The sequence below is a fragment of the Stegostoma tigrinum genome, chromosome 16, assembly GCF_030684315.1.
Source record: "Stegostoma tigrinum isolate sSteTig4 chromosome 16, sSteTig4.hap1, whole genome shotgun sequence".
Taxonomy (NCBI): domain Eukaryota; kingdom Metazoa; phylum Chordata; class Chondrichthyes; order Orectolobiformes; family Stegostomatidae; genus Stegostoma; species Stegostoma tigrinum.
Genome location: NC_081369.1, coordinates 60,829,172 through 60,901,260, shown reverse-complemented (window position 1 = coordinate 60,901,260; position 72,089 = coordinate 60,829,172).

Here is a 72,089-nt window from a genome sequence, read left to right as displayed (position 1 = left end):
TGCTGTCTCTTTACTCCCTGCAGTCGAAGTAATCAAAGATTGAAAAAAAGATAACAAAGTGTGTGAAGCTGGAGGAACACAGCAGGCCAGGCAGCATCAGTGGAGCAAGAGAGCTGACGTTTTGGGTCAGGACCCCTCTTCAGAAAATAGGATGTTATTTTTTTCCCCCACACATTGCTTTTAAAAGGTCAGAAAACAGCAGATCATAGTCCAATAGGTTTATTTGAAATCACAAGCTTTCAGAATGCCGCTCCTTCATCATGTGATGTGACATCACCTGACTGAGGAGCAGCACTCCAAAAGCTTGAGATTCCAGGTAAACCTGTTGGACTATAACCTGGTGTCATGTGACTTCTGGCTTTGTCTACGTCAGTCCAACACCAGCACCTCTACATCATCTTTAAAAGGTGGCAAAGACATTTTGTAATTATTGTACCAATCGCCCTGTGCCTCATGTGAAGAACTGAAAGTGGCTGAGGAAAGGTGATTGAGGAATACATTGAGAAGTTAAAGGAATGTCTCGTCAAATCCCAAGGGCTTGTGTGCCATGGCCAGCCAAAATGCGAATACTGTTTTGTTTGACTGCGTCTGTCTCTGTTTGTGGAGGTGTTTTAAAAGTGAGAGTGGGGTTAGAATTTCAAGGTAGGAGGTAGGTACAAATGAAAGCAAATGGAGTCAAGAGGAGAGACTGAAAACTCCTTTCCCCAATCCACAGTCCTGATCATTAGCAATATATATCTCAATGGTCCCCTTTGACAAATGCTACGTACCGTGTCGCTGTAGTTACAATGGAGTAGTTTTAGTTGACTTACCTTAGGAGATGCAACATCAGACTGATTCGTAGGATGAGAGGGGTTTGCAATGAGCAGCAATTGTGTGTGTATTCTCCAGGATTTAGAGGAGTCAGGGGTGACCCTCATAGAAAAAAATGTACATTTCTCAGAGGATTTGACAGTGTAGATGCCTGAGGGGTTATTTCCCCTGACTGCAACTAGAAGTAGATCTTGTGCTGTTATAGCCCACTTGGAAATATGCACTGATTCTTGAGCTCCACTATTCCTCAGGTGATCACAAAGGTGAAAGAGTTAATCAAACTACATGAAGACCCCCGTTTATTTGTCTGATAAACTTAAGCTAACAGAAAACGCTGACCAGGCTTCTGTTTTTAACGAGCATTACAATTTATTACAAATAAATAAATTTCATCAACAATCAACTTTAGTCGTTGAAATTCTAATTATATTCCAACACCTCTTTTTAAATCCCACACATAGACAGGTTGTGGGAAGTTTTGTATTGATATATTTTGAGAAACTGTAGATGAGCTACTGAAGTAAGCTGCAATGTCACTGTGACTTCAGTAGTCATGTGTTAGTGTTTTGTTCTGATTTACAGCTGGAGTCCAGTGTCCTGTAACCCCACCATTGTACACTGTGCAATGGTAAATATCATGTAGCAGTTATTAAGAATTTCTATCAAAACTGTAAGAACCTAAAAGAGAAATGCAGTAAAACAGAGTTAAATGAGAGCCCAAGTCAATGTGGCAACCTTATTTGTCCTTTTGGAAACTGGAAATTGATACTTCATGCCCTGCTGGTGCCTATAAATGGCAGGCACTGATGATGTATGAGCCCCAGTACTGAAAACATCTGAGTTTTCTGATATGATTTCCCTCCCAGCACCTAAACCAGAAATTACATGATCGGATGATTCCATTCATCACTGTTTCTGGGAGCTTGTTGTGTATAAATTGGCTTCTGGATTCCTACATTGTAACAGTGAGTACACTTCAAAAAGCATTTCATGTCCACAACGTGTTTTAGGATATCTTAAAGAGCACAATGAAATCGTGAGTTCTTTCTAGATTACTTTCATTGAATAAAACAAAAAAGACCATTTGGTATTTCCCTCTGAACCTCGACTCAATAGAAATCAAACAGTTCTGTTATTCAGTTCTTAGTCTTCAGCTCTGACTCCTATTAAAGTAAAGGGTTGTCACACAGTTCAGCTGCCCGATCAGCTGGATCCTTTCAGAATTATGAACAAAAATCTTCTGATGGCGACATGCAAGGCACTGCTGTCAGGGTGGCGAGAATCCTAACGCCAACACTTTGTCAGTGTCAGGGCTCAGCCACCACTCGGTGGAAACCTGGCTCACAATTCCAGAACCTGACAGCAGCAACTGACTGAGCACAAGGGACATCACAGCGTGAAACTCAGACAAAAGCCTCCCTTTCCTTGTTCCATCCCCAGGGCCTAGTTGTCTGCTTGCTGTCAATCTAACAACTTTAAAAGTAATAAAGGACGGATGTTTAAAAACAGCTTTCTTGAAGCCAAGGGAAGAAATCGAAGCTTCAGATTTGGGATATGAAGCAAAGTTTTGCATCTTTTTCTTTCAAAGAATTATTTACTCTCAGGGTGCAGGCAATGTTCATATTTAATATCATTACAGCACAGATGGAGGTCACATTGCTCATCAAATCTACATCAACTCTCTCTAGTCTCTTCCAATCACTCATTCTAATCCCCGCCAAGCTGATTGGTCTCAAGTGCCCATAAAATTCTCCTTATGAAATTATTAACTACTCCTAATTTCACCGGCTCCGGTAGCAGCAAAATTCAGGTCATTCTCACTGCATTTGTGAAAAGAGTTCCTCCTATCTCCAGCCCCTGCACCTCTTCGACTAAAATCTTAAACCTGTGTGCAAAAGCAGAAGTTGCTAGAAAAGCTCTGCAGGTCTGGCAGCATCTGTGAAGAAAAAAACAACAGAGGTGACGTTTTGGGTGTGGTGACTCTTGCTCAGAAGTTAAAGCTGTGTGTCCTCGGTTCTGAGTGTGCAAACCATCAAACATGTTCCATTAATGGTAATGGAACATAGAACATAGAACAATACAGCGCAGAACAGGTCCTTCGGCCCTCGGTGTTGCGCCGACCTGGGAACTAATCTAAGTCCCTCTCCCTGCACTATCCCATCATTATCCATATGCTTATCCAAGGACTGTTTAAATGTCCCTAATGTGGCTGAGTTAACTACATTGGCAGGCAGGGCGTTCCACGCCCTTACCACTCTCTGAGTAAAGAACCTGCCGCTGACATCTGTCTTAAATCTATCACCCCTCAATTTGTAGCTACGCCCCCTCATACAAGCTGAAGCCATCATCATCTGAAAGAGACTCTCACTGTCCACCTTATCTAATCCTCTGATCATCTTGGATGTCTCTATTAAATCCCCTCTTAGCCTCCTTCTCTCCAATGAGAACAGACCCAAGTCCCTCACGCTTTCTTCATAAGGCCTTCGCTCCAGACCACGCAACATCCTGGTAAATCTCCTCCGCACATTTTTCAATGCTTTCACATCCTTCCCGTAATGGGGCGACCAGAACTGCATGCAATACTCCAAATGAGGCCGCACTAGCATGTTGTACAGTTGCAGCATGACATCATGGCTCCAGAACTCAATCCCTCTACCAATAAAACCTAACACACTGTAAGCCTTCTCAACAGCACTATCAACCTGGGTGGCAACTTTCAGGGATCTATGTACATGGACACCAAGATCCCTCTGCACATCCGCACTACCAAGAATCTTTCCATTGACCCGGTATTCTGCCTTCCTATTATTCCTCCCAAAGTGAATCACCTCACATTTATCCGCATTGAACTCCATTTGCCATCTTTCGGCCCAAATCTGCAGTTTATCCAAGTCTCCCTGCAACCTGCAACATTCTTCCACATTGTCCACCACTCCACTGACTTTAGTGTCATCTGCAAACTTACTAACCCACCCACCTATGTGTCCAAGTCATTTATAAAAATGACAAACAGCAGTGGTCCCAAAACAGATCCTTGAGGCACACCACTAGTGACCTGACTCCAGGCTGAATATTTTCCATCAACCACCACTCATTGCCTTCTTACAGAATGCTAGTTTCTAATCCAAACTGCTAAATCTCTCTCAATCCCGTGCCACTGTGTTTTCTCCAATAACCTACGAAAGATATCAAACCTGGTTGGGCAGACGAAGCAGATACATGTGACACCACCACATGTAAATTCCCTTCTAAGGTACACACCACCCTGAGTCGGAAGCATATTGTTGTTCCATCATCGTCGCTGGGTCAAAATCCTAAACACTTTTCCAACCAACATTGTGCTTGCACCAATGGACTGCAGCCATTCAAAGAGGCAGCTTGCCAACAGCAATAAATAACCAATAAAGCACATGTACCTTGAGTAAATAAAAGCAAATCATTTTTTAATAGCTGGGATATTCATGGACTATAGAGGTTTCTATAAAGGATAAATATGGACCTGAATATGGCTACTGTGATCATCTGACAACAGACTAAGGCAAGTATCGGAAATCCATGGAAGGACCATTTCAGTCAAACACAGCAAAACCAGGCAACTAGATTAGTGTATCAGTGATAATAGGAACTGCAGATGCTGGAGAATCCAAGATAACAAAGTGTGAAGCTGGATGAACACAGCAGGCCAAGCAGTATCTCAGGAGTGCAAAAGCTGACGTTTCGGGATGAAGGGTCTAGGCCCGAAACGTCAGCTTTTGTGCTCCTGAGATGCTGCTTGGCCTGCTGTGTTCATCCAGCTTCACACTTTGTTAACTGGATTAGTGTAGTTACAAGCAGTCTGCAAGCAAGCTTCCCAAATTGCCTCGATGCCTGAGAGGGTATGGTTTGTTTTCTCATTAGGGAGAGAGACATTACTGGTGGTAAGTTTCATCAGAGAGTACCACACAAGCGGAGAGATTGACAATGAAAGTTCTTCATGGTAATATCAGCTGTGTGGGAATTAAACCCATAGTGATTGTAACAAGGTCAGCCAGGTGGACTCATAGAATATGAGTTCCCTGATTGGGGGCTGCTAACTGACAGATATAAACAAGAGTGTCAGAGGTTCTGTTCAATCTGAGAGCTGGCTCTGAGGGAGTTGGATCATTATGTGAGGTGATGGCCTTGTGGTATTACCGCTAGGCTGTTAACCCAGAGACCCAGATAGTGTTCTGGGGGCCCAGGTTTTAATACCACCACAGATATGGTGGAATTTGAATTCACTAAAATTATCTGAAAGTAAGAACCTAATGATGGCCGTGAACCCATTGTCGATTGTTGGAAAAACCCATCAGGTTCACTAATGTTCTTTAGGGAAGGAAACCGCCATCCTTACCTGGTCTGGCCTACGTGTGACTCCAGGCCCACAGCAATGTGGTTGACTCTGAACTGCCGTCTGGGCAATTAAGGATGGACAATAAATGCAGCCTGGCCAGCAACGTCCTTATCCCTTGAATGAACAAAGAAAGTGTCAAGGACTCTTCACCTGTAAATTAAAGGTGACTTGGTGATGGGATATCAGCCTCTGTGGAGTTATTTCAGAACCTATGCTGTTGGCATCACTGTGCATCACAAACCAGCCAGCCAGCTGAGCTACCTCAAATCCTTAAACTCCTAGTGAGGTGGGGTCACCTGGCACTCCTAACTCGCTCAGCCTCTCCCTCAGTTGGTCACAAGAAAGTTAACTTTAAAAGCATGCTTTCCCTTCTGGATTCTGTAACCCAGATGCAAAGGAATGCAACCAATTTTACCAAGCTTTCATAAACTAATGAAAAGGCTGAGTTTATCAATTGCCAATCACCAGAAGAAATAGCAACACAGGGCACCCAAGCTCACAGATTAAAAATAAGAGGCAAGTCCGAAAAGGTAAAAATTTAAGGGAAGATATATGGTTTATTGTGTGAATTGTTCACGAAGAGTGGTGGATGGTTGAATATTGTAGCTGTTTCTTTGGATGTCACTGACAGCTTGACATAGCTAGTTAACAGTCAATTTCAAGATTCCTGTCTCTTTAGACTGATTGAAACTCTTTCATCCCGATTTGGCTCAGAGCACACAGTGTGAGAAAGAGTGTTTCCTACTTTTACATGCAGTGTTGGAATGTTTAAATAACTGTTCTTCAAATTGTAGCCCGTGTCATACAAGGGCCCACACGCTAAGACATCAGGCCACAACCTCACAGACTGGTGCGAAATCGGTTTTCAATGCTTTTTCTTATGTATCCCTGGAAGGCCAAATCACAAAAATTCTGTAAGCAATGACTTTCTACTGAGAGGGGGTATAGTCAAACCCCTTCATATAAGCGGGAGAGATTATTATCTCTAACAAATGTATTTCTCTGTCTATTTGAGGTTCCCCTGTCACTCCACATTTGCCACATTCTATGGTTTCAATTCTGAGAGAATTTATATCTGCAGTCATTTTGTTTTGGCTTCTTTCAATAAACATATTTTGGAGTTAACAGCTAACAATGGCTACAGTACGTCAGGGATCTGATCATTCAGCAACACAGTGTCAAGACACTTACAACAATATTTGGAGGTGAAAGGCTGCTTCAGGATTATTCAGCTCAGGCAGACAATGGAGCTCAACACAGGAATTTACAAGTGAAACTTGCTTAGCAGAGCAGAGGGTGAAGGAAAGATTGATTCATAATGACAGAACTGCAAGTTTTGCTCTCTCCCTCCATCATTGTGCCTTATCATCTTTCAAAAAATGCACCTGGTGAAAAGCAACTTGGAAAAATATCTTTCATCCAAACTCTGGAATTCTATAAATTTCACTTTTGACAAGTTAGCAGAACAGCAGCTAAACTGATTACCAACGGACTAATATAAGATAACAAAGTGTGAAGCTGGATGAGCACAGCAGGTCAAGCAGCATCTCAGGAGCACAAAAGCTGACGGAGCTTCACACTTTGTTATCTTGGATTCTCCAGCATCTGCAGTTCCCATTATCTCTGATACCAACGGATTAATGCTTGGGATGGCACGACTGATGTATGAAGAGATTGCATAACTTCACTGGATTTTAGAATAATGAGGGAAGATCTCATAGAAACCAATGAAATTCTAACAGGGCTAGACAGAGTAAATGCAGGAAGGATGTTCCTGGTGAATGCAGAGTCCAGTACTAAGGGTCACAGTTTAAGGATACAGGGTAGGTTAATTTAGGCTGAGTTGAAGACATTTATTTTTCACCAGAGAGTGGTGAGCCTGTGGAATTGTCTGACAGAAAACAGCTGAGGCCAAAACATTGAATGTTTCCAGAAAAGTGTTCAACATAGGTGGAGGACTAAATTAATCAATGCGGGGTATAGGGAGAAATCAGAAACAAGGTACTGAATTGGATGCTAAGCCATGAACATATTGAATGGTAGAACAGGCTCGAAGGGATGAATTGTCTAATCCTGCTCTTATTTTCAAAGTTCCTATGTTAACAGTCATGAACCCAGGTTTCACACTTGCAAATGTAGGTTTTTATTTTCACTTTCCTCTGTCTATGAGATTTACTCTGGATATGAATAAACAATAGAATAAACCCAATGCCCTTAATGAAGTAAATTACACTGCATAAAAAAACTGCATAAACCTTACTAACACAATGCTTATCATCACAGATAAGGCCTAGGCCAGAAACATCAGATTTCCTGCTCCTCTGATGCTGCTTGGCCTGCTGTGTTCATCCAGCTCTACAGCTTATAATCACAGGTGACTTTACGAAGATCAACCCACTCCACTTCGACTGTTTTTTGTTAATCAATTGAGCTTCCTGAGATAGTTAATTTTTTTGCAGTGAGATTTTATATTTTTTCCTTAGAAATAAACTATGCATTCAGTCTTGACACTATCTGATCTCTTTGAGGAACACCACTGCAAACCATGTTGCAGTTTGAAAAGCGCCCTTCCACCATCACACATTGCTTCCAGTCACTCAGCCAATCCACACAGCCTTCTACCTCCTTAAACCTTCATTTTGCCAAATGCTTTCCAAACGTTTAGGCAGAACATCTGCTGTACTAACTTCAATAAGGTTCCCTGTTCGTCATTAAATGTTTTAGACAGGTTAGCCTCCTGCATTTTTGCTTTTAAGAATCAATGTTGGCTCTCTCTGTTTAACTGGTATCTTTGCAAATTACACTTTTCTTTCTGCCTGGTAAGTTCTTTAATAACTTTACCGTCACCGATATCAGGCTAACTGAGTATGGTAGTTTCACCAAAATGTAGTGCGTCACATTTATCCAGATTATGCTCCAAGTGCCCAAATTTATGAGTTGGCAATGGCCTAGTGGTAGTATCGCTGGACTCTTAACTGCCTGGCAGTAAGTGACACCCAGCCAGAGATACCCTCATCTCTTGAATAAAAAAAAATTCTTTGCAACTTTAGATCGCCCTTTTCACTACAATACTGATTCTGAATCATAGAACAGAAACAGGCCATTCAGCCCTCTGAGTCCACATCCCCTATCCTGTAACACTACATTTTTCATGGCTAAATCACCTAGCCTACACATCCCTGGCAATTAAGCATGGTCAGTCCAACAAATCTTTTGGGCCGTAGGATGAAACCAGAGCGCCCAGCAGAAATGGAAAGAACGCACACGCACAACTGCCCAAGGCCCTGGTGTTGCAAAGCAGCAGTGCTAAGCAGTACAGCACTGCATCACTTCTACAAGCTTAATAACCATTTCCTTGAATAGCAGTTCATCACTATCAACCCTTCATCCTCCAGCACTACTCCAGCATCCCAACATTGGGATCAACAATACTGCTATTTCTGTCTTTTCCTGTATCAGAAACCAAGAGTACATTCCTTCTGGGCCTGGTCACTCCCCAGTTTTGAGGAATGCTCATCTTTATTGTGTACTTCTTTGCCAATTAACTCTCGGCTCTTTCCATTCAATATTTACCCCATCTGTTTCTTAATAAAAACTTATATAAGGGATCCATTTGATACCTTTTCCAGGCCAATTGCCACCACATGAACACTGTTATGCAGATTGGTTCCTAGCTGGCAATGGAGCAGCATTTCAGTTAGTAGAATGAGAATCACTTCCCTCTTAATAAGGGGAGGCAATGGTGGTATTATTGCTGGACTGTTAATCCAGAGACCCAGATAATGTTTCTGGGGACCCATGTTCAAATCCTGCCATGGCAAATGGTAGAATTTGGACTCAATCAAAAATATCTCAGGTTAAGCATTCAATGATAAACATGAACCCGTTGGCAATTAATGGGGGGATCTCACCTGGTTCACTCCTATCCTTTAGGGAAGGAAACCACTATCCTTACCTGACCTGGCCTACACATGACTCCAGACCCACAGCAATGTGGTTAACTCTTAATTAGCAGTTGGAGAAAAAATGTTGTCTGGCCAGCAATGCACTCATCTCCTTAATTACTGAAGGGAAAAAAGAAATATTCCATGGAGTCGAAGGGCTGCCTGAGGAACAATACTGTGGTGAGGTGAGTAGGGAGGAGAAAAATGCCAGAGCCAAGAATGATAAAGAAAACAATGCAGCTTGTCACTGCATATGTCAGCCTTGATGTTTTTGACAAATACAGATGGAGTGATTAGAAATGAGGCATAAAATTACTCCCCCACCAATCTTTGCATAAATCCTGACATTTCAAGCAGCATTCATCTACTTTTCCTGTGATGCATTAAAACTCTTCACAGTAATTCCATAATCATTTTGCCATTTGAAAGTGAGGATTTAAATCTATACATGTTCATTTTGAGGCAATCGTACATCTTATAGATAACCTACTGATCGGGTTCTGCTTTCAACTTGAACAATGATCCTGATGGAAATATTATATTAAATTATCTTTTTATTAAATAGAAGAGCTAATTGTAAAGGAAGCCTACAACATTGACAAAGAGACTTTAATCAGTGATCGCTCAAACATGTAATTAAATCAATAAAACTGGAATGACAGGAAGATTATAAAGCACAAAAGAGCCTTAAAAGGATTTTTATTTATTTATTCATCATGTCAAAGGCACTGGCAGTGCAGTAACGATTGGTGTACCTTCCACGTTCAACCAACTAGCCTACTGAAGGGAAAAATTGGAACTAATGATTATTTCTTTACTCTCTTCCTCCATTTGCAAATGTAATTATTCCTCTTTCGTAAATGTGTTTTTAACAACTTTCCCGTTCTTAGTCTACCATTGTCTTGCTGGGAGCCTGCACAAGAGTATTGTTAATCAACAAATACAATTTAACACAAAAGAATAGCCAATTTGGAAAATTCCTTTCTGCTGTTTGCAGAATAACTAACAAGTCGGGATGTGAGAAGGAAGTAGATGAAGGATTCTCAGTGGAAGAATAAAGGCATAGAAAAGAGAACAGTTATGGTAATGATGCAAGAGAGGTATGTAATTTATCTTAACTTTTGGGCTGATTGTAAACCCAATTTTAAAACTGACCTCCAAGCAAAGAAAGAAATCAATACTATGTTTGGGTTTCCAAAAGCAAAACATTGCAACATAAAAATACTTCACGTTAATCACCGTGCCAGGGTGCCATGTTCAAACCCACCCTCAGGCGACTGAGTGGAGTTTGCATATTGTCCCCATATCCATCTGGATTTCTTCCGTGTGCCCCGATTTCCTCCCACAGCCCAAAGATGTGCAGGTTAGGTGGATTAGCCGTGCTAAATTCCGTACAGTGTCCGGGGGTTAACTAGATTAGTCATGGACGTTGCAGGATTATGGGAATAGGGTGGAATGATGTTCAGATGGCTGCTGCAAACTGAATAGGCTGAATGGCCTCTTTCCACACTGAAGGGATTCCATAAAATTAAATTCAGAGATAATGCGTTATCCCATTGATGTAAGGGAGTTGGCTATCTCAGTTGACTGGATGGTTGGATTGCAATGCAGAGTCTTGCCAAAAAATGTAGGCTCAATTCCCGTGTTGGCTGAGGTTACAATGAACGTCCCACTTCACAACCTCTCCCCTTACCCTGTGGTGTGGTGACCCTCAGCTAAAACCACCACCAGCCCTGTCTCTTAAATGAGAGTACAACGCGATGGTGGCTTTATCTTATTAAGCTGTTTAAGAAAGTCGGAAAATCTGTTTATTTTCTTATCTCCAGTCCTTTTTTTCCAATTTTGAAATGTCATTATAATCATATTTTATTTTCCTTCCAAAATGTATTTTTCAAAGCTATCCATTAACTTGAGTGGCTAATTAGGACTTGACATGTCACAACTGAATTATAATCTCCAAATAAGAGCCAACCCCGCTGGAGGAATTCTGTTGCAGGCATGGTTTGAAACACCCTCCAATACCAAGACAGCATACCAACAGTACGAATAATGTGAAATATTGTAAGATATATTGTAGCAATCTGTTAAAGCTCTCCCACAGAACTTCCCAAACCAGTGTCATCTACTACCTATAACTGCAGGCTCAGCAGGTGGATGGGAACGCTATTTTTCCCCAGGTTCACCTTCAGCTTATTTCCCTATCCAAATTTAGAAATATATTCTTAATCCTTAATCAGCACTGAAGTAAAATTTGACAGTTCCATATTGAAGATGGTGTCAAAGTGGTAATGTCATGTAATGAGCGATTCAGAGTTCTCGGCTAATGTTGTGGAGACACAAGTTCAAATCCCATCATTACAGCTGAAGGAATGCAATTAAGAGATTCGGTATATACCTATTGCAGAGATAGCAGGAACTGCTGGTGCTGCAGAATCTGAGATAACAAGGTGTAGAGTTGGATGAACACAGCAGGCCAAGCAGCATCAGAGGAGGGGAAAACTGACGTTTCGGTCTAGGTCCTTTGTCAGAAAAATGAAGAACGGTCTGAAGAATGGTCTAGACCCGAAATGTCAGCCTTCCTGCTCCTCTGTTGGGCTTGGCCTGCTGTGTTAGTCCAGCTCTACACCTTGTTGTCTCTAGTACATAAACTTGTCTGAATAATGGTAACCATGAAACTATCATTATCACTTGGTTTACTGATTTATTCAGCAAAGAAAATATGCTGCTCTTACCTACATGTGACTCTAAACCCAAGCAATGTGGTTAAGAGATAACAAAATGTGGAGCTGGATGAACACAGCAGGCCCAGCTGTGACCACATCAGGGTCTAGGCCCGAAACGTCAGCTTTTGTGGTCCTAAGATGCTGCTTGGCCTGCTGTGTTCATCCAGCTCCACACTTTATTCAGAACATTTTGGATGAGAAATTAGATGTAACTTCAGTTTAGTGTCTACCTGAAACAAGGCTCCTCTTGCCTGCATTGGAGTGTCACCTGTACTTCATACTCGGATTCTCCAGCATCTGCAGTTCCCATTATCTCTGATCACAATGTGGTTAAGAACAGGAATAGGCCATTCAACCCCTCAAGCCCATTCAACCATTCAGTGACATCGTGGCTGATCTGTGACCTAACTCCATAGGCCTACCTTTGGTTCCAAGTCCCTTAAAACATTTGCTTAAGAAACACATGGCAGTTTTAGATATAAAATGAAATACTGACTCATAACTGCCTTATGAAATAGCCTAGAAAGACATTTAGTTCAAAGGCAATGGACAACAGATGCAGACCTTTCTGGTGACCCTATATCCAGTGAAAGAATGAAGAAAAACACAGCAATTTGAAGGGTCCCTTCACAAAATATTACAGCAGTTTAGGAGGAAAGGTCTCCATCAGGAAACTAGAATGGACAAGAATCATCAGTATTTCCTGCAACACTCACATTGCATGAATTAGCAAAGCAAATCTTCATAGGTTTGGTCTACTGCTATTTCAAGCAGTGGTTGCATTGCCATCGCTGAGTCAAAAGGTTATAGCTACAGATACTTGAGTATGAAGTACAGGTGACACTCCAATACAGGCAAGAGGTGCCTTGTTTCAGGTAGACACTAAACTGAAGTTACATCTAATTTCTCATCCGAAATGTTCTGTTTAAAGAATAGCACTGCAGCTGTCCATGAAGTGAAAACTGAACATGCTGGAAATACTCAGCAGGTCTAGAAAAATCTGTAGCATGTGAAACAGACTTACCATTTCGGGTCAATAACCAGTCCTGGGGGAAAAAATAATGTACAATGTTTACTTATCAACTAGTGTCACTGGGATAACTCAAATTATCTGATTATTCATCACATTGGTATTCGTGTGGCCCTCCTAGTGGGAGGCCTTCAAAAATGAGATAACGAGAGCCCAGAGGCAGTATGTTTCAGTCAGTGTTAAGGGCAAGGCTGGTAAGTGTAGAGAATGCAGAATAACTAGAGAAATTGAGACTCCTATCCAGAGAAAGAAGGGAGCATATATCAGGTATAGACAGCTAGGATTGAGTGAATCGCTTCAGGAGAATAAGGGTAGTAGGTGTACACTCAAGAGGGAAAACAGGAGAGCAAAAAGGGGACAGGAGATAGCTTTGGCAAATAAGGTTAAGGACAATTGAAAGAGATTTTACAAGTACATTAATGGCAAAAGAGTAACTACGGAGTGAATAGGGCCCCTCAAAGATCAGCAAAGCCATCAATGTGTGGAATCACAGGAGGTGAGTGAGATACTAAATAAGTATTTTGTGTCAGTATTTACAGTGGAGGAGCATATGGAAGCTAGAGAACTTGGAGAAATAAATAGAAATTCTTGAAAAGTGTCTGTAATGCAGGGGAGGTGTTGATGGATGTCGTAAAATGTGTTCAGGTGGATAAATCCTGGGGAACTGATCAAGTGTGTCCCAAAACTTTGTGGGATGGTAGAAAAGTGATTGCTGAGCCTCTTGCTGAGATATTTGTATCATCAATAGCCATGGGTCAGGTGCTGGAAGACTGAAGGGTGGCTAAGGTGGTACCATTGTTTTAAAAAAGGTGGTAAGGTAAAGCCAGGTAACTATAGAGCTGTGAGCCCTATACCAATGGTGTGAAGTTGTTGGAGGAGATTTTGAGTGACAAGATTTACATGTACGTTGAAGGGCAAGGACTGATTATGGATAGTCAGCATGGCTTTGTGTGCGGGAAATCATGTCTCACTAACTTAATTGAGATTTTTGAAGAAGTGACGAGGTTGATGAAGGCAGAGCAGTAGATGTGGTCTATATAGGCTTCAGCAAGGTGTTTGACAAGGTTCCACAAGGTAGACTGGTTAGAAAGGTTAGATCACATGGAATCCAGAGGAAGCTAGTCATTTGGATACAAAATTGGATGATGGAATGTGGTGGTGGAGGGCTGCTTTTCAAACTGGAGGCTGGTGACCAGCGGTGAGTCACAAGGATCGGTCCTGGGTCCACTGCTTTTTGTCATTTATACAAATGATTTGGTTGTGAATGCAAGAGATTAGTTACAGCACACAGTAAATAAGTTTGGTCAGTAAGTCTGAAGATGACAACAAATTGTTGGTGTAGGGCACAGCAAAGAAGGCTAACTCATAGCACGACTGGGCCTTGTTCAGATGGGTCAATGGGCCAAGCAGACAGAGTTTAATTTAGATAAATGTGAGGTGCTGCATTATCATAAGGCAAATCAGAGCAGGACTCATACACTTAATGTTACAGTCCTGGGGGGTATTGCTAAACAAAGAGACCTGGGGGTGCAGGTTCATTATTCCTTGTAGGTGGAATCACAGGTGGACAACTGCTGGCAATGGGACAAGACTAACTTAGGATAATTGGTTGACAAGGACAAATTAGACAAAGAACCTGTTTGCATACTGTACAACCATTTGACTCTATAGCTTTAATGGTTTGAGGATACTGGGCTGGGTGAGAGTGGACCTTGCCATTTGGAGCCGAGTCGAACCCCGTTACTGAAACCCATACAGTCAACATTCACACTCTGCCTTCATCAATCTTCTTTGCCACTTCTTGAAAACACTCTGACAAGTTAGTGAGACATGATTTCCCATACACAATTCCATGTTGACTATCCGTCATCAGTCCTTGCATTTCCAAATACATGTATATCTCTGGTGAGATACTAAAATGTGAGGCTGGATGAACACAGCAGGCCCAGCAGCATCTCAGGAGCACAAAAGCTGACGTTTTGGGCCCTGAAACGTCAGCTTTTGTGCTCCTGAGATGCTGCTGGGCCTGCTGTATTCATTCAGCCTCACATTTTATTATCTTGGATTCTCCAGCATCTGCAGTTCCCATTATCACTATATCTCTGGTGAGTTTAATTTGAGGGTCAACTTGTCCCCAGTGAAGGGAGGGATTGAGAAGGAGAGTGCTTTATAGTAACCTGAAGTACAGAATTGCAATTAATATTAGAGGCTGCGATGTTACAATGGGTAACAAAATGTTACAATGAAGTTTTGGTGTGAAAAGGCAAGACTAAAACTAAAAGAAAACCAACAAGTGATGACCCAACCACTGGAGCAAAACAGGGATTTTTTTTTGTTTGTATGTAGGGAAATGAAAATTGGGTGACAATTTGCAGTAACAAGTGAGCTATTTATCATCTGCAGCCATCGTGTTTGTGGCTCTTGACTTGTCAGTGTTAATTACTAAAACAATAAATTGGTGCATTAATAACATCTTTGACAGAAAACTGACTGATTTCCAGGGGAAGGGAGAATGATGACAGATTCTTGTATTGGACCAGGCACTCCGAATGCCATACAGATTGGATTTCAGATCTCCAGCATGGTTAATAAATCGTTACTCAACCAAAAAGAAAATGATGGATATGTTTGCTGCCCTCTCTCTCTCTCTCCTTCCCATCCCCTAGGAGATGTTTTCAGCTTTCATCCTTACTGAAATGGACAGCCCTGAAATGCTTACCCTCTCTCACCTTGTGACAAGTGCTTTCTGGCAGCCCTCTTATGCAAAAGCAGGATAAGCAAACATTGGTTTGTGTCTGGTCTGGGAGCTTCAGCTCGCAGTTTCTCAATATGGGCCCATTTCAACACAAAAGCAAATGTGCGTGCACAGACACACAGACACAGACAGAGACACAGACAGACAGACAGACACACACAAAACCACAGATACACAGACACACACGCACCCCACACACCCCCCACACACAATCCCCCCCCCACACAGACACACACACACACACACACACACACACACACACACACGCACATGGACACACTTCTGTTAGAAGACTCCCCGAATGCCAACTGCTTGGCAGCACTGAGGAAGAGGAATATGACAGAATAGGGCAAGGTTCCTGCATAGATAGATCGTCTGCCAACCTGTGCCAATGTAGCTTTGCTGACTCGTACTCCAGTTCAGCCAGCTTGTTGCACATTATCTGTAGTACTTTAGTTATTTTTTTTAACCAGCAACTTGATCTTACCTTAACATGACAAGTGCAGACCCAAGAGAACTTCTATCCTTCATAAGGCCATGCGCATGAGAGGCTCAATTTGAATTAAGGATCAGCTGTAAATCTACTGTAGAGAAAGGAGGAAATTGAAAAGAGAGGGAGACAGAAAGAAATAAAAGCATGAGTGAAACCATGAAATTATGATTCTATGCTGCTTGCGAAAACAAAATAACAAATCAAAATAAAGCGACACAAAATTTGATTTTCTTTCTATTTCCCTAAGATTGACCCTATTTTGGCATGATCAGTTATTGAGAGATTCTCAAACACCGATGGACAACACAATTAACTTGTTTAGTTCAGAGATAATGGGAACTGCAGATGCTGGAGAATTCCAAGATAATAAAATGTGAGGCTGGATGAACACAGCAGGCCAAGCAGCATCTCAGGAGCACAAAAGCTGACGTTTCAGGCCTAGACCCTTCATCAGAGAGGGGGATGGGGAGAGGGAACTGGAATAAATAGGGAGAGAGGAGGAGGCGGACCGAAGATGGAGAGTAAAGAAGATAGGTGGAGAGAGTATAGGTGGGGAGGTAGGGAGGGGATAGGTCAGTCCAGGGAAGACGGACAGGTCAAGGAGGTGGGATGAGGTTAGTAGGTAGCTGGGGGTGCGGCTTGGGGTGGGAGGAAGGGATGGGTGAGAGGAAGAACAGGTTAGGGAGGCAGAGACAGGTTGGACTGGTTTTGGGATGCAGTGGGTGGGGGGGAAGAGCTGGGCTGGTTGTGTGGTGCAGTGGTGGGAGGGGACGAACTGGGCTGGTTTAGGGATGCAGTAGGGGAAGGGGAGATGTTGAAACTGCATCCCTAAACCAGCCCAGTTCGTCCCCTCCCCCCACTGCACCACACAACCAGCCCAGCTCTTCCCCCCCACCCACTGCATCCCAAAACCAGTCCAACCTGTCTCTGCCTCCCTAACCTGTTCTTCCTCTCACCCATCCCTTCCTCCCACCCCAATCCGCACCCCCAGCTACCTACTAACCTCATCCCACCTCCTTGACCTGTCCGTCTTCCCTGGACTGACCTATCCCCTCCCTACCTCCCCACCTACACTCTCTCCACCTATCTTCTTTACTCTCCATCTTCGGTCCGCCTCCCCCTCTCTCCCTATTTATTCCAGTTCCCTCCCCCCATCCCCCTCTCTGATGAAGGGTCTAGGCCCGAAACATCAGCTTTTGTGCTCCTGAGATGCTGCTTGGCCTGCTGTGTTCATCCAGCCTCACATTTTATTAACTTGTTTAGTTCAGTTGCTTATTTGTAACTCCTGAGGTGAAAGTGGGACTGAATTGAAAGAGCAATCATTTGAAGTCACAGACCTGCATTGTTTCCCATTGGCTGTGTTTTGTTTTCAAGTCTAATTTGAGAACCAAATGTCTGGGCTTGGAAACATGAAATTAGCCCATTCTGTTTGTGTGGAATCATTCCTGTCTCTCCTTCTCACTTTGTCCCTCAAAGGAGACATCACAAAGCATTCTATAAACCAGAAAGGGGCAGGGCCAATTTGTTACACTTCCTATTGCTGCCATTGCCAGAAGGACCAGGAGCTGGGGGATAGGGTTATCAGGTGAGTGATTGGCTAAAGAATAAACAGAGATCTGAGAAGATACTCCATTCCAAAAGCCAGCACTCAGGATCTGGAGCAAACTGCAACCCCACTTGCCCTCTCACCAATTATTGTGTCATTGGTAACTTTGGCTATGTGACCTTCTTCATCCAAGTTGTTTACACAAATTGCAAATAACTGTGGTCCCAGCACTAATTGGCACAGCACACCATTAGTTATAGGTTCAAAAACAGAAGTTGCTGGAAAAGCTCATCAGGTCTGGCAGCATTTATAAAGAAAAACAGTCAGAGTTAACGTTTCGAGTCCGGTGACCCTTCCTCGGAGCTGATTTTCAGACAGTGAAATTAATGTTTGTGGGCAAGAAGAAAGGTTGGAAGGGAAATTCTACTGGAGAGAGATGCGGAACTTCTTCAAGGTGAGCATGCCCAGAAGAGATGTGGTAGTGAGCTAAATACTAAACAAAAAAAAACAAAAGAACTTTGGCTTCAGGGGCAAAAACAGAAGTTGCTGAAAAGTTGCAGGTCTGGCAGCATCAGTGAAGAAAGAAAACATCAGAGTTAATGCTTCGGATCTGGGGTGACCTTTCCTCAGAACTGGCTATAGAAAATACTAACTCAATTCCAACTCCCTGTCTTCCAATAGTTAAACAATCCTCTATTAATCCTGTCTGCCACCATGGACTCTTTATTCCTTAATGAGCCTAATGTGGTAATTATCAAATGCCTTCTGAAAATCCAAATGCATTGCATTCCGCGCTTCCTCTTTTTCTATCCTGCTTGGAAGTATATTTACCTGACTTTCAAATGTGAATCAAATGAGCTTCTGAAGAGAAAACAAAACAGAAGAAATTGCAGAGTTACTCAGAATGGGTAGGGGAGAGGGACTGGGTGAGTTGGACAGTCGGTTGTAAAACATCATGAAACTCTGAGAGAAATAAATGTCACCTCTGTTTTAAATTGTTCTCACTGAAGCAGAGGTTGCTCATAAGAGATTCTCCCATTAGGCAAGCACCTTCTTCACACCAACTCTGTTGAGAACCCTCGGGACCTTACATTTTTCAATCAATTTGCCTCTCACAGCTGGTGGAATTTAAATTCAATTAATAAATCTGAAATATAAAGTCGGTTTCACCACTGTTGTTGACTCTTGTGAAAACCCATCCTGTTCAATACTGCTCTTTAAAGAAGGAATAAGGCAAGGTCATAATACATTGGAGCAGAAGTAGGCTATTCAGCCCATCGAACCTGTTCTGCCATTCAGTGAAATCATGCCCAAACTGATAACCCTCAACTCCAGTTTCCTGAATTTTCCCCATAACCCATGATTCCCTTAGTGATTAAAAACCTATTACAGCAATGAGGGGGTGTGGTCTAGTGGTATTAATGCTGGGCTGTTAATCCAAAGACCCAGATAAAACTCTGGGGACCTGGGTTTGAATCCCACGATGGCAAATAGTGTAATTTGAATTCTATTAATATATCTGTAATTAAGGATCTTGTGAATCCATTGCCAATCATCGGGAAAAACCCAATGGTTCACTCATGTCCTTTAGGGGAGGAAAATGCCATCCTGACCTGGCCTGGGCTACATCTGACTCCAGACCCACAGCAATATGGTTGACTGGGCTCTCTGGGCAATTAGGGATGGGCAGTAAATGCTGCCTAGCCAGCACTGCCCTCATCCTGTCAATGAATGAAAAAAAAAACTAATGACCCAGACTTATCAGCCCGAAGTGGTAAACCAGGCCTCAGTAAAATCTGGCCACAGATTTGCAATGCTCTCAGATGGGAAAGAAAAACAAAATTACTCCTCACTTGTGTCATAGCCTGACATCCTTACCTGATCTGATCTAAGTGTGACTTCTGACACACACCAATGCAGTTGACCCTTAATTAGTCTCCAAAATATCTGCAGCAAGCCATGTAGTTTGAGGGAAATTATGGATGGCCGATAAAGTGCTGACATTACTAGTGATGCCTGTTTTCCTTGAAAGAATAAAAACAAAACAAACTATGATATTGGAGAGCCACTTGATGCAGTGGAATAAGGAAAGGGGCAGAAAAAGTATTCAGAATCTGAAGGTGTAGAAACAATGGAAAAGCCGAAGATGTACAAGAAGTTGGTGAAGAGAAGGAAATGGTGGAGGAACAGAGGCAAAATTCTTGAAACTAAAGGCAGAAAAAGTTATGGTATAGGTTTCCTGATTATTACAAATACCTACATGTGGAAGATATACAACATTTCTTCAGCCAGAGAGTGGTGGGCTTGGGAATTCATTGCCATGGAGCGCAGTGGAGGCAGGGACATTGGATGCCTTCAAGGCAGAGATCGACAAATTCTTGATCTCACAAGGAATCAAGGGCTACGGGGAGAGTGCAGGGAAGTGGAGTTGAAATGCCCATCAACCATGATTTAAATGGCGGAGTGGACCTGATGGGCCTAATGACCTTACTTCCACTCCTATGTCTTATGGTCTTATGGCCTTGTATACCTATAGTTAGAAGATGTTGTGATATGATTGGACTAGCCTAAAATGTAGACTGTTTGAACTCGGTTAGATTGAGTTATGGGTGAGGAAATGCATTTGATCTGCAAATGTATTGGCTGTGTTATGGACCAGAACGAGCCTTCTTAAAATATATTAAAAAGATAGTCTGGACCCTAACATTTTCTTATTTTAAATGTAAGTGTAAGCATGGCATTTCAGATGCAATTAGACTGGCCAAACCAGTCAAAGTTAAGCAAAACACACTTTATTTTTACATTTCAAATACAATCAAAATAAAAGTAAAGAAAATAATTGGCTTAACTGTAACTCTATTGAAATGCTTAATAAAATATGTATTAACTACCACAAATTATCTGTACTAATATAGTAACAGCCCATAAACACAGTCTTGGCAAAGGAAACTTCCACAAAACAGAATTCCCCACATGCCATTTTAGCAGCAGGAAGAGAACTACAGCTTTTCACAGGAAGAGGAATGAGAGCTCCAACATCCTGCTTCAAGATCCCAGCAAGTGCGGAAAGCTAAATCTAAAAATCCTGGTTCCGTGCGAACTTGATCCCACCCATTCAGGCTGCCTCTATTGCACCAATTTCGGAAAAACCCCAAGGCCCCACAAGCCTTTTGCTCTATTGGTTTTGCAAAGATAGCTGTTTGCCTCAGCTTCAACCGTTCCTCATAAAATGACGGACAAAGTACAATTCTTAAAACCACCGTATCATCACAATTGGAAATGTTTATCTGTAGAAATAGTTGATTGGAAGTTTGTTGCTTGTACAGTAGTTAAAACCATTGGTTTGTGGCAAAGATTTTTGTTGTGTCTCAACTTTGGCATGTACTTCTCCCCTGCATGTGTGAAAATACATTTTAACAGAAAACAAACTGGTCTCGTCTGGTCTAAAGAGGGAATAGGCGTTAACATCATCCTTTCAAAGAGAAACCATCAAATGGCACTTTGTGGAAACTGACAATTTGGCTTATTGTGCAATGTTGCTTCTTTGAAAGTGCAACCCGGCAGATCGCATTCTTTCTCCATGCCCTAGGACATTTTCCTTTTCCAGTGTTTACCCAATTCATGTTTAAATTTAGTGTTTAAGCAACTTCCACGGTCCCTTCTTGTAACATATTCTTCCTCTTAACAAATTGCTGCATTATTTTACCTCAAGGTTCTTCCTCTTTACCCGATCATAAATCTTTTTTTTTTATTCTTAACGCCGGCACAATATTTCCTTTCAGGAGCCATCTTGTTCAGTGGCCAGTAGAGGCCGACTTGCATCCATTGACATTTCATGGCTTTTTTCTGGATGACAAGCACTTTCCCATTCTCCCTCCAACCGCACAGAGAAGTCCTGACATAAAATGTCAGGGTGGTTGTGCGAAAAGAGAACCTGAAGTGAGACCAATTTCTCCACTTTCCCTGCTGTCGGAGCCGAGAGCCAATAGCGAGAGTACAGGACCACGTGCATATCTAGCAGGCACTGAGAGGGCCGGCCTGGCTCTCTGTGGCAGCTGCCAGCCTGCCCCTAGGTGCGGTCACATGCTCACATGGCAGGATCAGCTTGGCACAAACAACGTTGGCAGAGTCCTCCAACCTTTGAGTTTGTTTGCACAGCGCCCTCGACGAAGCTTCCTGCTTCTCCAGTGTCTGCTCGTGCATTTCAGTGACGTTCTGAAGTGCTGACACTGAGTGTGGGGTGGGGCGGGGCGGCGGGGGTGGTGTGGCGGCCTCCTCTCCTGCCTGGGATTGAGCAGATGCTTGGTTTTCGGCAAGTGTCAGTGATTTGGGGCATTACTTCCATGGTCAGCTATCGGGACATGGCAGCGATACGCTCACCAGCGGATTCCCGCAACTCTCATCTTGGTAAGACAGCCAGCAAGGTGGTAGTGTCAGAGCTGGTGCAGGGCGTAGGAGGCAGCCTTCCCTACCTGGCCCCTGACATATCCATTGCTCCTTCCTCGGAGTTGGAGGAAGAGATGGCTCATGGAGTTACCTTCCTAACCAATAGTACCTGCAGGACACAAAAGAAAGAAAGGTTGTGTGAAAGGGCTAGAATTCAAGCATATTAAAGCACTTCATGCTGGCGATTGTTGGGGAGCAGCACAGCAATGGACAATGGCTCTTATAGAAAACAATGAACTGTGAAGGCTGGAAATCTGAAACAAAAACAAAAATTACCGGAGAAACTCAGCAGGTCTGTGGAGAGAGAAACAGAGCTAACATTTTGAGTCCAGTATGGCTCTTCTTTTGAAGACAAACTTCCTCAGTTCTGAAGAAGGGCCACTGGATCTGAAGCGTTAACTCTACTTGATGGCCTGGTGGTATTACACTGGACTGTTAATCCAGAGACCCAGATAACATTCCGGGGACCCGGCTTTAAATCCTGCCATGGCAGATGGTGGAACTTGAATTCAATATACATCTGGAGTTAAGAGTCTAACGATGACTGTGAATCCATTGTCGATTGTCAGAAAAAAACCCATCTGGTTCATAAATATCCTTTCAGGAAGGAAACTGCTATCCATACCTGCTCAGGCCTACATGTGACTCCAGACTCACAGCAACATGGTTGGCTCTTAACTGCCCTCTGGGTAATTAGGGATGGGCAATAAATGCTGCCGAGCCAGCAACGCCCTCATCCCATGAATTAATCAGGAAAAAGAATCTCCAGGGCTGCCAATAGGCCCGCAGAGTTTCTCCAGCAATTTCTGTTATGGTGACAAAGGGTCTTACTTAGTTGTTGGGGCACAGACGTTTTGCATCACCCCATAATTGGTTGTGACTCTCATTGGTCAGAGTCAGGATTCTATCCTCAAACGGTGCAAGGAGCTGAGTGTTGGGCATTGTATAAATAGTTTTGGCTCTCTGCCCCCTATTATGGGCTATTTCCTCCTGGGATAAGATGTAGGGAAGAGTTGAGTGCACTTCAAATGCCTGACAGCACTATTAGTGGTGATGTAGGCGGTGGGAAAGTAAGGAGATGTCCTAAGTGAGTGCAGAGGCTGTGCATGAGTGCGCAGAAGAGTTGCAGGCAATGAACAGAGTGATAGAGCGTGTGTCTTAGCAGAGGTTGGTGCAGTAGCAGGGAGAGAGTGAATGCGAGGTAGAACAGAGAAGGTGGTCATCTTTACTTTCACAAAAAGAGAAATGGGCATTGATCTTCTTCTGGCATTACTGGGGGATTCCTTCAGAATGGTGATTATCAGCCTGACCCAATTGGCAACCTCAGGCCAGACTGGCAGGTGATGAGTTCTCCTCTGCCAGTTGTGGGAAATTAGGACAGCCCTCTCCTGAACGAGTCCATTCACCAGGACCTCCAGGCAAAGTGGGTAATTTCTCTTCATCCACAGTGTCTGCAGCAATTCAAGAGAGGCTCGTAGGGTAGCCCCAGAATGACCGAGTCCACATCTGTGGATTCAATATGGTTTTGGTGCCATGAATCCTGGGAAGTCCCGGCTGTGGTGAGAGGGTAGGTAGAAGGAGTGGGTTGCCATGGGGACATGGTGCATTGCTAGTGAGCGGCGTTTTAGAAAACAGCGTGAAAAATCTCCTGGGTCTCATGGAAGAGAAATCTTCCAAGAAACTCAACAAAATTGACACTTAGCCAATTCATGGCAAAATTCAACCCACAGTGCATTTTTCTGTTTATTTGTGTGTTTGCTTGTTTCTTCGTTTGTTGCTTTTCCTATCATGGGATCTGAGTTTTGCTGGAAATTTGTTGCTCATTCTTAAATCAATAATTACCCTTGAGGGGGTAACGATGTTTCCTCATTTATAAAGCCAAGTATCCTTTAAACCCTATGAATAAAAACAAGATGCGGCTGATCCTGAAGGTCAGAAATGAAAACAAGAGATGCTGGAAATATTCAGGCTGTAACTGGGGAGAGAGAGAAGAAAACAGAGTTAACATTTCCAGTGATGACCTTTCATTCTGTACACCCCTTTGTTCTATCGTCCTCTCTTAATAAATCCTGGAATCCCATATGTTTTTTTTCAGCAGCCTTTTCAAATTTTCCTGTCACCTCTATAGCGTCTCTCACACCTGACTGTCTAGCTTCCTGTACCATTTATAAAGTTGCACTATACCCAAGAACTGGATTCAGTGGGTCACAACAGCAGATGGGAGTCTTGCTTTTTTGGCACTGCTATTCCACGTGCAACAGAAGAAGCCAAAAGTCAGTGTCTAGATTTTGATGGTCTTTCGAAAAAGGAGCAAAAGCTCAATGGGAAATGATTTTTGTGCAGAGTGTAGTCAGGATTTGAGATGCACAGCCTGAATAGGTGCTGGACCCAGATTCCATTGTCAATCTCAAAAGAGAAATGGATAAGTAATTGAAGGAGAAAATATTGCAGAGATGCAGGGGAAAGAGAACAGGATTGAGACTAAAAGGGCTCCCCTCAAAGGAATCAATCTGCATGCTGTTGATCAAATAGCCTCTTATATACTGTCCAAGATACCCCCTGAGAACAAATCCCATCCTTAAAAGGATCTTTGCAAGTGAAATGTAAATTAAAATCATTTTAAGAATGGCAAAAATCCAAATATCAGCCACCCTAATCCTAAGGATTAGTTCTGATGAATTTGTCACATCCGCATTAACTTTAGATCTGTAATTTGTTTTAAAATCTATTTCTATAAATGCTAGACTAATGTGCAAATGAAATGAATAAAATATATTGTACACACTGAATAATGGACGTCACTGAGTAATTACGAGGGAGAAATATATTCATTGACATCAGAAACTAATAGAAAAAAGCTTGCGATGTTTACAAGCACTGTTTGAATTCCAAAATTAAACGAAAGCTTGGCAGTAAAGAGGCAGGATTGTTGAGGAAAGATTTGCTCCATTTAGAAGGGCAAGGTTTTTAAAATTTTTTCATGGGATGTGGGTGTTGCTGTCATGGGTCAACAATGTCACCGTAACCCCAATTGCCCTGGAGAAGGTGGTGGTAATTTGCATTTCTTTTAACTGTTTGGCACATGTGGTGTAGGTCGACAAACAATGCTCTTCGGGAACAAATTCCAGTGTTTCAACTCAGTGACACTGAAGGAAAGACAAGATATTTCCTGTCATAGGAAGGATATTATTAAATTGGAGCAGGTGCAGATAAGACTTAACAGGATGTTAATGGAATGGAGGGTTTGTATTATAAGGAGAGGTTGGATAGTCTGGAGTGTAGGATGTTGAGGAGTGTCCTTTTCGAGGTTTATAAAATTACGAGGGGCGTAGATAGGGTGAATGGCAGATATCCTTTCCCTGGGGTGGGGGATTTCAAAACTCAAGAGCATAGGTTTAAGGTGAGAGGGGAAAGATTTAAAAGGGGTAATGTTTTTAACACAGTGGGTGGTTCACATGTGGAACGGACTGTCAGAGAGTGCTAAATGCTGGTACAGTTATAACATTGAAAAGAAATTTGGATAGGTACATGAATAGGAAACGTGTAGTGGGATATGGGCCACTTTCAGGTAAATGAAACTAATTTAGTTTGGGAGACTTGGTCAGCATGGACAAGTTGGACTGAAAAATCTGTTTGTGTGCTGTATGACTCAGTGACTCTATGACTCTAGGTTAAGATGGCATGAGATTTGAAGGGGAAATTGCAGCTGATGGTGTTCTGGACCAGAACAGGCCTCCTCAAAATATAGTCTAGACTTAACACTTCTTTATTTTAAAGTCGTGTAAGATGTTGCATTCTAAGTGCAAATCAATTGGTCGACCTGCTCGGTATTAAGTAAAACAATCTTTACTTTTACATTACAATTCAATACAGACAAAATACGAGTAAAAGAAAAAAGAATGGTTTCACTATAACTTTATCTAAATACTTAATAAATTTCCATATATATATTTTAAATTACTACAAATTAACTGTTCCTATATAATAACATTCCATAAACACATCCTTGGCAAATGCAAATTTAGCAAAATACGCTGTCTCACCTGCAATTCTAGCAGCAGGAAGAGAACCCTCAGCTTTTAGCTGTAACAGAGAAAGGAATAAGGGCTTTCACATTCAACTTCAATACCTTAGCAACTGTGGAAAGCTGAACTAAAAATCCTGGTTGTGTGAAAGCTTGACCCCACCCAGCCAGGCTGCTTCTCTTGTTCCAATTAAAAAAAACCCAAGACCTCCCAAGCTGTTGACCCTATTGGTTTTGAGCCCTGTGCTTGTACCTGTCTTTTAAACTTCCTTCATAAATAAAGCACAGCATCACCTCTTAAAGTCATAGCATTGTCCAAGGTGTTCCCATGTGTCTGCTGCCATTGCCCTTCTAAATGGAAGTAGTCGTGGATTTGAAACTGTTCCTGATGAATTTCTACAGTGTATTTTGTGGGTGTTACTCACAGCGGCAACCGAATGTTGGTGATAGAGGGAGAAAATGCGATTGTGGTGCCAATCCGGTCGGCTGTTTTATCCTGGATGGTGTCAAGCTTCTTGAGTTTAGTTGACACTGCACTCACCCAAAAAGTGGGCTATATTTTGTCACATGCATTACTTGTGACGGGAAGATAGAGAACAGGATTTTGGGAGGCAGGAACTGAGTTACACAGTGCATGATTCCAAACCTCTGACCTGCTCTCACAGTCAAAGCACTTACATTACAAGTCCAATTCAGTTTCTGGTCAATGGTAGCCCACAAGATGTGGACAGGGAAGAATCCAATGAATGCTATTGCATGTCAAAAGGACTGATTGGATCCTCTCCTGTTGGAAATGGTCATTTTTGGGCATTTATGTGGTGTGAATGCTATTTGCCATTTTTCAGCACAAGTCTGGACATTGTCCAGGTCCCATTGCATTTGGACGCAGACTGCTTCAGTAACTGAGGGAGTATAGATGGCCCTGAACATTGAGCAAGCATCGGTGAATATCCCCATTTCTGACCTTACGATGGAGGGAAGGTGACTGATGAGGCAGCTTTAAAAGATTGGGCTGAGGTCACTACCTCAAGGAACACATTGAGAGATGTCTTGGAGCTGAAACAATCAACCTCCAAAATCCATGACCATCTTGGTATGTTCCAGGTATGACTTCAACCAGTGGAGAATATTCCTCTGATACCCATTGATTCCAGTTTAGCTCATGCTCCTTGAAACTCCGGTCAGTTGAACACATCTTTAACGTCAAGGGCAGTCACTCTCAGCTCACCTCTGGAATTCAGCTTTTTTGTCCATGTTTGAATCAATAGGATATGTGGCTGAGTGGCCCTAGCAGAACCTTCAATCACTGATGATTGAGAGGAGACTGATGGAGCAGTAATTGGTTGGGTTGGATTTGTCTTGTTTTATTTTAATGTACAGGATATACCGAGCTAGCTTTCCACATTGTTGGGTAGATGCCAGCATTGTAACTGTGCTGGAAGATCTTGGCTAGGAGAAGGGCAAGGTTTGGAGCATAAGTATTCAGTGCTTTTGCTGGAATATGCTCAGCAGCCATAGCTTTTGCAGTATTTGGTCATTCTTGCTATCATGTGAATTAATTGAATTCGCTGAAGACTGGCTTCTGCAATGCTGGTGATGGGACTGCTTAATTGTCCACCACCATTCCTGGCTGGATGTGGTAGGACTGCAGAGCTTAGATCTGATCTGGATCTGGATGCTTAATATTGTCTATCACTCACTGCTTATGCTATATGGCATGTAACCAGTCCTGTTTGGTAGTTTCATCAAGTTGACAGTACATTTTTAGGGATTCCTGGTGCTAATCCTGACATTCCTTGCTGCACTCTCCATTGAGCTACAATTGATCACCTGGCTTGATGGTAATGATTGAGCAGGGGCTATTCCAGCTATGAGGTTGCAGATTGTGCTGAAGTAAATCCTGCTGCTATTCATGATCCACAGTGCAATCTTAGATGTACCTGTAAAAATCCACAGTGACATTAAAGTCCATACATTTTCTGGCAACTTAATCTGTCCAACTGATGAGGTAAAATACTAAATAAAAACCAAAAAGACTGTGGATGCCGTAAATCAGGAACAAAAACAGAAGTTGCTGAAAAAGCTCAGCAGGTCTTGGCAGCATGTGTGAAGAAAAAATCAGAGGCAACATTTTTGGTCCAGTCACTCTTCCTCAGAACCTGGGCCTGGACCCGAAACGTTATCTCTGTCTTTTCCTTTTCCTGCCAAGACCTGCTGAACTTTTCCAGCAACTTCTGCTTTATTTCCTAAGGTAAAATACTGTTAGACTCCACCTTCAACATATTTTAATGCTTGCATCAAGTTTTAGCAAAATCAAAACTAGTTGCAGTCAGAATGATTTTATGATCTTTAATTGTCTTTGGTGAGGTCAGATTGTCTAAGTTCCCTAGATTTCGGATTTCACGATTTATTAATTCCATCATCCTCTTTTTTTTAGACATAGATTTGTCCAGCACAGAAACAGACCCTTCGGTACAACCAATCCATGTCAACCAGTTACCCAAAATTAACCTAAATTAGTCCCATTTGCCAGCATTTGGTCCATACCCCGCTAAACCCTTCCTATTCATGTATCCATTCAGATGCCTTTTAAATGTTATAATTGTACCAGCCTCCACCACTTCATCTGGCAGCTCATTCCACACGTGCACCACTCTCTATGTGCAAACGATACCCCTTAGGTCACTTTTAAATCTTTTCACTCTCACCTTAAACCTATGCCCTCTAGTTTTGGAGTGGGAGGAAGGCCTCAGCTATTAACACTAACCAGGCCCCTATCACTTTATAAACCTCTATACGGTCACCCCTCAGCTTCCAACACTCCAGGGGAAATAGCCCCAGTCTATTCAGTCTCTCCCTGTTTCACACCCTCCAACCCTGGCAACATCTTTGTAAATCTTTTCTGCAATGTTCCAAGGCTAACATCATCTTTCCTATGGCAGGGAAACCAGAATTGAATGTGGTATTCCAAAAGTGGCCTAACCAAAGTCCTGTACAGTGGCAACATGATCTCCCAACTCCTATACTTAATGCACTGACCAATGAAGACACATGTTTTTCATCACTTTCCTTTAGTCTCTGTTTTCATCTCTCTTCACTTTGCACCTATCTCTGTTTTTCTTCTAACACAAGTGTTTTCATTTCTCTTTCTTTTGTGAAGAAAAGTTTAATTTTGCATTTCTAGCTGTGTTTTGTCTAATTTTACTTGCGACACCCCAGTTTTAGATATCCTTTCTCCCAAATCTAAATTCACTTAAACCCATTTCTTCATATGAAATCCTATTTTTACTCTTACCTTCAGTTTATCTAATAACTCTCAGTTTAGCTTTCGTCAAGGATTTCACACAATCTACTTGTGTATTGTTCACTTCCACGAAGCTTTTTGAAATATTTAATTGTTGTGCAAAAGCATCAGCACAATGTAGCTATTTTATGTTCAGAAAAATTAGAAATTTGTTTAGCAAAACAAGATGAAATGTAATGACCAGGCTATTTACTGATAACACAATTTGAAAGATTTTGAAACAGAAAGTAATGTATAACTCCATCCGTCCCAACATAATCACTTTAAAGTAATCAAGCACCAGAGAAGTGTCCCCTCCCAATCGTATCGACAGGATTGGTTTAATTGTTTCTTCCAAATCCAACCTGGGAAAATTTACTAGCCTTTGTCTGGTAGATCATGTAGTTGAGCACAAACTTTTTTCTCGCATCAAATAACCTCTTCAGGTTCTACGTAAATACATTTTGTCTGGAACTTTCAAACTAGACCCTGACACTAAGCTCACCAATTTCCCAGTTGTTCTATATGACTAGGCCACAAGATATTGGGAAATAATTACAGCATTCAACCCATTGAATCTGTTCTGCCACTTGATCATTGCTGGTATGCTTCTCTAGCCATTCTCCTGCCTTCTCCCTGCAAACCTTGAACACCTGACTAATCAGGAACCTATATGCGTCTGTCTCAAAAGTGATGTGGCCTCTGTAGCCTTCTGCATCAATGAGTTGCCCTCTGACTGAAGGCATTCCTCCTCATTTCACTTTTGAAAGGTTTTCCCTTCATTCTGAGGCTGTGCCCTCAGGTCTTAGTCTCTCCTACTCATGAAAACAACTTCTCCACCTCCACTCTGTCCAGGCCTCTTAGTATTCCATAAGTTTCAGTGAGGTCCCCCACTTTTCCTTCTAAACTCAATCTAGTTCAGACCCAGAATCCTCCACATATGACAAACTCTTCAATCTAGAGATCATTCTTGTAAATGTGCTTCGGACACTCTGCAGGCCCAGCACATGCTTCCTTACTTACAAGGCCCAAAACTGCTCATAATGTTCCAAATGGGATCTGACCAGATCTTTATACAGCCCCAACAGTACATCTCTGCTTTTGTATTCTAGCCCTCTCAAAATGAAAGCTAACATTGCCTTCCTTGACTGCCAACTGAACCTGCATCTTAAACTTACAAGAATCCTGAGAGAGGACTCTCAAATCCCTTTGTGCTTCAGATTTCTGAAGCCTTTCCTCATTTACAAAATAGCCTCACCTTTATCCTTCCTATTAAATTGCATAATTGCACACTTTCCAGCACTGCATTTCATCTTTCGCTTCTTTGCCTATTCTCTTAGCCTGCTTAAGTCATCTGCAGCCTTCCCACTTCCCCAACACTAACTGTCCCTCCACCTATCTTTGTGTCATCTACAAACTTAGCAACAATGCCCTCAGTTTCGTTCTCCAGATCGTTAACATGTAACATGAGTAGTTGTGGACCCAACATCGATCCCTGTAGAACTTCATGAGTGACTGACTGCCATCCAGAGAAAGACCCCTTTATCACAACTCACTGCCTTCTGCAAATGGGCCAATCTCCTATCCGTGCTAGTGCCTTGCCCTAACACCACGGGCTCTTGCCTTATTCAGTAGCCTCCTGTGCAGCACCTTACCTAATGCAAATCTGTAGTTATAGAGTAATAGAGACATACAGCATGGAAATAGACCCTTTGGTCCAACAAGTCCACACCAACCATAGTCCCAAACTGAACTAGTGCCACATGCCTGCATTTGGCCCATATCCCTCAAAACCTTTCCTACTCATGTACTTATCCAAATGTCTTTTAAACGTTATAACTAAGCCCATGTCCACTACTTCTTCTGGCAGCTTATACCACACATTAACCACACTCTGTATAAAAATGTTACCCCTCATGTCCTTTTAAAAACTTTCTCCACTCATCTTTAAAAAAAAACTATACCCACTTTTTGAACTCCTCCACACTAGGGAAAATACCTTTGCTATTCACCTTACCTATGTACTTCATGATTTTAAAAGCTTCTATAAGTTCACCCCCTCAACCTCCCATGCACCAGTGAAAAAAGTCCCAGGCTCTCTCTTTATAACTCAAACTCTCCATTCCAGGCAACATCCTGGTAAATCTTTTCTGAAGCGTCTCCAATATTATAATATTCTTCCTATGATGGGACGACCACAACTGCACATAATATTCCAGAAGAAGTCTCATCAATGTCCTGTGCAACCTCAACATGATGTCCCAACTCCTATACTCTAAGGTCTTAGCAACGAAAGCAAGTGTGCTAAACACCTTATTAACCACCCTGTCTACCAATGACGCAAATTTCAGTGAAGTATGTGCCTGAAAACCATGGTGTACTACAAAACTATCCAGGGCTCACCACTAATTGTATTAGCCCTGCCCTTGTTTGTTTTTATCAAAATGCAATACCTCACACTTATCCAAATTAAACTCCATCCGCCACTCCTCAGCCTGTTGACCCAACTGTTCAAGATCTCTTTGTACTCTTTGATAACCTTCTTCACTGTCCACTATACCAACAATTTTTGTATCATCCACAAGCTTATTAACCATGCCTCACATATTTTCATTCAAATTGTTTATATAAATGACAAACAAAAGTGGACCCAGTACTGACCCCTGTGGAACACCACTGGCCACAGGCCTTTCAGTCTGAAAAACAACTTTCCAGCACCACCATCTGTCTCCCGCATGTATCCTATTAGCAAGTTCACCCTGAATCCCATGTGATCTAACTTTACTAATTAGTCCACCAAATGGAAGCTTATTCATGGTTTGACTAATGTCCAAGTCAATAATGTCTACTACTCTGTCCTCATCAATCTTTTTGATTACTTCCTCAAAAAATTCAATCCAGTTTGTGAGATACGATTTCCCTCACAAAAAATCATGCTGATTATCCCTAATCGTTCATTGTCTCTCCAAATACATACACGTTCTTTCTTTCAGAATTACCTCCAACAACGTGCCCCCCACCAATGTCAGATCACAGGTCTACAGCTCCTGGACTTCTCCTTACAGCCTTTCTTAAATAAAAAATAACACAATATTAGGCATCTTCCAGTCCTCCGGCATCTCATCTGTAGTTATAGATAGCACAAATATTTCTACTAGGGGCCCCACAATTTCCTCCATAACTTCCTGCAATGTCCTGAAATAGAATAGATCATGTCCTCGAGATTTCTAAGACCTCCAGCATTCCCTCTTCTGTAATGTGAACTGTTTTCAAAACATTAATATTTATTTCCCTGAGTTCTTTAGCCTTCATTTCTTTTTTCATAGCAAAAAATGATGTGAAATATTCATTTGATATCTCTCCCATCTCCTGAGGTTCAGCACAAAGACAACATCATTGATCTTTAAGGGACTCTACTCTCTCATGTTGCTGTTTTGCTCTTAAGGTATTTGTAGAATCTTTTTGGATTTTCCTTAACCTTATTTGTCAAGGCTGCCTTGTAACCCCCTTTGCTTTCCTGATTTCCCACTTAAGAATGTCTCTACAATCTTTCACTCCTCAAGAGATTCAGTTGATCCCAATTGGCTATATTTAATATATGACTCTTTTTTATTCTTGACGACAGCCTCAATATCTTTATTCACCTATTGTCTCCTAAACTCACCAGTTTTACCTTTCAGTCTAACAGTAACATAGTGACCCTGAGCTCTCATTAACACACCTTTGAAAGCTTCCCATTGTCAGCCATCCCTTTACCTGCAAACAGCCTACTCCAGTCAACTTTTGAAAGCTCTTGTCTCATACCATTAAAATTTGCCTTACTCCAAATAAGAACTTTAACTTCTATGGAAGGCTTATTATTTTCCACAACTAATTTAAAAGTAATAGAATTATGATCACTATTCCCAAAGTAATTAACATTCCAATCCCTTGCTCTGCCTTATTTCCCAACAAAAGGACAAATTTGGCTCCTTCTCTTAGGTATATTTACATATTGATGCAGAAGCTTTTCTTAAACATATTTAACAAATTCCTTATCATCCAAATCTTTAACACTATGGTAGTCCCAGTCAATGTTTGGAAAGTTAAACTACCCTCCTATTACAACCCTTATATACATCTGAGATCACTCTATGTATTTGCTCTTCAATTTTCCTCTGATTTTCTACTGGGGGGCTGCTGGTATAATCCCATAAAGGTGATCATCCCTTTCTTAGTTCCAGTTTCGACCTATATTTTCACTATACCATCAGTCAGAAATATCCTCTCACTTTACAGGAATAATGTTTTCCATAATCAAAAACATCACTCCCCCTCGTCTCTTGCCTCCCTTTCTATTCTTCCAAAAGCATCTAAAATCTGGAACACTGAACTACCAATCCCGTACTTCACTCAGCCAAGTTTCTGGAATTGCTATGATGCCCCAGTTCTATGTCCCTACACATGCCCTGAGTTCATCAGCTTTACTTGTAACACTCTTTGCATTGAAATAAATACAATCTAATTCTTAAGGGTTGCCTCAACACTGACTTACTCTTGTCTGTTATTTCGCATTAATTTGCTCTTTTCTGGTTCAGAATCATCCTCATCCACTGCTGGGTTAGTCTTTATGCTCATACATAGAATTGACAAGCAGTGTTGGAAAAATTTAGGGAGGTTTAAGCTGACATTTGAAAGAGTAAGCAATGGAGAGATATTGATTTTGGACACAAAGGAGTCAAAGTGCAACTACATATTAGTTGCCCGTTCCATTACGTCAACTCATTGGCACAAGTCTAGAGAGGTTTAATGTGGAATCCAAGTTACATTGTGCATCCCTTGCTGTTTTACTGAGTATTACCCAGATGTGCTGGTGAGTGGACCAGGACTATCTGTTTGTGGGCTCAGAAAACTCACTAAAGTGAGGTGGAGGAAAATCAAGAGCTGATTTGTACTGAAGGACTGTCATTCATACTAAGTGACTGGAATGGCTTATCTGCATCATTCTTACCTCTGAGACTGAAGGTCAGGTTTCACTCCAGAGTGTTGAAAGCACAATTTAAACTTTGTAGTTGTATCTTTCACAGCCTGTCACAAGGATCGCTGAGGTCTCAGAAACAAATGATAGCACAACACCTTCTCAACACTGGGTGCATCAGACTTGATTCAGAACTTAGGTCACAAAAGAGAGATGTGAACACAACCTTCTGACTCAAGAAGGGAGAGTTCTACCAAAGAACCACAGCTGATGGTTGTATACAGGTATACGAGAATTCCTCGTTGCTCCAGAGATGTGTCACAACATGGTTGAACAGGTTGATTAGAAGTAACTAGCAGAAAGTAGAACATAGTATAAATCAGTACAGCACAGGAAGGGGCCTTTTGGCCCACAATGTTGTGCCAAACATGATGCCAAATTAAATTAATCCACTCTGTCTGCCCTTGGTCCATTTCTTTTCCTTTATGCATTCATGGGTTGAGGGCACTACTGGCTAGGCAGCATTTATTACCCATCCCTAATTGCCCAGAGGGCAGTTAAGAGTCAGCCACATTGTTGTAAGTCTGGAGTATCATGTATGCCAGACCAGCTAAGGATGGTAGTTTCCCTCTCCAAAGGGAATTTGTGAACCAGATGGGTTTTTCCCCAACAATTGGCGATGGATTCATGGTCATCATTAGAATCTTAATCCCAGATATTTATTGAATTCAAGTTCCACTATCAGCCGTGGCAGGATTCATACCTGGGTCCCCAAAATGTAATCAGCTTCCCTGGATCAACAGCCCAGCGATAATATCACTAGGCCATCACCTCCCCCTATATCTCCCTATTCCGTACATATTCATGTGCTTATCTTAAAGTGTCTTAATTGACCCTGTTGTAACCGTCTCCGCCATCAGCCCTGTCAGAGCATTCCAGACTCTTACTACTCTCTGTATAAAAACAATTGTTTTCACATCTCCTTTGAACTTTTCCCCATCTCACCTTAAATGCATGCCCCCCAGTAATGGACTCTTCAACTCTGGGTAAAAGATTCTGAACATCAACCCTACCTATGCATCTCATAATTTTATAGCCTTCGAGCATGTCTCCCCTCAGCCTCTGCCACTCCAGAGAAAATAGCCCGACTTTTTCTAGCCTCTCCTTATACCTATGTTTTATAAAGTGGCCACAAATTCTTTGTGCTTGTTCATTGGTCAACAAAAGGAATCAGATCATCAATGATGTCTTTCAACTGAGATTTACTGTTCACAGCTGTCATGAAGATTGACCAACTGGCTGGAACTTAAGTACTGGCAATGACCATTGAATCGTATTTAACGTGAGACATTGCCTTCATCAGAGGAGACGAATGTTTGACAAAAAAAATCAAAAGCAATCACTTCTCTTTCCATTCCTTAAAAATCCTGATCCAAGCATAATGCTTAAATGGATTATTCTGATCCTGCTACAAAGCACAGCTTCAATTATTCATGCTCTCTCTGTTCAACAGTCTGAATAGTCCCAATCCAGGCTAATTTCTGCCTAAGGACACCAGCACATGTCAAAAGTCTAATATTTCTGCACATTACCATCTTATAATATATACATGATGCAGAATTTTTATGCAGTTCTTCATTAAAACAATCTAATATTTGAAATGCACAGTCATCGAATTTAAATTCCTAATCTTCAGTTCCTAGCATGCGGCTTGCAGTAGAGAACACTGAGGGTTATGGTGTATATTCCTGTGTTATGCCCTAGTTGAAGTCTCCATACAGCCTCATTCCACTATCGAGGTAGGATGAACAAGCTGTAGATGGTGTGACCAGGCGTAAGAAGCTTTTGCATTCTTGATGAACTGAACAGCATTCTACATGAAATTTGTGGTTGAGATTTGAAAATGTTCTTCGACCCGGGGGAGTCGATGTTTCGGATAAAATGCCAAGTGCCTTTTTTGCTACAGGGAGATGTCAAGCTGTATTTATACAAGCAGATGAGATTATTGACCAAAAATAACACATCCAAGTTGTGAAAAGTTGAACGAGAGGCTCAAAGGTCATAAAATCAGGTGTAATGCTCATTCTTCAAGGCTGCTTTGATATCAAGGTCAGATGTTGGTGAAACTTTGTGTTTCGCTAAGTGCACAAACAATAAGGAACCAGTTTAAAGATACAAGGTAGGCCTGAGATGAGGAGAAATTTCCTCACTCAGAGAGTTCCTACTATCTCTGCAACATTGTGGGCTGAAGGGCCTGTTCTGTGCTGTACTGTTCTATGTTCTATGTTCTATGTTCTAGAGAGTGGTGAGCCTGTGGAATTCTCTGCCCCATAAAGGAGTTGAGGCTAAAGTACTGAATATTTTGAAGAGTCTAATTCTGCTCCAATGTTTTAAGGCCTTATGGACTTATGATTAGCCAGTACAATCTCAGTGTTGTGAAAGCTTCTACAGATGAAAACCCAGGTCCATATTAACAGTCACAAGGCCAGACAGGAATGAATTAAGGAAACCAGCGCAGGATTGTTAAAGACGTCATTTTTCACTGACACAATTGAATTTTCTTGATGACGTAACATGGGGATTGATGAGGGCAATGCAGTTGATGCATATGAACTTGCAGAGGACATTTAATAAACTATCACATTTTATAAGCAAAGTTAAAAGTTGTGAAATTAAAGTGGTAGGATTGTTATAAATTACACGATTGAAGTTGATTGAATTACAATGAAACAGAGGGTAGTAACTTATTTTCCTATTTTTTCCTTTATTTTATTTTCTATCTAAGTGCTGTGTACTTAAGATGACAACATGAGGGGCAATATAAACTTTTCACTGTATTCCTGTATGTCTGTAGTTGAGTACACATGACAATAAAAGAATTGCAGTGATGAACATTGTGAAGAAGTCTCAGCTGAACCTCAAAGTATTGTTTCTGTTTCTCTCTCCGTTGACATTACCAGACCTACTGAATTTCTCCAGCATTCTCTGCATCTGTTTTGGATTACTAGCAGTATTTTGTTTTATTTATAGTCAAGCTGAACAGTTGTTTCACAGACAGGAGGAAGATATACACTCGGCTACTCTCATGGTCAGTTCTGGGACTACTGTTTTTTTACTCCATACTAATAATCTTGGCTTGGGTGTGTTGGGAACCAATTACAAAATTTGTAAATGGCACAAAGCCTAGATGTATTGTAACCTATGAGGATGATAGAGCCAGCTTTCTAGAGAACACAGACAGCCTAGTGCAATGGGCGCACATTGTAACAGGTGAAGTTTAATGCAGAGAAGTGCACAGTGTGAAAAATGAGTAGACACAGAATAAAAGAGATAATGGGAACTGCAGATGCTGGAGAACCCAAGATAATAAAGTGTGAAGCTGGATGAACACAGCAGGCCAAGCAGCATCTCAGGAGCACAAAAGCTGACGTTTCGGGCCTTTATTATCTTAGACACATAATAAAATCCAGGTTTAAATTCCAGAGAGAGTGCAAGACTAGATGGACATTTGCATGGTAAAGCAAAAATCTTTGAAAGTGCAAGACAGAATGAAAAAGTACTGAATAAAGCATCTCAATCTTGGACAGAATAGGTAGAGACTGAATATGAAAGAATGGAGATCATTATACAATACTGACTCACCACAACTAGAAATTTGGGTCCAGTTCTGTGTATCACATTCCAGGACAGATTTGAAAGAATTAGACAGACTCCAGAAAAGATTCCTAAGATTTGTTCGAGAGGTGGATGAAATTAATGGGTTAATTAAACTGTGAGCTCTTCTCCTAAGAGAATTTTTTTAAAAAGCTGTGATAGGATTTAGTAGGATTGCTTAAAATCATGAAGTATTTTAGACAAATGTAAAGACATTATTCCTGTTGGTGGAATGGTGGCAACCCAGAGGACACTTATAAGGTGACTGATAAAAGATCCAAAGGCGATATTAAAATATGTTACAGAGATAGTAGGAACTGCCAATGCTGAAGAATCTGAGATAACATGGTGTGAAGCTGGATGAACACAGCAGGCCAAGCAGCATCAGAGGCTTGGCCTGCTGTGTTCATCCAGCTTCATATCGTGTTATCTTGATATTAAAACATAACTACTTTACTGTTTAGGACCATTTTCAATCGTGGCTCTCAAAAGTGACAGGTAATGAAAAGGCAAAGTTGCCATAGTCCTATGAGGCCATAGAACTGTTCCTTTATTTGGGAGAGGTGGCTGGTCGTGGTTTAACCTGAGGGTCACCACATCTCAGGCAAGGGGAGAGATCGAGAAGGAGAGCCCTCTATAGTGACTTCAGCAGGTGAGGGAATTGAACACACACTTGCTGCATTACAAAAGATGCACCCAGCCAAATGAGCTAACTGACACCTTTGTAACATTAATAATTACCTGAATTGTAGCACTTTGCAGGGCCATGAGAACAAGGCAGTGGAGTGTGACCAGCAAATTTGCACTCTGTCCTTCCAATTGCCTGCTCTTTCAACACACCATCTTGCTCCCATGTCAACATTTCCATTTTGGGTCTAAAACAATGTTCCAAAGAAGATCAACCTAAGCCAGAGGAATAGCGCTTTATTTCCTGCTTCAGCACTTTGCAGGCTCTTAGGCTCATTATGGGGCTCCACAACTTCAGGACATGAGCTCTGTCCTCCATTTTTCTTCCATCCACCACCCGACCCCAGCTGTACCTTGAGCGTTTCTTGTTGACATTACGGTCAGCGAAGCTGGCCCATTTTCCCTTTATCACTCTTTCATCTACATGCTTTTAGCATCCCGATGTTTCCTTTCCCACCGTTGCACTGCCTTTCCCTTTTGTCATCCTCACCCATCTGATCTGTTCGCTGCGCGTTCCCTTCAGCATGGAAACACCCATTTTCTACACCCCTTCAGTTCTGAAGTAAATCACACTGGACGCAAAATGCCAATTCTGTTTTTCTCTCCACTGTTGCTACAAGACTCGTTGGGGTTCTCCATCATTTTCTATTTTGTTCCAGATTTCCATCTACCATACTTTGTTTATCCTTGTAGTTCTTGATAGGTTGGCTTTGTCACATCAGAATGACTAGTGTCCCTTCAGTGCTGGAACTAATCTGTGATTTGACATTCGCCCTCTCATAGGATTAAGTCTGAATTATTTGTATACTTTTCTAAGATCTAAGGCTCACATTTTGAACTTTGCAACAGTCTCCAACCACATCCAGGATGTTTAAGATTGAAGTAGGGCAGTTTCAAAGGTGTTAATACTTCTCTGAGAAAAATGTTGCATTCATAATCAAAAGTTAATAGACAGCTTTGAATGAAAAGTTGTTCTCGAGAAAAACTCCTGGGAAATTCTTTTGCATAATATAGCCTAAGCAAAGTAAAACAGTTGGAGCCTCTGAAATTCATTACCATTTTTATTGCTGTGGTCCATATTTATGCAATTGACTTCGATGTAGCAGTGACCTTGCAAAGTGAAAATATGATTCCTTTTATTTTTTTATATGTAGATTCCCTTTATTATTACTTTCCCGACTTGCATTGCAGAAATTTGATTATTACTTCAGATTTTCATGAATCCAGACTTTTTTCAGGCACTGTTCTATCTTACTCTTTTTTTTGTTTCAGGCCCTCAACTTTTTTCCGTAAGAGCTTAATAGCACTAAAGTGCTTTAAGACTTTGAACACCTTTATCAAATACCATTACAGCCTTCTTATTCTCCAAGGAAAGATATTCCCAGTTCTTCAATCTATCCATATAATTGATGCCGCTCACCTCTGGAAGCACTCTTGTGAGTGTTTCCCATACACATTGGTATTGGTTTCATCTCCTACCTGAAGTGTGATTTCCAGGACTGCACACAAATCCCCACTTGGTGTGAGTCCCACGCTTACATTGGGATGCATCGGCCTGGTGGCATTATCGTTAGACTGTTAATCTGGAAACTGAGAGAATGTTCCAGGGATGTATGTTCAAATCCCACCATAGTAGACAGTGAAGTTTGCACTCAATTTTTAGGGCAGCATGGCACAGTGGTTAGCACTGCTGCCTCACAGTGCCAGGGACCTGGGTTCAACTCAAAGATAATAAGGTGTAGAGCTGGATGAACACAGCAGGACAAGCAGCATCAGAGGAGCAGGAAGGTTGACGTTTGGGGGATCACAGATTCTCCAGCATCTGCAGTTCCTACTACCTCTGGGTTCAGCTCTAACCTTGGGCAACTGTCTGCATGGAGTTTACATGCTCTCTCTATCTCTGTGTGGGTTCGTCCAACAGTCCAAGGATGTGCAGGCTAGGTGGATTGGCCATGCTAAATTGTCTGTAGTGTTCAGGGATGTGCAGATTAGGTGGGTTATAGGAGGATGGGTCTGGGTGGGGTGCTCCAAGGTTCAGTGTGGATTTGTTGGGCCGAAGGCCTGTTTCCACATTTATAGGGATTCTATGAAATGGTTACTCAGAGAGTAGTAAGGGCATAGAATGCCCTGCCTGCGACAGTAGTAAACTCACCAACTTCAAAGGCATTTAAATGGCCTTTGGATAAACATAAGGATGATAATGGAATAGAGTAGGTTAGATGGGCTTCAGATTGGCTTCACAGGTCGGCGCAACATCGAGGGCTGAAGGGCCTGTACTGCACTGTAATGTTCTATGTTCTATGTTCTATCTTCTAAATCATTTGGCTGCTTACCATTCTATTCTATGTCTCCACTTATAATGCTCAGGATCCTGTATACTTTATTCCATTGATATGTCGCAGGTCAGCAGTCTTATGGACCAGACCAGGTACCTTCAGTACATTTTAAGATGGCAGCCTAGACCTTAATTTTGCTTAATGCAAAGACAGATGTGAAGTGCTATGTTCCAGATACAATGCAACTAGTCAAGCTACTCAATCTTAAGCAAAACACAATTTATTTTATTACTATAGTTAAAAAAAAGAGGAATTTAGAATATTAACTGTTAGAAAATTTAACCAAATAACACAAACGGTAACTATGACTAATTCACTGTTCCAGTGGAGGAACATCTCATTAACATATCCCTTAGCAAAGAAGGTAAATTCAAACACAGATTATTACATGCAGTTCTCCAATCCAGGAGGAAAAGTTTCAGGAGAAAATTCAGAGAGTGTGGCAGATGGGAGACATTCACTGAGGGTCCCAACTCTTCTGAGACCTCAAGGCCGCTGCTTGAAACTAAAACTAAAAACTAAAAAATAACCAGAAAGTCTGGTCTGAGAGCTGGCTACGCCCAGACTACTACTTTTGTTCCAACCATTAAAAAAAACCCAATGCCTCACTAATTGTTTACATTCTTAGAGGCACTCTCCACCTTTGCCTTACAACCAGCATTTAAAAAAAAGGACAAAATAACCTCTGAAAGTAACAGCACTGTGTGGAAGATTAGCAGCCTGGCAGAGAGCAGAGAATGGAGATAGAAAGAGTCTTTCTCAGGATGGCAGCTTATGGTGTTCCACAATGATCAATGTTAGAACCATAACTTTTCACTTTGTACATTAATGGCCTAGGTGAAGGAACTGAGGCCATTCTGGCTAAGCTTGCAGATGACACAGATAGGTAGAGGGACAGGTAACATTGAGGAGGTGGGAAGCTGCAGAAGGATTTGCACAGGCCAGGAGAGTGGGCAAAGAAGTGGCAGATGGAGTACAATGTGGCAAAGTGTGAAATCACGCATATTGTTAGAAAGAATAAAGGCATGGAGTATTTTCTTAATAGGGAGAAAAGCCACAATTCTGAAGTGCTAAGCACCTTGGGAGTTCCAGTTCAGGATTGTCTTAAAGTTAACGTGCAGGCTGGGTCAGTATTTAGGAAAGCAAATATAATGTTGGCATTTATTTCAAGAGGACTAGAATATGAAAACAGGGATGTACTTCTGAGGCTTTATAAAGCCCTGGCAAGGTCACATTTAGAGTACTGTGAGCAACTTTGGGCCCCATACCTCAATAAGGATGTAATGGCCCAGGAGCAATAGTTCCAGAGGACATTCACAAGAATGATTCCAGGAATGAAAGACTTAACATATGAGGGACATTTTAGAACGTTGGGCCTACACTTGGTGGAGTTTAGAAGGATAAGGGGCGTTCTAATTGGAACTTACAGAATATCAATTGGCTTGGACAGCGTAGATTTTGGTAAGATGTTTCCATTAGCAGGAGAGACTAGGATCCAGAGGCACAGTGTTAGAGTGAAGGGAACACCGTTTAGAACAGAGATAAGGAGATGTTTCTTCAGCCAGAGAGTGGTGAATTTATGGAATTCACTGCCACAGAAGGCTGTGGAGGCCAGGTCATTGAATATATTTAAGAAGGAGGGTGATGGTTTCCTGATTCTCCAGGGGATCAAGAGTAATGGGGAGAATGGGGTTGAGAAAATTATCAGCCATGATTGAATGGTAGAGCTGACTCGATGGGCCGAATGGCCTAAATTCTGCTCAGGGGTCTTATCGTCACAACAGTAATGTTGTAGCTGCCAATGGCTGTATATCATACACTTGAGGAAAGTACGTAGTCAGGTTTTAGATTGTTCTGCGGTCGAACCGTGAATATATACACACACACAGATATGGATGTGAATTCGCTCGCTGAGCTGGAAGGTTAGTTTTCAGATGTTTCCTCACCATTCTAGGTAACGTCATCAGTGAGCCTCTGATGAAGCGCTGGTGTTATGTCCCGCTTTCTATTTATCTGTTTAGGTTTCCTTGGGTTGGTGATGTCATTTCCTGTGTTGGTGATGTCATTTCTTGTTCTTTTTCTCAGGGGATGGTAGATTGGGTCCAAATCAATGTGCTTGTTGATGGAGTTCCGGTTGGAATGCCATGCTTCTAGGAATTCTCATGCGTGTCTCTGTTTGGCTTGTCCTAGGATGGATGTGTTGTCCCAATCAAAGTGATGTCCTTCCTCATCTGTATGTATGGACAAATAGGCAGAAAGCTAGCCCCAGGATACATGAACATCAACTAGCCACAAAACGACATGACCCACTATCACTAGTATCCTTACGTCCTTCCTTATCTGTATGTAAGGATACTAGTGATAGTGGGTCATGTCGTTTTGAGGCTAGTTGATGTTCATGTATCCTGGGGCTAGCTTTCTGCCTATTTGTCCATACATACAGATGGGGAAGGACATCACTTTGATTGGGACAACACATCCATCCTAGGACAAGGCAAACAGAGACACACACGAGAATTCCTAGAAGCATGGCATTCCAACCAGAACTCCATTAACAAACACATTGATTTGGAGCCCATCTACCATCCTCTGAAAAACAGAATAAGAAATGACATCACCAACCCAAGGAAATCTAAACAGATCAATAGAAAGCGGGACATAACACCAGCGCTTCATCGGAGGCTCACTGATGACGTTACCTAGAATGGTGATGAAACGTCTGAAAATTAACCTTCCAGCTCAGCGAGCAAACTCACATCCAGAACCTCAACCTGTGCTACAAATCTTCTCAAAACTGTATAGTTTTTATTTCCTTTATATATTCACAGGATAAGGGTATGGCTGGCCCTGCATCAGTTTTCTACAGGTAAGAGTCAGTCAAATCGCTGTGTGCCTGGAATCACATAGACTAAGGTAGGGGCAGCAGCTTCCTTCCCTTAGAGAGCATTAGCAAAGCACGTCATTTCAGGATTTCATTGAATTCAAATTCCTCCATATGCTCTAGCAGGATTCAAACAAAAATCTCTGGAACATTACTACTGCAATTTTTCAAAATTAACTCCTGCACTTTATTTCTTCTCATTTGATCTTCCCATCAATTTTCAAGGTGGCACTATCCTTGGAGAAAAAGTGTATTTAATAGGTTAAAAATTACATGGGGTAAAGTCATTTGAAACAAATGCAGGAAATACTGGAGAAACTCAATGGCTCTGGCAGCATCGTGGACGGAGAGAGAAACAGAATTAAGCAGCGGATCAAACAGACAGATTAAAATGGGGAATTTTGTGTCCTTTTGTGGAATCTTTGTAACAACCCCAAAAATAACAGGGCTTGATTTCAACTGCGCTACCACCCATACCCTCAACCCTCAGCCCCCAGTGAGGTATTTCTTGCGATCAGCATAAATTAAGGTGAAATCTAGATGTAGAGACTGGATGTGAGTTTGCTCGCTGAGCTGGAAGGTTGGTTTTCAGGCGTTTCGTCACCATACTAGGTAACATCATCAGTGAGCCTCCGACAAAGCCTCGTCGGAGGCTCACTGATGATATTACCTAGTATGGTGACGAAACATCTGAAAACCAACCTTGCAGCTCAGCGAGCAAACTCACATCCAGAACCTCAACCTGAGCTACAAATCTTCTCAAAACTCGCTAGATGTAGAGACTATTGATAGCAGTTGCTTAATATAAGGATGGAGAAGGCAAAGACATAAACAAGGATATTGAATGAGCTTGTCTTCTCCAGTTTGTTTTGTCATTAGCTAGGAATAAAGGAGCAAGCAATCTAACCTATCAAGGACGGGTGACAGTTTAGTGATATTATTGCTGGATGATTGATCTCAACACCCTGGAAATGTTCTGGGGACCTGGGTTGAAATCCTGCTGTGGCAGACGATGGAATTTGAATTCAATAAAGAATCTGTAATTAAGTGTCTAGTGATGACCATGAAGCTATTGTTGATTGTCAGGAAACAAAACCATCTGCAGGTTTTGGCCCCCATAATGTCCTTTCGGGAAGGAAATCTGCCATCCTTACTAGGCCTGGCCTGCATGTGTCTCCAAGCCCATAGCAATGTGGTTTACTTTTCACTACCTTCTGGGCAATTTGGGACGGACAATAAATGCTGGCCCAGCCAGTGAGACCCTTGTCCCTTGAATGAATAATAAAAGACAGCACCAACACGTATCATGTCACAGAAAATTGTTTATGCACCAGCCCAATTGTTCTCTAGGCACTTATCCAATCACGTCTTGAATTCTTGCAATCAGCCTTCACTTTCCCCCATGCAATCCATTCAGTGGAGGCTTCATCCTTTTCCAACTGTGAAGATAAGCTGTCTCTGTGTAAAATCTGCAACAATGCTACATCCATTGATACATGCCTTGTCAAATACACTGTCGGATCTTGAAAACTACAATATCTTTAGCTTCTCTCAACCATCGGCCCTGTTACATCTAGATACAGAGAATGTACAGAACAATAACAGATCATTGGGCTCAATGCTTGATATTTATGCTTCCCCATATCAATGTATCCTTCTATTTTGGATGGTGAAATAAAACCAATGTGAGCAGCAGATTATGCTGCTCTGAGGATGCTAGACAGGTAAAGCCTACCCTTCCTCATATTGATAAAGAGCTAATTAGTACTGTAACATTATCCATGGGATTGAAGGAAACCAGAAAATGAATCACTATGCTGACTGGCTTTGTAATGTATTCTAATCCATATCTAAGAGTCCCGGTGGTATCATTTGACAAGTTCATTTCTAACTATGATAATATACTCCATAATAGTGGGAAATTCAATGCTGTAATTTAGCTGTATTTAAATAAATGAGCACATAAAGAAAGAGAAAACACACTCAGCAACAACAGTCCTGCAGGAATCTTGACTCATAAAAGTTTTCAGGCTGTCTACTATTGTGTGCACCAAAGTACAGCAAAACAGGTAGGAACACTGAAACTCCACCCAAGTGCATTTAATCATTGGCCATGTCAAGTGCAAACTGCCCAAGATGTCCCCTGTACGATATGGAGCAGAAAGACCAGAAATTTTGTTAGGAGGTGGATTGACTTAAAAAAGAGTTGAGAGGACCATAGAGAATGCAGGAGCTTCTGCATTCAAGTCTCAAACCACACACTCATTTTCACAATTCATAGAAATAATCTCAGTATGAAATTGGTATGCTCCACAATTAGAGATCAGTTAGCAGCCACACCACACCAGGTGACAGTGCAACAGGTTTATTTGAAATCACAAGCTTTCGGAGACCTGCTCCTTTGTCAGATGAAGTCAACCTCATTGACAAAGGGGCAGTGCTTAAAAAGCTTGTGATTTCAAATAAACCTGTTGGGCTATACCCTGGTGTGGTGTGATTTCTGACTTTGTCCACGCCAGTCCAATACTGGCACCTTCGCATCATTGGGGATCATATCTTTGAAATTACAACTTAGAGCCATTTCACTGTCAGATGGACATTAATTTTCCACAGAAGTGTTTCAAAGAAATATAAATAAGTTATCCCTGGTGTCCTAATTTCTATTTAACTCTCAAATAGCATTACTAAACAAAGATTATTTGACCATTTTGGCTCTTCCTGATATGTTGCTGCAGAGAATTGACTACTGTACTTCATTAGGACTTCATTACTATAAAGAGATTTGAAACACTGAGGTCAGTGAAGGCACTTAGAAATGTAAGCTTTCCTTTTCTTGTTATTACAATGTTTTTATTTTTAGTGCTACTACCTCCTCTTTAATGCAGTGAAGATTTGTTTTCATCCATGTTCGCTGTCATTAAGGGAGCCTTCAAAACATTTATCAGTTGTTGAGCTGATTCGGTGTTATGTAGCATAGGAGCTTAGCTTTTCAGTCTGAAAGCTGGGCTTAAAGCTAGCATATGAAGATAAAGGTTGTCTTTATGGTAAGCTCTTCACAGTTTCTGCTAAATTCAGGGCTTCTGCACAAAAATAACCATTTCCAGAATAGGTTGGCATTGAATTGAATGCCTAAAATTCGTTGAATAGGAAATGTTTCCATAAGACCATAAGAAATTAGAGCAGAGTTAGACCATTTGGCCTATTGAGTCTCTTCCACCATTCAGTCACAGCTGTTATGTTTCGCTCCTCCACTCTCCTGCCTTCCCGTCATAACCCTTGATCCCCTCACCAATCTATCTCTGTCTTGAACACACTCAATCATTTGGCCTCCACAGGCGTCTGTGGCAATGGAGTCTGCAGGTTCACTGCCCTCTGGCTAAAGAAATGTCTGCTCACCTCAGTTCTAAAGAGTTATACCATCACTCTGAGTCTGTGCCCAGGGGTCCTAGTCTCTCCTACTAGTGGAAATCTTCTCCATAACCATTCTATCAAAACTGTCAGTATTCTGTTAGTTTCAATGCAATTTCACCTTTGACAAGAAAGAATAACGATATCTTATATTTGCAAGTAGCTTATTTGCATTTAAAGACTTGGAGCTATTGAGTCATAGAGGTCTACAGCATGAAAAAAAACCCTTCAGCCCACTTTGCTCGTACCAGTTAGTTTTTACTTCTTAAAAAAATAAGGGTTTTACTGACAGTACCACCATTAATGGATTACCTACAAAATATTATGTATTAATGCTGTAAATCTATCACATCTGAGAGAGATACTTTCACGTCTTTCTCGATGAGTGACCACTAAATAAATTTAAAGAAATAAGCCACTGATTTCACACAACATTTCAAAAGGACAAATAACCCCTTTTAAAAAAAAAATTGCTGGTCCTAATAGTTTTGAGGTGATCTGGCAACTGGATGAGTGTCTTAACTCTTCATCCAAAGCAAATCAAGTCAGACAATGCAACTCTTGCTCAGTCCTGCAAACTACAAAGACAAAGGACAAAGAAAATTACAGCACAGGAACAGGCCCTTCGGCCCTCCAAGTCTGCGCCAATTGAGATCCTCTGTCAAAACCTGTCATCTACTTTCTAACGGTCTGTATCCCTTTGCTCTCTGCCCATCCATGTACCTGTCCAGATACATCTTAAAAGACGCAAACGTGTCTGTGTCTACCTACTCCGCTGGCAACACGTTCCAGGCACCCACCACCCTCTGCGTAAAGAACTTTCCACGCATATCTCCCATAAACTTTCCTCCTTTCACTTTGAATTCATGACCCCTAGTAATTGAGTCCCCCACTCTGGGAAAATGCTTCTTGCCATCCACCTTGTCTACACCCCTCATGATTTTTTAGACCTCAATTAGGTCCCCCCTCAATCTCCGTCTTTCTAATGAAAATAGCCCTCATCTACTCAACCTTTCTTCATAGCTAGCACCCTCCATACCAGGCAACATCCTGGTGAACCTCCTCTGCACCCTCTCCAAAGCATCCACATCCTTTTGGTAATGTGGCGACCAGAACTGTACACAGTACTCTAAATGTGGCCAAACCAAAATCTTATACAACTGTAACATGACCTGCCAACTCTTGTACTCAATACCCCGTCCAATGAATTAATGCTTGAACTCTCGGGTTGAATTGTTGGGCAAAGATTATGGAGCGGAGATGAGTGGATGGAATTGGCGTACAGAATCAGTCATGCTTTAATTGAATGGTGGAGTAGGCTCCTTGTCCTGTGTTCCTTGAACAGAAACAAGAACAAGACAACTTTTGACAGGGCCAACATAATAAAAAGGGCAAGTGCATGGAGATGTGCCTTAAGACATTAGCGACTTTTGTAACTGCTCCCTTTCCCATTTAAAGAGGTGTCTTGACTAATTACAGCTTTATACTCAGACGACAAGCATAATAAATGAGTAACTTTAGGCTCTGTTGTGTTTTATTCAGTCAGGATCCATTTTGGCTTTTTGTAAAATCAAACACTGTGACAAATCCCCAAATGCTAAAACAAATAAAAATGCACATGCCTGTGATTATTTCAGCTACTTTAATATTGCATAATGTTAATACACTAAATTAGAATTGTAGATGCTGAGGTCACGGTGATTTATTTTGGAGATATTAAAAATGCTTTATTCATTTACCCAAGCCATGATTTAAACAAGAGTCAAATTCACAATGGAAGGAATTTACCTTTTATTTAATATTCAATCCAATATATCCTATTGAATAATGAATACAGTACTTTGTAAATCAGTTATCATAAATTAGCTGTTTCAAGAAGACTTATTTCCAAGTCCAAAAGTATCAGACTATTCTGTAAAATTGTCACGTCAGTGAAAAAGTTGCATCGCGGAGCACAGTTTTCAGTGTCCTGAGTTTTATAAAACTAAATGGATGAAATTTAACTCTGATGAGTGAATCTGCAGAAACAGTGATGATGCACTGGCCACCCATTCTACATTGACTTCAACTAGAAAGGAAAATTGGGCAATATTAAAACACACCCACATTATACTCCCAGCAAAGTTGAATTTGACCCACTGTTGAAATGTAAGAAAAATAAAGACTTCAATTCTAAGAATGACTTTTATTACCTTCCAAAGTTTGAAACAGCCAGATATGGACTTTTAGAGTGTCATCACAGGTGTAGGAAACACACCTCATTTTGGCAATGTAAGACCCCTCAAATAGCAATAAAAGAGAAACCTAGATTATCTATTTAATGTGTGGATTAAGGGATAAATGCTGATGAGCCATAGAGCACAGAAACAGTTTGCTCAGCCCAACTATTCCACGGCAACCAAATTTCCTGAACTGAACTAGTTCCATTTGCCTGTGTTTGGCCCATATCCTACTAAACTCTTCCTATCCATGTACCTGTCCAAATGTCTTTTAAATGTTGTAATTGTACTCACCTCTACCATTTCCTCTGGCAGCTAGCTCCATATACACACAAACCTCCAAATGAAAAAGTTGACCCTCTGTTCCTTTTTAAATCATACCCCACTCACCTTAAATCTATTCCCTCTTATTTTGGACTTCCCTACTCTGGGTAAAAAGACCTTGGCTATTCACCTTATCTATACACTTCTACTAAGTCACCATCAGCCTCCTGACCTCCAGGGAAAGATGTCCCAGCCTAAAAGTAGCGACACAGGTAGCCAAAATGATTAAGAAGTCATATGGCATTCAGGCCTTCATCAGCCGAGCCACCGAGCACAACCATTGGCAAACAATGTTGCAGCTATAAAACCCTTGTTAGGTCACGTTTGGAGTATTGTGTGCAGTTTTGATCACCACCTTACCAGAAGGACGATGAAGCTTTGGACGAGAGTGCAGAGAAGGTTCACCAGGGTATTGCCCACTCTTGACGGATTTGGCTATGAGGAAAGACTAGGATTGTTTTAACTGGAAAGAAGGCAGCTGAGTGGAGACCTGATAGGAATCTGCAAAATTATGGGAGACATAGATAGGATAGATTGCCAGAGGTTTTCACCCAGGGTTGAACTGTCAATTACAGGGAGGCACGGTTTCAAGGTGAGAGGTGATAAGTTTTAGGGGGATGTGCGAGGAAAATTTTTCACGCAGAGAGTCATAGGAGCCTGGAATGCACTGCCATAGGAAATGTTGGAAGCAGGCATGTTGGCAACATTTATGTTGCACCTGGGTGGTTACATGAATGAGGAAGGAATATAGCGATGCAGGCCGAATAAGGGCAGGCGGTTTGTTTTTCAGTTTAGTCAGGGCATGATGATCAGCACAGGTTTGGATGGCTGAGAGGCCTGTTCCTAAGCTGTACTTCTATCTTATTCTTTGTTCTTTTTGTTCTATCCAACCTCTTTTAATAGCTCAAACCTTCCAGTCTCGGTAACATCCTTGTGTATCGTTTTTTGTACCCGTTCCAGTTTAATAACATCCTTCCTATAGGGGACCAGAATTGTATGCAGTAGTCCAATTGTGACCTTACCAATGACTTGTCCAGCTGTAACATGCCTCCCCCATTCCTATACTCAATGTTCCGACTGAGGAAGACAACATAGAACACGGAACATAGAGCAATACAGAGCAGAACAGGCCGCTCGGCCGTCGATGTTGCTCCAACCTGTGAGCGAATCTAAGCCCATCCACCTAAACTATCCCATCGTCATCCATCACTATCCCATCCTGTCTCTACAAGCATGACAAATGCCTTTTTCACCACCCTGTCTATCTGTGATGTTATTTTCAAGGAACAATGTACTTTCAGCCCTGGCTCTTTCTGTTTGACAACACTCCCCAAGGCCCTACCATTAACTGTGTAACTCTATCCTGGCTGATCTTACCAAATTGCAACATTTCCCATTTATCTGCATTAAACACCATCTGACACTTCTCGGCCCGTTGGCCCAGCTGATCAAAATCTCATTATAGGATGCCAGTTGAACACATCTGCTCTACTTCAAACAGTACAATGAAGAACTTTATGGCCACACAAGAGGGTAGATGGAGCAAGTAGATTAATAGGATTGAGACGGCACGTTACAGAATGTATAACAGTTTTGCCAAATTTCCACTGTGAGCGTAACTTCAGCTGGGATTGAAGACTTCTGCCACTGGGTTATAAAGTACAATGTTTAAATCTCACTCAGGATGTTCCTGAAAATGGGAGCTCAGGCTCTGAATACTGTAATACAATTCAGCAGGATTTTGGGTGCTGGAAATGGAAGCTTGTAAAACTCTTCTGTTCCATGGGACTAGCAGATCCTGTCGACTGTTTATGAACATGGTAGAAATGTTCATTGTACCAGCTGCCAGACTGTTAATCAGCTTCTGCTGCTTCAAACTGTTCTCTTGGGAAGAGTACAGACACATGAAAATAACAAGAATCTTTTCTTCACATTCCATAAAGTCTCAGAAGCAAACATATGTTTCAATGTTTTATGCCGTAATCATAAAAAAATCTGCTCAGATCACACTGAGAGTAGTTAAATCTTCAAAGTTTACAACTACAGAGGTGCTTCATCTATGGGTGATGTTGAAAAAATATAATGATTGCATCTGAGATGCAAGACCAGGATCAACAGGTGAATGAAACGCCTACGGTGAATACTATCCAATATTCATGAGGCTTCAGATGGTAAAAAGCTTTTCAGCAATGTTACACCAGCATTCACTCATCTAGCGCAAAGGAGAAAGGACATGGGCATTATTGTTGCACTTAACATCAGGTCAATACATCAGTTACACATTTGCAAGAGGCAGGAGAGACCTCCCTGTGTTCCTCCCTCCATGACCTGAGGATAACACAATTCAGAAATACAGCCTATCTGTTACTTCAGTGCCTGGGCTCAACAAACAGCATTATGAATCGATGTAGGATGCCACATTACGGGAGGAGATTGTTTGGCCCATCATGTCTTTGCTGTGTCTTTGACAGAAATGGCTGAGTAATCTCAGCTTGCTTGGCTTGTCATATAAGGAGAGATTGAGGGCTCTGGGTCTGTACTCCATGGGGTTTAGAAGGATGAGGGATGATCTGACTGAGACTTACAGAATGCTGAGAGGTCTGGATACAGTGGACATGAAAAAGATGTTTCCTCTTTTTGTAGACTAGGATGGAAGTCACGCCATTAGAGTGAAGGGATGACACTTTAAAACTGAAATGAGGAGGAATTTCTTCAACCAGTGAGTAGTGACTCTGTGGAACTCATTGCTGCAGAAGGCTGTGGAGGCCACTGACTGCATTTAAACCAGAGATAGATAAGTTTTTGATTAATAAGGGGATCAAAGATTTCAGGGAGAAGACAGGAGAATGGGGTTGAGAAACAAATCAACCATGATTGAATAGCGGAGCAGACCAAATGGCCTAATTCTGCTCCTATGTCTTATGGTCTTAACATCTCTTTCTGTCAGCTTCCATTTTGCCCATGGGTCTGCAATTTTCTCCTTTCCCATCAGCTTTCCAATTTGCAATTGAATGTTACATTTGAACTTGTTTCAAATAGACTTTCAGATAGCACATAGAGACAACAAAATGTGGAGCTGGATGAACACAGCAGGCCATGCAGCATCTTAGGAGCACAAGGGCTGACGATTCGGGCCTCCACCCTTCAACAGAAATCCTTTTCTGATGAAGGGTCTAGGCCCAAAACAACATCTTTTGTGCTCCTCTGATGCTGCTCGGCCTGCTGCGTTCATCCAGCTCCACACTTTGTTATCTCGGATTCTCCAGCATCTGCAGATCCCATTATTTCAATTTCAGATAGCACATTATAATTCACGACAACTCAATATTGGGGTGTGATTTCCTCAAGTTGCAACTGGTTCATCAGTTAATTTACTTAAATCTTTATCCTCTGGTTTCAATTTCTTCTGTCATTTTCTCCCTATTTGCGCTGACCAAACCCTTTAGGGTTTTGATAGTGTCGACAGCATTTCCCCACAATCTTAAAATTTAAAAACAAAAGTACTGCAATACTTGAAATAGAAACAGAAAGAGCTGAAGAAACTCAGCTGGTCTGGTAGCACCCATGGACAGAAAAAACAGAGTTATGATTAGATTCCCCACACCCACAGTGTGGCAACAGGCCCTTCAGCCCAACAAGTCCACACCACCCCTTGGAGTATCCCACCCAGAACCATCCCCTGATAATCGACACACCTCTGAATACTACGGGCAATTTAGCATGGCTGATCCACCTAGCCTGCACATCTTTGGGCTGTGGGAGGAAACTGGAGCACCTGGAGGAAACCCACACAAACACAGGGAGAATGTGCATACTCTGCACAGATAGTTACATGAGGCTGGAATTGAGCCTGGGTCCTTCATGCTGTGAGGCTGCAGTGCTAACCACTGAGCTACCATGCCACCCTAAGGTTAAGGTTTTCAGTATGGGTTCAGAAGAAGAGTCATATGAAATTGAAGTGTTAATTCTTATTTCTCTCTCCACAAAGCTGCCAGACTTGCTGAATTTATATAAGAATATTAGAATTAGGAGCAGGAGTAGGTAATTTTGCTCTTTGAGACTGCTCCACCATTTAACATGATTGTGCTTGCTCTTATCCTGGTCTTAACTCTACTTTCCTACCTGCTTCCCAGAGCCCTTTATCATGTCTTTAATCAGAAACATATTTGTTTTTTTTTAATCTGTTGATTGATTCTGCCTCCACTGCACTCTATGGCAGTAAGTTCCACAGATTGACCACCCTCTGAGAATAGTGGTTAGCAATGCTGCCTCACAGTGCCAAGGACCTGGGTCAATTCCACCCTCAAGTGACTGTCTGTGTGGAGTTTGAACATTCTTCCTGTGTCTGTGTGGGCTTCCTCCCACAGTCTAAAGATGTGCAGGCGAAGTGGACTGGCCATGCTAAATTGCCCAGAGTGTTCAGCAATGCATAGCTTAGGTGTGTTATACCAAGATAGGTCTGGGTGGGATGCTGCAAAGGTCAGTGTGGACTAGTTGGGCCAAAAGGTAGAGATTTAATGAATGTTCCATGAAAAGTAGTTTTGAATCTCACTCGATTACTCAGCCGGTTTCTCCAGCACTTTCTGTTTCCTGTAATCTTCTCTAACCTAAGGTGAACAATGCCAGCTCTTCCAGTTTCATCATGTAATTGAAGTCCCTCACAGCCCAGGTCCCTTTCAAAGCATTAACATCCCTGACAATGTTGCTCCTCATTATTTCTCAATCTCAATCTCTGGAAAAGCAGTTTTACTGTTCAACATAGATAACACAGTGTGGAACTGGAGGAGCACAGAAGATCAGGTGGCCGGAAAGGTGATGTTTCAGGTCAGGACCCTTCTTCAGAAAATATCTGACCAGAAACATCAACCTTCCTGCTCCTCTAATGCTGCCTGGCCTGCTGTGTTCCTGCAACTCCACGTTGCATCATCTCTGACTCCAGCCTCGGCAGTTCTCACTATCTCTTACTGGTTAACATTTGGTTTTTTATTGTTCAATATATACAAATAATGCCCTTCTTTTTTTTCCCCTAAGAATGCTTTCCTGTATTTTTAAGAAGAAATGTTCCATGCTTAGTTTGCTTCCTGTATTGAGAATTTTCTTCCTGCCCTGCTGTCGAACACTAATCTATAAACATTTCATCAATCTCCTCCTGCCTAAGGAAGTGTAAGCCCTATCGCTAATAAAAATCTATTTACAAAATAGCAAGTAAGTCAACAATGAAGTCCTTGCCCTGTAGCTGTTGGCTGTCTCCTTCAACACTGCAGAGAATTAAAAAGGCTACAGCACAGAACCAGGCCACTCAGCCCTACTGGTTGATGCCGGAGTAAATACAGAAAGTGCTGGAAAAGCTCAACAGGTTTGGCTGCATCTGTAGAGTTATTGAGTCTTACAGTCATACAGCACAGAAACAGATCCCTTGCTGCAAGCAATGCATGCCAAACATAATCCCAAACCAAACTCTTCTCACCTGCCAGTACTTGGCTTGTTCTCTCCAAACATTTCCTAATTATGAACTTATCCAAATGCATTTTAAATCATATAACTGCATTCGCAGCGACCACCTCATCTGGAAGTTCATTCCACTCTCTGTGTTAAAAATTTGGCCCTCATGCCTTTTTTAAATCTTTCTCCTCTCACCTTGAAAGTTTTCCCCCAAGTTTTGAAATCCTCCACCTTAGGGAAATTACATCTGTCATTGGATGTGAGTCTGCTCGCTGAGCTGGAAGGTTCATTTTCAGACCTTTCGACACCATTCCAGGTAACATCATCAGTGAGCCTCCAACAAAGTGCTGGTGTTATGTCCCGCTTTCTATTCATCTGGTTAGATTTCCTTGGGTTGGTGATGCCATTTCCTGTGTTGGTGATGTCATTTCCTGTTCTTTTTCTCAGGGGATGGTAGATTGGGTCCAAATCAATGTGTTTGTTGATGGAGTTCCGGTTGGAATGCCATGCTTCTAGGAATTCTCGTGCATGTCTCTGTTTGGCTTGTCCTAGGATGGATGTGTTGTCCCAATCAAAGTGGTCTCCTTCCTCATCTGTATGTAAGGATACGAGTGATAGTGGGTCATGTCGTTTTGTGGCTAGTTGATGTTCATGTATGCTGGTGGCTAGCTTTCTGCCAGTTTGTCCAATGTAGTGTTTGTCACAGTTCTTGCAAGGTATTTTGTAGATGATGTTCGTTTTAATTGTTGTCTGTATAGGATCTTTTAAGTTCATTAGCTGCAGTTTTAGTGTGTTGGTGGGTTTGTGGGCTACCCTGATGCCAAGACTTCCATAAAATGAAACCAGATGGCTCCAACACACCACGCTTCTACGGACTACCAAAAATTCACAAACCAGGAGCCCCCCTCAGACCCATAGTGTCGCTACCTGGAACACCACCCTACAGATTAGCCAAGGAACTACACCAAAGACTAAAACACCTAGTATAAGACTCCCACCACTCCATTCGCTCCACCCAAGAATTCCTGAACACCATCAAAGACACCAAGATAGAAGAGGATGAAATAACGGTCTCCTTTGACGTAATAGCCCTGTTTACATCCATCAACATCAACCTGGCCAAAGAAACACTAACTACACTATTAGAAGAACAGAAGACACATACACCAGACACCACCAACCTCATCGGCAAGGACAACATCATCAAGCTAGTGGACCCATGCCTCACCACCCACTTCACTTTCAATAGCAAAACCTACAGACAAACCAACGGTACACCCATGGGATCTCCGATATCAGGGTTCTTAGCAGAGGCAGTAATGCAGAGACTCGAACAAACAGCTCTGCCAACCATCCAACCCAAACTTTGGGTCCGCTATGTGGATGACACCTTTGTCATCACTGAACAAAACAAATTAGAGGAAACCTTCAAGACCATCAATAATACCCTTACTGGCATAACATTCACAAAAGAGAAGGAAAACAGCAACAAACTGCCATTCCTAGATGTCACAGTAGAGCGAACAGCCAATGGGGAACTTCAAACCAGCGTCTACAGGAAAACAACACATACGGACCCAATACTGAACTACAGGAGCAACCATCCCAACACCCACAAACGAAGCTGCATTAGAACATTATTCCAACGAGCCACCACACACTGCAGCACAGAGGAACTACGCAGAGCAGAGGAAAATCACCTATACAGCGTATTCAAAAAGAACGAGTACCCTATAAACACAGTCCGCCAATTCCTCAGCAACAAACCCAAACAAACAGACAACACGGGCCCAGAAACCATAACCGCTCTCCCCTACATCAAAGACATTTCCGAAATGACTGCCAGACTACTCGGACCTCTTGGCATCAGGGCAGCCCACAAACCCACCAACACACTATAACAGCAGCTAATGAACTTAAAAGACCCTACACAGACAACAAACAAAACGAACATCATCTACAAAATACCTTGCAAGAACTGTGACAAACACTACATTGGACAAACTGGCAGAAAGCTAGCCACCAGAATACATGAACATCATCTAGCCACAAAACGACATGACCCACTATCATTCGTATCCTTACATACAGATAAGGAAGGACACCACTTTGATTGGGACAACACATCCATCCTAGGACAAGCCAAACAGAGACACGCATGATAATTCCTAGAAGCATGGCATTCCAACCGGAACTCCATCAACAAACACATTGATTTGGAACCAATCTACCATCCCATGAGAAAAAGAACAGGAAATGACATCACCAACGCAGGAAATGGCATCACCAACCCAAGGAAACCTAACCAGATAAATAGAAAGGGGACATAACACCAGCGCTTCGTCGGAGGCTCACTGATGACGTTACCTAGAATGGTGATAAAAGGTCTGAAAACAAGCCTTCCAGCTCAGCGAGCAAACTCACATCCAGAACCTCAACCCGAGCTACAAATCTACTCAAAACTCGCTAACATCTGTCATTCATCTCGTCTATACCCCTCACAATTCTACTACCCTCTATAACCTCAATCTCCTACGCTTCAGTGAAAATGCCCCAGGCAATCCAATCTCTCCTTATAGCTTATACCCTCCATCCCCAACAACATCCTGCTAAATCTTTTTCGAGCTCTCTCCAGTTTAATAATATCCTCCCTATAACAGGGTAACCAGAACTGCACACAGTACTTCAGAAGGGACTTTACAAGCATCCTGTACAACCTCAACATGATGCCCCAACTCCCATATTCAAAGGTCTAAGCAATGAAGGCCATGACACCACACCTGAGGAAGGAGCAGAGCTCGGAAAGCTAGTGTTTTCAAATAAGCCTTTTGGACTATAACCTGGTGTTGTGTAAATTTCAGTCATGAACAATGAAGTCAAGCATGCTTGTTTGAAGCAGGGTTCAAAGTAAGGAATTTTCCCAATATCTTGGAGGTGGGATTGTGAGAAGAAGTGTCAGAAAATTGTACTCCAGGTATGTACCTGAGCCAGTTTTCCAGAGTTTGGCTGAAAATGTGGAAGGCAACACTCCTAAAAGCAGAGGAAAGACACCTAAAGTGGTACCCATCAAAGGGATTGCCAGGGTGAGCCAAATCTGCTGGAGATGATCGTGGACTCTCTCACTGTGCCTGCAGCTTGTCTCCTCATGGAAAGTAAGAGTACAGTGGGAGGTTGGAGCTTCAAGAGATGCATTTGCAAAGCTAACGAAGCATGTTGCTAATCTTCAGGGCTCAACTGGAAATTATTGCCCTACAGGTAGACGACCCTCCTCCACCCCAGATCATCTCCTTAGAACTTGCCTATATTCCTAGCAACATCCTCGTAACTCTTCTTTGCACATTTTCCAGTTTAACTATGCCTTTCCAGTAACACGGTGACCAAAACTGTACACCACACTGCAAGTGTGGCCTCACCAATGACCTGTACATCTTTAACATAACATCCCAACTCTTATATGCACTGCCCTGACCGAAGAAGGCCAGCATGCTAAATGCTTTCTTCACCACCCTGTCTATCTGTGATGCAGCTTTCAACCAACTATGTTATTGTACTCCACGGTCCCTGAGTTCCACAATACTCCTCAAAACATTACCATTTACCGTATCACTCCTACCTTGGTTTAACTTTCCAAAGGCCAACACCTCACGCTTAGCAGTATTGAATTTCATTTGGCAATCCTCAGCCCACTTCCCCATCTGATCACAATCCCCCTGTAATTTTTGATACCTCAGCGATACCTCTTAAGTTTGCAGATGATAGAAAATTACTAATCATGGGTCATTGGGGACATTTAAGAGACTGCTGGACATGCATATGGTCACAGAAATTGGAGGGTGCATACATGAGGATCAATGGTCGGCACAACATCGTGAGCTGAAGGGCCTGTTCTGTGCTGTACTGTTCTATGTTCTATATCAGATTTGAAGATTTGGCATGAGTTTGTTGCCAGTTCTCAAGTCAATGATTCAGCCCCAGTGTTGTGTCACCATCTCCTTCTCCATTCTCCTGAGCCATACATAAATTCACAATGGGGCCTCAGTCGGCCTTCATTTTGAACATTCAGTTTTTAATATTTATTAGTAGGATGTGTGCACCAGTGGCTAAGATGGAACTTATTATAAACACTAACTTGACATTGAGAAAATGGAAGGGTGTGCGATCATTTAGGATTGTTTCACCTTGGGGTGAACATACACGATGAAGTTTGGGAGCTCCAGGATTTTGACTAAACAACAGCAAAGCATTTGTGAAATATTTCCAAGTTAGGAAGTGAGTAGCTTGGAGGCCAACTTTCAGATGGTGGTTTTCCCATATGTTCACTGTCCTTGTCCTTCTAGAAGGTTTGGTCAGGGAATCTGTCCGATAAACTATCGAAAATCACTTCAAGACATTTTGAAGATGGTATACAATGCTGCACTGTGTGTCAGTCCAGAGGAAGTGAATATTTAAAGAGGCAGTTGGAATGTCAATCAAGTGGACGCTCCGTTCGGGATAATAAGCATCATAAGCATTATCAGAGCTGGAGTCATCCAAGAAAGAGTAAAGTATTCTACCACACTCCTAACTTGTACTTAATGGTAGAGAGGCTTTGAGAAACCAGGAGTTCAGTTTCTCACCATACCTACCTCAGTGTCTGTTTAACAAAGTGTGGAGCTGGATGAACACAGCAGGCCAAGCAGCATCTTAGGAACACAAAAGCTTTTGTGCTCCTCAGTTGCTGCTTGGCCTGCTGTGTTCATCCAGCTCCACACTTTGTTATCTCGGATTCTCCAGTATCTGTAGTTCCCATTATCTCAGTCTCTGTTTATACTTGTATCTGTGACATTTATATGGGCTGGTCCAATTCTGGCATATGATGCCTTCCATTACGTAGAGTTGTTGAATTCAGTTATGGTAAAATCATTAAAAATCAAGGGGTTAGATAGATCGATTTTTCCTCTTCAGTCCATTAGCTACTTACTATCCCTAAATTTCCCATGGCTTCTTAATGAAAAGATTGCCACAGAGGACTTTGGAGGCCAAGTCATTGAGTGTATTTAAGGCAGAGATAGATAAGGTCTTGATTAATCGGGGATCAGGATTATGGGAGAAGCAGGAGAATGTGGTTGAGAAACATATCAGCCGAGTGAATGGCGGAGTAGACACAATGGGCCAAGTGCCCTAATTCTGCTCTTTTAACTGAGGCTCTTATGCCATTATGATCTCTGTCACGCCTTTATCATTTCCACAATGCTGAACCAGGCAACTGAGTGAAATTCTTTCTCTAAGTTACTTATTCACTGATATGTTGTCTTCTATGTTTTAGGGGAGTTTGAGAAAATGTGGAGTCTCATTGCCTCATCGGTTGCTAGGCCATCAGACAAACTGTCAAAATCTATTAGTAATATTAATTTCCCAAATGTGAAAATGAGCAGAAATTTGGATGTAAACTGGTCTAGGTCTATTTGGACATTTGGTTGACTGCCAGTGAAAAGCTTCCCCATTGTACATGTCTGAGTCCCAAGTTCATTTTGCATTCACTGAAGTTGGCATCTATGACTGGCTTCCTGAGCTTCATCATTCTGCAAGGTCTTGAGATTAAGGGCAATAATACAGTACAATAAGAGAGTATTGGCAACCTGTGCCTGGAAGAGGAATTTTGAGACCTCAAAAACAGGCTGGGCCTGCCACCAGAAGAGTTAGGGTGTGGTAAGGTGTGTGGTCTGATCCAATCCAGAAGAAATAGGAGCAAGACTAGGCCTTTCAGCATTTCAATGCTGCTCCACCATTCAATAAGTTCATGACCATTTGACATTCCTCAAGAGCACTTTCCTGAACTTTCCCCATAATCCTTCACTCCCCTACTGACCAGAAATCTATTGACCTCAGCCTTAAATATGCGCAAGGACCTTGGCCCAAACTCACAGCCTCTGAGAGAAGAAATTCCTCTCCATCACAGTTTGAACTTGGCACTCCTTTACACTAGGGCTATGGCCCCTGGTCCTATGCTCTCCCATGAGGGGATACATCCTGAGACAACAAGATGCAGAGCTGGATGAACACAGCAGGCCAAGCAGCATCAGGGGAGAAGGAAGGCTTTTCTGAAGAAGAGACTAGGCCTGAAACGTCAGCCTTCCTGCTCCTCTGATGCTGCTTGGCCTGCTGTGTTCATCCAGCTCTGCCCTTGTTGTCTCAGATTCTCCAGCATCTGCACTTCCTACTATCAAGGGATATATCCTGTCAACATTTACCCTTAAAAGCCCTTTGAGAATCCTATATGTTTCAATGAGATCACCTCTCATTCTTCTAAACTCCAGTGAGTAGAGTCCCAACCTTTCTGTTCATAAGACAATGCCTCCACACCAGGAATCATCCTAGTGAACGTTCTCTCAGCGGCGATGAAACAATATCTTTCCTTAAATAAGGGAACCAAAATGCTCACTGTACTCCAGATGTCTCACGAGCACCTTGTACATATGCTATGTGACTTCCCTACTCTTACACTCCAACCCCATTGAAACGAGGGCCAACATTCCATTAGCTTGCATGATTACCTGCTGCACTGGGTGCTAGCTTTCTGTGTTTTTGTGTTCAAATCCTCCCACGTCGCTTGGTGTTGCAGCTTTCTGCAATTTTTCTCTATTTAAACAATACTTCATTCTTTTGTTCTACCTTCGAAAATGGACAACTTCACATTTTCCCACGTTACGTTCTATTTGCTCACTTTTGCCCACTTACTTATGAGTACGTCTTTGTAATATGTTTCCATCCCTCTCACAACAGCCTGGAGTGATGTATAAATCAAATCAATTGCTTTTTTCATGGAGATAAAAGAAGGAAGAAATTGGTAAAATTGCCAATGACACATTTAGCTTAAAATTGAGAAAAGTGAATACACTGTGTCAATTTAACCATTTCAGATACAGAAGGTTAACAATGTAAAACTCTAAGGGGGATAATGTTGACAAATTCAGGAGGACAATATTTCTTCATGGTTAAAAGAATTGTAATATTGCTTGTCAAACATTGCTGATGGAAACAGCTGCAGCATTTATGTACATAAGCCACTTCAAAAGAAAAGACATTATACATCATTTTTTATAAAGTTTTAATGTGATAAGAAACCATCTAAATGCAAATTTTGCTTTTACCCTTCATCAAAACAGAAAAACACAAAAAGAAAAAGCCAGGGGTGAGATTGTGAGCTCTTTGAGCCTGTTCCACCAATCAAGATCATTCTTGACTTTTTACCTCAACTCTGTCTTTCAACACGATCACATTTGGATTTTACTCACTGATGTTTAGAACAGTGGGATGTGATCTTTCTTGGCATAGTGGTTCAGTGATTAGCACTGCTGCCTCACAGCTCCAGGGACCTGGGTTTGATCCCAGCCTCATTTGACTGTCTGTGTGGAGATTGCACATTCTCCCTCTGTGCAGGATAGGTGGATTGGCCATAGTGGAGTGGCAGAATTATTGGGTGGGGTGTGGCTCTAGGTAGAATGCTCTTCAGAGGGTCAGTGTGGACTCAGTGGACTGCATGGCATCCTTTTGCTCTGTAGGTATTCCATGAATCGAATAGAGTTCTTCAGGGACTCAACAGGTATATGCTGAAAGGATGTTGCCTGTCATGAAAGACTCCAGGACCAGAGGGTGCAGCCTTAGAATAAACAAGTATTAATTTAAGAAAGAGGTGAGGACGAATCTCTTCTCTCAGAAGTTTGTGAGTCTTTAGAAATCCTTTCCACGGAGAATTGTGAGAATAGTGTCCTTCTGTATATTTAAGGCTGAGAGAGATATATTCTTGATCAGCCAGGGAATCAAGGGTTATGGGATATAGGCAGGAGAGAGAATGTGAGGAATGTTGGATCATCCGTGATGAAACAGCAGGCTTCAAGGGAAGAACAGCAATTTCCTGTTCCTCTTTTTTTATATAATTTTATGATCACAGGCACCCTGCCAGTATGAATCGATCACTCAGTAGGTCAGGGTTTATATATTAATGAAAGGAAATGAGGAATCAAAGCTTTTGTCTTGCATTCATCAGGACTAGAAAGCAAGAAACTGTCTTGAGAACAAAGATACCAATTCATCAGCCTGAGAAGATGGTGCTGATTCTTTGTGCCAACACAGTGCAGATGGAGGTCCTTCGGCCCATTGTGACTTTACGGCTTTCTGACCATTTTGTCTCTTCGTCAATCACCTGCATTTTCCCTGTAACCCTGCATATTGTTTCTATTTAAATAATCATTGAATGTTCTCTTGAATTCTTCTGTTGAGCCAGCCTCCAATTGCTGGTAGTGGATCATTGACCCTAACTGCTGTCCATGTGAAAAAATGGTTTTCTGACATTGCCTGGCCTTCATTTCCAAAATCTTTAAAACTGTGCCCAGTGGGTCTTTTATGTGCAGGGTCAGTTCCTCTTCATTCACTCTGTCCAGACTCCTCACGATTCTGAAAATTTTGATCAAGGAGAACAGTCGCAACTTCTCCAAGCTTTCTTCATAACTGAAGAATTTAATCCTGGAACCATACTCGTAAACATGTTCTGCACTCTGTTCGCAGGATCAACACAGGAAATAACATCACCAACCCAAGGAAACCTAAACACATAAATAGAAAGCGGGATATAACACCAGCACTTCACCGGAGGCTCACTGATGATGTTACCTAGAATGGTGATGAAATGTCTGAAAACGAACCTTCCAGCTCAGCGAGCAAACCTAAATTCAGAACCTCAACCTGAGCTACAAATCTTCTCAAAACTCGCTAAATCCCTACAGGTGTGGAAACAGGCCCTTTGGCTCAACAAGCCCACACTGACCCTTGGAGCATCCCACCTAAACCCATCCGCTTATAACCCACTCAAGCTACATATCCCTGAACACTGCAGGCAATTTAGCACAGCCAATCCACCTAGCCTGCACATCTTTGGACAGTGGGAGAAAACCAGACCATCCAGAGGAAACCCATGCAGACACAGGGAGAATGTGCAAACTCCACACAGACAGTCACCCAAGGGTGGAATTGAGCCTGGGTCCCTGCTGTTGTGAGGCAGCCATGCTAACCACTGAGCCACCATGCTGCCCTAAATAGATGGATGTTTAAGGCATTACGGGGTTCCGGGAGAAAGCAGTAAGATGGCATTCCGATAAACAATCAATCACAGTCATAGTAAATGACAGAACAAGCTGAAAGAGCCAAATGGCTTACTCTTGCTCCTAGTTTCTGAAACCTTAACGACCCATCCTCAACAGCCCTCTGTGATAAAGAATTCTGTTGTGGGTTGATTGGCAATTCCATTAAATACTGCATGCTTTATAACCGTACTGTGTTCATTCACAGGATGATGGCATCGCTGGCTTTGCCAACATTCATTGCCCATCTCTTATTGCCCTGAAGGCAGTTAAGGGTCAACTACATTGCTGTGGGTCTGGAGTCACATGTAGGCCAGACCAGGTAAGGATGGCAGTTTCCTTACCTAAAGGACATTTAGTGAACCAGATTTTTTTTGTTCCCCAAAATAATGGTCATCATTTGACTCTACCTGCCGAAAATGGGATCCCCAGAAAGCTAATAAAATGTGAGGCTGGATGAACACAGCAGGCCAAGCAGCATCTCAGGAGCACAAAAGCTGACGTTTCGGGCCTAGACCCTTCATCAGAGAGGGGGATGGGGGGAGGGAACTGGAATAAATAGGGAGAGAGGGGGAGGCGGACCGAAGATGGAGAGCAAAGAAGATAGGTGGAGAGGGTGTAGGTGGGGAGGCCCCCACCTACACCCTCTCCACCTATCTTCTTTGCTCTCCATCTTCGGTCCGCCTCCCCCTCTCTCCCTATTTATTCCAGTTCCCTCCCCCCATCCCCCTCTCTGATGAAGGGTCTAGGCCCGAAACGTCAGCTTTTGTGCTCCTGAGATGCTGCTTGGCCTGCTGTGTTCATCCAGCCTCACATTTTATTATCTTGGAATCTCCAGCATCTGCAGTTCCCATTATCCCCAGAAAGCTACCTGGGTCTCTGGATTAACAATACAGTGATAAACCCCCAGGTGATCGCCTCCCCTCCATTTATTATTGCTTATGCTCTATCTACCTACCCTACCATCTTTAGTGCCTTTCACACAGATAATAGAATGGTTTCCTTGTTCTTTGTACCCAAAGTTTATTACCTCATATTTTTCCACATTGAATTCCATCTGCCATCTGTCTGCCCACTTCACCAACTCAGCAATGTCTTTTTGAATTTCTGCACTGCTCTCCTCACTGGTTACAATTCTCCCAAAAGCTGCTTGTGGTGCAGTTTTATGACTACCCACCCACCCCAGAACAGGAAGCCCAGGTTCAATTCCCACCTGCGTCAGAGGTGTGTAATAACATCTCTGCACAACTTGCTGAGGAAAATATCGACGATTTTCCCAAGTTTTGCATCAGCCACATCCTTTGAAATTGATCTCTGAAGACCAAGAAAATTTATATATTGCAGAGAAACCAAGGTCCCCTCTCTTTAACTCCTGGGGATGGGTGTTCCACAAAATAACATCCTCTGCCTCACTAGCTCTTCATGAATACGACCTTTATCAAAGCTCCTTGTGAAAGTTAGTGTGGAATCAGCTTCTGTCACCCTTTCAGACTACAATGTGCAATGATTAATACACACCACATTAAAGACAAATTCAGCTTCCCCACCCACACCTTCTGTTTCTTCTCCAAATACCATAACCATTTGAAGAGTTTAACGTCCTATCACAGCACAGAGGCTCAGAGTTTGGAAACAATCAACTCTCAGTTGAGAACTGAACTGTACAGTGAAATAAAATCAACCCACAGTTTCAGCTTTGCAGTAAGTCTCGTTTGGGGTCTTTGAACTATTCCTTCTAAATCTGTGTGATTTGAGACATGTAGATTCTGAGGGCCTCTTAACTCTTTCAGGGGTTCTGAAGCTCTGCTTCCCTTAGGTGACAAGTAAATCAGCATCCTTCTGTCCGAGCTATAGGGATGGGAGAGCAGGCAGTGTCAACTCCAGTTTATGTACTGATATTCATGTGTATAAAGTTAATTTAACTTGGCACTTGTTAAAAATTAAATTTACTTGTCAAAGGCCATGCCTGTTGGGCAGTGGAAGACTAGCAGTGACTACAACAGAAGGGCAAAGACAGTGAAAATAGACACAATTCTCAGCTTTTAGTGCAGTTAGTGTTCCTTCAGACCGCTCAGGCTGTTGTTTCTTGCAAATGCCTCGATTTAAGTCTAATTTTGGTTGAGGACTGCCTCCTGGCTTTCTGCATGTTTTGCCTCCTGCAGGGTACTTGCACCAGATGCGGTAAGGCTTATATTATCTTACCTTAACATAAAAAAGAGACGTGGGTAAAGAAATGCTGAAAGATTCAGCCAACATGTATCCCAACTCCTGGTATCAACATACATTAAAATCACAGGCCTGGACTAATAGTAAGCTAATAGAAATGGTAACAGGCTTCTGAAGCATGTCCTGCTTCAAGTGACCCCAGTTAAGGTGGTGTCGGAGACCTTTATACTCTCAGGTCGCATGCTATGGCACAGGAATCATATCATGGGCATACTGCAAAGGTATAAAGATGGCAGAATGATCGTCTTAATTTAATTAAATGTGTTAATCCCTCTATTTTGATAGCCAACAAAGAGGCAAAAGGAAGAACTTACAATTGTATAGCACCCTTTACGACGTCAGGAAATTCCGAACCACTTCACAGCCAGTACTAACATAAAGCCAATGTAGCAATGTAGGAAACGTGACGTTCATAAACAACAAATAATCTGATTTGGGTCATGCTGGTTGAGGGATAAATATTGAATAATCCTTCACAGAAAACACGCCACCTCTGCTTTAAAATTGTACTATGTCCTGTGTGGGAAGGCAAGAGCTCAATTTAACAGCTCAATCATAAATAGGGCATCTTGGAATGGTCAAGATCTGTGGCCATCCTAGACGTATCCAAAAACAAGAATTACACCTGGTCACTTTCAGCCCTGTTTAGGTTCTTTTTTAAAATTCCCTAATTGGTTATGGGCACCATTTATTGCCCATCCCTAGTTACCTTGAGAAAGGAGTGGTGAGCCGCCTTCTTGAACTGTTGCAGTCCGTGTGCACTAGGTAGGCTCACTGCAGAATTTCAACCGCCTGACCTACTCTTGTCACCACTTTAATCATATCACTTGTCCATATCAGTTTCTGGACAAGGGTAATTCCAAGGATGCTAATAATAGGAGATTTAATGATTACGTTTGATTGTCGCTCGATTTCCCTATCTCACATGAATTGAATCTCCACACACGAGGATCATTTCCTACACTCTCATATGAAGGGCCATTATTTGCCTGAGCCTTACTTCAGAATTGTAAAGGTACTATATCAGCTGATCACACCCTCATCTCTGTTTCCGAAAGTTGAAGGTTCACAGATTCACCCCAGATGTTTCAACATGAAAGCTGAAGCTCCTCTTCCAATGATACATAGAGTGAACGGTACTGTCAGAGACACAGTTCATAAGATATGTTGAAAAGAAGCCAATTCAAATGAATGTAAAGGATCCTGATGGTGCTATATTCCTCCTTTGCTTACAGATCAATATAAACCCCTCATTCAACCTCACTAAAAGCAGATTATGTTGTCTATGCTACAATATTGCTCACAGGATCTTATCATATGAAAATTCATTGCTTTGTTTCCCATTCAACAGTGAGTAAATTTCAAAAGTGCTTTAATGACTGTAAAGCACTTTGGAATGACCTGAGATTATGGGAAGTGTTATTTAAATGCAAGCCTTTGCTTTTATTTTACCCTGGCCATGGGGGAGGTGAGGGTTACAGATGAGAGCCAGATTTACTGGAAGCCACTAAAGTGGGCATGATGATGAGCGACCAGGAGATTTGGGTGAGAGCACCCACAACACATTCTCGAGCTATGGAAAACTCTCACCAATTAAATTCACAACGTAAAAGGCCTGATGTTGCATCTTGCCTGCTTCCTGAAGCATCACAATCAGTATGCCTTTAAGAGATACGTTCATGATATCATCGCAGTTTCATAGCATGTGGCCTGAGAGGTTTAAATTCACCTTCTCCAAATTACATCAGATCACTTGAAGCATGACACCCTAATGGAAGTATGCTGCTCTATTATAACTTAATAGCTTAATAATAGCCCAGACACTTATGTGCCTGAGAAATATAAATTTTCCATATGACAATTAGCTGACATAAATGCCTGTTGGATTCTCTACATCCAATTCCTTATCTTAAGGGAGCTAAAATAAACATTGCTACGTAAGATTTAAAAAAAAACTCCCTGATTTGATTCAATTTATTAGCCAGTGCAGGAAGGAGGTTTTCAACGGGCCCTTCCTTCCTGATGATGGATCCCAGGACTAGGCACCAAGGGCCTGAAAATGTGGATGAAGACAATTGGCAACCCAACAGGGTTTGCTGGGCCACCTACGTACAGTGAAAATATTTGTTTTGCAAGCAGTACAGGCGGATCGGACAATACAAGGACATACAGAATAATAAGACACTTAGACAGAGTGAGGCAGACAAGGTTTTGTCTGCACAGGAGGTGCGAGATTAACATTCGATTTGAAATTGGAGAGGTCCATTCAGCAGTTTAATAATAGCAGGCAAGAAGCTATTCTTTGAACTGTTGGTGCATGTGTTTGAGCTCCTGTATCACCTGCCTGATGCAAGAGTTTGGAAAAGAATGTAACCAGAGTGGGAGAGGCCTTTGATGATGTTGGCTGCCTTTCTGTAGCAATGAGAAGTATAGATGGAATCCGTGGATGGGAGATTGGCTTGCATGATGGAGACAGCGTAAGAAAACTGCCCATCGTCAATGGGCAAGCAATTCGGGTTACATAAAGGCATTCCTGTGCCCAAGATAATAGGAACTGCAGATGCTGGAGAATCCGAGATAGCAAGGTGTAGAGCTGGATGAACACAGCAGGCTTTCTGGTCCGAAGATGCTGCTTGACCTGCTGTGTTCATCCAGCTCTACACCTTGTTATCCCTGTGCCCACTGGGTTTCAGTGGTGCCATAGAGATTAAATGAGAGTCACATGGTTTTCCACTGCTTACTGAAGGTGGCCCAGCAAACCCTGTCGGGTTGCCAATTGTCTTCATCCACATTTTCAGGCCCTTGGTGCCTAGTCCTGGGATCCATCATCAGGAAGGAAGGGCCCGTTGAAAACCTCCTTCCTGCACTGGCTAAGGGAAACAGAGAGTCACAGGCCTCTGCTTTATCGGCAGATCTTGGCAGGTAGGACTTATTCCAACTCTCAGAGAAGCCTTGCACTGTCCAATTACATTGTCTGATAGCTACACAACTTCATTGGGCCTTTCCCTACAGAGGTAATTGAGTTTTCCCTGGTGTGTAAGACTGGCACAGAAAAAGTTAAATCCTCAGAGACTGATCCAAACTTCATCTAATCCCCAAATTGTACTCAATGACATTGTTTTTGCCTAAAAAGCTTGGTACAGAACTTTCCTCCACAAAATGAGCCTTTTTTTTCTGAAAAGATCATTCTTATTGGTTTTGGATTCCCATGTGCACTCTTATCTCTCTCTGCACCACTTTGATGTTTAATATTGTTCCTGCAGAACGCTTAATTAAAAATTAAAGACAAATATAAAAAGCAATTATGGATAAGGTTGATTAAAAGGATAAAATATTTACACAGAAAAATATCAGTTTGCACTGGGTGAATCAATAAAATTAACAGCGCTCTAAATGGAGAACTTACTAGCATGCATCAATTACTTTCTTTTCCCTAATTCTCAGTGAAATTTAAAAGGGAATTGTACATGTTTAAACTGATTCTAAAAGCTATAAGTTAAGATTAATATACTTCATAATCCTCCTTATGACGTCTTTTAACATCAAACTGTTCTGGATATGAACTGCTGGCATAGAGATCTGAGAGGCCAGGAGAAGTTACAGGGATACAGAGGGCCATAACAGAGTGGTGGTTGATTTGGAAATAGAAATGGATAGTTTAACATCAAGGGTGTTGCTAGTTTGTGACAGAGAACTGAGCACAGAAGTGATGGGGGAAGGAAACTTGTTGTGAGTTGAGAGACAATGACAGAAGTTTGGATGAGCTCAAGTTAAAGGGGTCCCTCTTGGACTCAACGTTGAGTTTGATAATTTATATCCTGATTCCATCCTCCTATGCTTTTTTTATCAACCCCATACCTGGTCCTGTTATGATATGAGTTACTTTCAGCACAATCAAACTATTTTCTCCTACTCATTATTACCTATTCAGCTTCTCTATACTGGCTTACTGAAATAATTCAACAGAGGCTAGTATCCTGTCACCAAGTTACCCAAAATTTACACATGAACAGACCTCAACTATAGTCCTGCCTCATACAGATGTCAGGCACAAGATTGTCAGTATCTCTGACGCTCCCTGCGTTATGTCAGCCACGGCTCCCCGATTGCATCAAGTGAACAGACCTGTGAGATCCAGCCGGCTGACCTTGTTACAAGTATTGCACCTGCTCTCAATAACTGCCTCATTTTTCTACTCCTTTCATATCACTCTCTGTCTGGGCTCTGTCTCTACCTGTCTGTTCACCTCTTCTCACTTACAGACCCACCTACTCTTGCCCCACCCATTCTTGCCTTCCACAACCACATCAACAGAATTGATGCCACATTTTCTTAGTTGCTGTCAAAACATTAATTCTGTTTTCTCCCCTTAGATGCTGCCAGACCTGCTGAGTTTTGCGAGCAATTTCCATCTTTAAATTTCAGCTCTTCACCATCTGCTGTTCTTTGTTTTCTATTAAAGGATAGACGTCAAGCTGTAGAGCAGAGCATTAGAATAACTAAGTATGAAAGTAACAGGTGAAGGCTTGAAAATTGAACGTGAGATGGAGAGAGACATTATCCGTGTTACAGAGGTGTAAATTTGCATAATCGAGCAGATACATGGTTTTGAAAGTCTGGATGCCAAGTGTGTGCGTGAGTGGTTCCAAAGAAGACTTACATTGAGCTCAAAATATTAACTCTTTCTCTCTCCACTGATGCTGCCAGATGTGCTGAGTTTCTCCAGCAATTTCAATTTTTATTTTAGATTGCCAGCATCCTCAGTATTTTGCTTTTCTTATTGTCTGCAAAGACTCCAGTTCAGAGTCTAACCGTTGCCAGGGAGAGGCATGGTGTTGAAGGTGACAGAATGGAATTTTATGTCAGGTATCAAGGCAACAACAGGAAAAGATTGCTTGTCATTAATATTGGATGCTAGACAACAATACAAATTAGAGGCAATGGGAACATCCACAGAAGTGTTTTCATTTGATTTATTATTGTCATATGTATCTAGATACAGTGAAAAGTTTTGTTTTGCATGCAGCACAGGCAGATCATACTATATAAAGTGCATTAGTGCAACATAACAGATCGAGGAATACAACGAGGCTGCCGATGAGGTGCACAGAGAATGAGATCAACTTGAAATTGAAAATTTGAGAAGTTTATTCAGAAGCCTAATAACAATGGGGAAGAAGCTGTTTCTGAATGTATTCATATGTGTATACAAATATTTGTATCTTTTGCCCAATGGAAAAGTGTGGAAGAGAGTATAATTGGGGTGAGAGGGGTCTTTGATTATGTTGGCTGATTTTTTGAGACAGTGGGATGTGTAGTTAGTGTTAATGGCTGGAGGCTGGTTTGTGTGATGGATTTGGATGAGTTCACTACCAACTGTAGCTTCCTGCAGTCTTGGGAAATGTTGCCT